The 69,800-nt window shown below is 52.6% G+C and overlaps 2 protein-coding genes and 1 non-coding gene across 6 annotated transcripts; 2 read left to right on the plus strand and 1 right to left on the minus strand.

The window, feature by feature from the left end:
* The first annotated feature begins 6,612 nt into the window (after positions 1–6,612).
* On the plus strand, positions 6,613–34,674 carry TLE6 (TLE family member 6, subcortical maternal complex member). Its single transcript, XM_061189074.1, is given in 20 exon segments — positions 6,613–6,687; positions 6,796–6,942; positions 8,455–8,520; positions 13,813–14,025; positions 14,087–14,230; positions 14,997–15,071; positions 25,502–25,575; positions 28,308–28,362; positions 30,827–30,889; positions 30,976–31,270; positions 31,373–31,660; positions 31,662–31,748; positions 31,839–31,942; positions 32,028–32,065; positions 32,419–32,671; positions 32,770–33,020; positions 33,314–33,455; positions 33,839–33,989; positions 34,252–34,328; positions 34,488–34,674. Coding segments are annotated over 20 exon segments (2,703 nt in total). The 3' UTR covers positions 34,593–34,674.
* On the plus strand, positions 11,326–11,432 carry LOC133091649 (U6 spliceosomal RNA). The gene has a single exon (XR_009700975.1). It is a non-coding gene; the product is annotated as a U6 spliceosomal RNA (small nuclear RNA).
* Positions 34,675–36,456: 1,782 nt separating the features above from the next.
* On the minus strand, positions 36,457–56,142 carry TLE2 (TLE family member 2, transcriptional corepressor). Of its 4 annotated transcripts, XM_061190748.1 has the most exons (21): positions 55,836–56,142; positions 55,661–55,758; positions 55,219–55,282; positions 54,692–54,736; positions 52,101–52,176; positions 49,837–49,989; positions 49,662–49,738; positions 49,246–49,429; positions 48,883–48,902; positions 47,643–47,750; positions 47,245–47,289; positions 46,522–46,671; positions 44,873–45,011; positions 43,875–44,035; positions 42,714–42,790; positions 41,700–41,949; positions 41,023–41,270; positions 40,746–40,893; positions 39,018–39,168; positions 38,142–38,218; positions 36,457–36,752 (listed from the first exon to the last, which is right to left on the minus strand). In XM_061190748.1, exons 1-21 carry the CDS (start codon positions 55,857–55,859, stop codon positions 36,645–36,647), a joined length of 2,403 nt encoding a protein of 800 aa, XP_061046731.1. In that variant the 5' UTR covers positions 55,860–56,142; the 3' UTR covers positions 36,457–36,644. The 4 variants fall into 4 exon arrangements, with proteins under 4 accessions (XP_061046731.1, XP_061046729.1, XP_061046728.1 ...); XM_061190746.1 differs by lacking the exon at positions 49,837–49,989 and having other exon boundaries at positions 49,246–49,426; positions 49,662–49,736; positions 52,114–52,176; XM_061190745.1 differs by lacking the exon at positions 49,837–49,989 and having other exon boundaries at positions 49,662–49,736; positions 52,114–52,176.
* Positions 56,143–69,800: the final 13,658 nt, after the last annotated feature.

The raw sequence follows: 69,800 nt of genomic DNA on the forward strand, positions 1-69,800 counted from the left end.
AATGCAGGGGACATGGGTTCAAGCCCTGGTCCAGGAAGATTCCACATGCCGCGGAGCAACTAAGCCCATGCACCAAAACTACGGAGCCTGCGCTCTAGAACCTGTGACCCACAACTACTGAGCCCACGTGCCACAACTACTGAAGCCCGCATGACTAGAGCCTGTGCTCAGCAACGAGAAGCCACCTCAATGAGAAGCCTGCACGCTGCAATGAAGAGTAGCCCCCGCTCGCCACAACTAGAGAAAGCCCATGCGCAGCATCGAAGACCCAATGCAGCCAAAAATTAAAAAAAAAAACTTAAAAAAAAAAATCAGTGGTTGCCAGGGGTTGGGGGAGGGAGGGATGAAGAGGTGGAGCACAGGGGATTTTTAGGGCAGTGACCCTATTCTGTATAATACAATAATGATGTACACATGCCATTATACATGTGTCGAAAACCACTGAACTGTACAAAGCCAAGGGTGAAACCTAATGTCAACTAAGAACTTTAGTTAATAATAATGTATCTGGATAAACAACAAGGTCCTACTGTATAGCAGAGGGAACTATATTCAATATCCTGTGATAAAACATAATGGAAAAGAATATTAAAAGAAAGAATGTCTATACGTGTATAACTGAGTCACTTTGCTGTACAGCACAGACTGGCACAACATTGTAAATCAACTATACTTCAATAAAAAAATGTTAAAAATAATAATGTATCAATATCAGCTCATCAATTGTAACAAATGTACCACATGAATGCAAGGCAGGGAAACTGTGTGTGTGTGTGTGTGTGTGTGTGTGTGTGTGGTGGGCAAAGTGTATGTGGGAACTTTCTGTACCTTCTGCTCAAATTTTCTACAAACCTAAAACTGCTCTAAAAGATACGGTTCGTTAATTTTAAAAATTTTTAACCAATTAAGATTATATATATATCACAAAAAAAGAAAACTACAGGTCAGTATCATTGATGAAAAATAGATGCAAGAATCCTCAACAAAATACTAGCAAACCGACTCCAACAATACATCAAAAGGATCATACACCATAATCAAGTAGGATTTATCCCAGGGATGCAAAGATTCTTCAATATCCACAAATCAATCAATGTGATACACCACATTAACAAACTGAAGAATAAAAACCATATGATCAACTCAAGAGGTGCAGAAAAAGCTCTTCATAAAATTCAACATCCATTTATGATAAAAACTCTCCAGAAAGTGGGCATAGAGGGACTATATCTCAATATAATAAAGGCCATATATGACAAACCCATAGCTAACATCATATTCAATGGTGAAAAACTGAAAGCATTTCCTCTAAATCAGGAACAAGACAAGGATGCCCACTCTCGCCATTTTTATTCGACATAGTTTTGGAATTCCTAGCCACAGCAATCAGAGAAGACAAAGTAATAAAAGTAGTGCAAATTAGAAAAGAAGAAGTAGAAGTAAAACTGTCACTGTTTGCAGATGACATGATACTATATGTACAAAATCCTAAAGATGCCACCAGAGAATTACTAGAACTCATTAATGAATTAGGTAAAGTTGTGGGATACAAAATTAATATACAGAAATTGCATTTCTATACACTAACAATGAAATAGCAGAAAGAGAAATTAAGGAAACAATCCCATTTACCACTGCATCGAAAAGAATAAAACCTACCTAAGGAAGCAAAAGACTTGTACTCTGAAAACTATAAGATACTGATGAAAGAAATCAAAGAAGACAGAAACAGATGGAGAGATATACCATGTTCTTGGACTGGAAGAATCAATATTGTTAAAATGACCATACTACCCAAGGCAATCTATAGATTCAATCCAATCTCTATCAAATTACCAATGGCATTTTTCACAGAACTAGAACAAAAATTTTAAAATTTGTATGGAAACACAAAAGATCCCAAAAAGCCAAAGCAATCTTGAGAAAAAAAAACAGAGCTGGAGGAATCAGGCTCCCTGACTTCAGACCACACTACAAAGCTACAGTCATCAAAACAGTATGGTAAGGGCACAAAGACAGAAACATTAAATCAATGGAACAGGATAGAAAGCCCAGAAATAAACCCATGCACTTATGGTCAATTACTCTACGACAAAGGAGGCAAGAATATACAATGGAGAAAAGACAGTCCCTTCAACAAGTGGTGCTGGGAAAACTGGACATCTACACATAAAAGAATCAAATTAGAACATTCTCTAACACAATGTACAAAATAAACTCAAAATGGATTAAAGATCTAAATGTAAGACTGGATACTATAAAACTCCTAGAGGAAAACAGGCAGAACACTCTTTGACATAAATCGCAACAATATTTTTTTGGATCTCTGTCCTAGAGTAATAGAAATAAAAATAAACAAATGGGACCTAATTAAACTTAAAAGCTTTTGCTCAGCAAAGGAAATCATGAACAAAATGAAAAGACAACCTACAGAATGGGAGAAAATATTTGCAAATGATGTGACCCAGAAGGGATTAATTTCCAAACTATCCTAATGGCTCATACAGCTCTATATATATATAAAATAAAAATTAAAAAATAGGCAGAAGATCTAAATAGACATTTCTCCAAAGAAGACGTACAGATGGCCAAAAAGCACATGAAAAGATGCTCAACATCACTAATTATTAGAGAAATGCAAATCAAAATTACAATGAGATATCACTTCACACCAGTCAGAATGGCCATCGTCAAAAACTCTACCAATAATAAATGCTAGAGAGGGTGTGGAGAAAAGGGAACCCTCCTACGTTGTTGGTAGGAATATAAATTGGTGCAGCCACTATGGAAAACAGTATGGAGGGTCCTGTAAAAAGTAAAAATAGAGGGCTTCCCTGGTGGCGCAGTGGTTAAGAATCTGCCTGCCAATGCAGGGGACACGGGTTCGAGCCCTGGTCTGGGAAGATCCCACATGCCGCGGAGCAACTAAGCCCGTGAGCCACAACTACTGAGCCTGCGCGTCTGGAGCCTGTGCTCCGCAACGGGAGAGGCCCCGACAGAGAGAGGCCCGCGCACCGCGATGAAGAGTGGCCCCCGCTCGCTGCAACTGGAGAAAGCCCTCACACAGAAACGAAGACCCAACACAGCCAAAAATAAAAATATAAATAAATTAATTAATTAAAGAAACGTTTAAAAAAAATACTTTAAAAAAAAAAAAAAGTAAAAATAGAGTTACCATATGATCCAGCAATCCTGCTCCTGGGTATATATCCAGACAAAACCATAATTTGAAAAGATACACATACCCCAATGTTCATAGCAGCACTATTTACAATAGCCAAGACATGGAAGCAACCTAAGTGTCCCTCTACACATGAATGGATAAAGAAGATGCAGTACATATATACAATGGAATACTACTCAGCCATAAAAAAGAATGAAATATTGGCATTTGCAGCAACATGGATGGACCTAGAGATTATCATGCTAAGTGAAGGAAGTCAGACAGAGAAAGACAAATATCATATGATATTGCTTATATGTGGAATCTAAAAAAAAAAAAAGATACAAATGAACTTACTTACAAAACAGAAACAGACTCACAGACATAGAAAACAAACTTATGGTTACCAAAGGGGAAGGTGGGGAGGAATAAATTAGGAGTTTGTGATTAAAATATATACACTACTGTATATAAAATAGATAACCAATAAGGTCCTACTGTAGAGCACAGGGAACTATACTCAATATCTTGTAATAATCTATAATGGAAAATAATCTTAAAAAGAATAGATATATATATGTATATGTATAACTGAATCCCTTTGCCATACACCTGAAACTACACAACATTGTAAATCAACTATATTTCAACAAAAATTTTTAAAAATTATATTATACATATTGCTTTGTAACATTTTCATTTAATAACATATATTGAACACTTTCCTCTGTCATCAGATAATCTAAAATACAATTTTAATGACTGGTTCATAGTCTTTCAAAAAAGATAGCTATGTGAAATACAATACCATTTACATTTATATAAACTTTCAAAGCCACAAAAGAATTCCACACACTGCTCAAGGATGCTCACTCAGGTAGTAAAAGTGTAACAACATAAACAGAAAGACTCACAGATGCTAAACCCTGCTTACCTCTGGGGAGAGTGGAAGGGGTTTCAAAGGGAGCTTCAAATACATGTTTTATATTTTTATGCAGCCAAAATGCCACACTGTTCAATTTTATTAAACCTGGGTGGCAAATATGCGAGGGATTTGTTTTATTGGTCTCTGAACTTTCCTTTGTTTGAATTATTTCACACTCAACAAGAAATAAAATGCAGATGGAAGGAAATGGTTTAAATGCCCGAACACAAGATTCAAGAATTAAATTGGCTTTTGAAAGTAATTTGTGATGAAATTGAATAGTAATGAGGATGTGCCGTTTGTCAGAAATTGGTCTGCACCCTTTTGCACATGCGATGGATGATGATAAAAATCTCAGCTGCACTAATACAATACTTGCCAGGTGCCGACACTGCTGGAAATGCTTCTTTGTTAGCCCATCAGGGCCTCCCCAGGCAAAGACCACCAGGCACATGCCTGTGGTTGAACAGAGTGGGTTTATCACTCCCTGCAGCCAGGAAGAACACATAGCATAAGGAATCATGGCGTTGCTCTAAGAGGGTGCTAGAAAAGACTTACAGTGATTTGGCTTAGGTGCGGTGATACTGAGGGAATTCCCTGGCAGCCAGTGGTTAGGACTTGGTGCTTTCACTGCTGGGGGCACAGGTTCCATCCCTCGTTGGGGAACTAAGATCTCGCAAGCAGAGGTGGGGGCAAAAAAAAAAAAAAAAGAAAAAGAAAGAAAGAAACTAGGTTTGGTGATATTGAGGAAGGCTTAAAGAGAGCCAGGCTTGGGCTTCCCTGGTGGCACGGTAGTTAAGAATCCGCCTACCAATGCAGGGGACACGAGTTCGAGCCCTGGTCTGGGAAGATCCCACATGCCGCGGAGCAACTAAGCCCGTGCGCCACAACTACTGAGCCTGCGCTCTAGAGCCCACGAGCCACAACTACTGAAGCCCGCGCGCCTAGAGCCCGTGCTCCGCAACAAGAGAAGCCACCGCAAGAAGCCCGCACACTGCAAAGAAGAGTAGCCCCTGCTCTCCACAACTAGAGAAAGCCGGAGTGCAGCAACGAAGACCCAGCACAGCCAAAAATGAATAAATTAATTAAATTTTTAAAAAAAAGAAGAGAGAGAGAGAGCCGGGCTTTGCTCTACGTTGGATGCTGTCAGGAGACTGGGGTAATCTGATTGGGAATATCATCTCCAGGAGGAGGAAACTGAAGCTGTGTTTGGCAAAGAAGCAGTTTTCACTCCTACCAGCCAAGAAAGGGGATGGGATGATCCTTTTTGTGATATGGGCGATGTTTTTGATGAGTCTGTGTTCCAAGAATTACAGAATGTTCTACATTTGTCCATCAGGGTCATGGGGTGGCCTTGCCTGATGTCCACGTCCCGTTAAAAACAGGAGACATCTCTGCCCCGCTGTCCTGGGGCTGGCTCCCCACTGTCGCGAGCTGCTTTTCTCCTTCATTTAATCATCAGGACAACCTAACAGTCAGATACTATTGTTGTGAAGCCCACTTTACAGTTGAAACAGGGACAAAGAAGTTAAGTAGTCGGCTCTAAGTTAAGTAGCCAACTACCAAAGCTAAAAAGCGGTAGCGGGCAGGAATTGATTCCCGCGAATCTGGTTCCAAAATCCACATCCTTACCCACCCCACAGCCTGCCCATACCTCAGCACTACAAGCCCTTGGTTATGACCAAGTGTTCACAGCTGCCCATTTCTTAACCTCTGGTTTGTCTTGACCAAAACTTTAGTTAGGCTTCTCTCCTTCGCAGAGGACCCTGGATCTGTGCCCAAGCCTGAGCAAGCAATGAAAAAGTGGCCCGTGGCCCCCCCTTATCAGCTTCTCCTGGGGACCCGCTGACCACACCCAGACTACTCTTCTGCAGACATCTCTGGTCATTTCCCCTTAAAGGATTCTGGTTATCTCTGCTTGCCCTTTCTTACCCTATTTTTTAAAGGCTCCTGTTTGATTTTGAGACTCTTGCAGATTTCTGAGATCGGAGCGTTCTACTAACTGCGAGTTTTTCTTCTACATAAAGTCTCTCCCTATCTAAGTCCGGACAGGTAAATAATGACAACAGCAGTACTAATAGATTAACAACGCCGGCACTTAACAGCACGACGTGCAGGGAACACGTCTGGGGCTTCTCTTAGATTAATTCCCCTATTTTTAAAGAGGGAAACTGGGACTTCCCTGGTGGTGCAGTGGTTAAGAATCCGCCTGCCACTGTAGGGGACACGGGTTCAAGCCCTGGTCCGGGAAGATCCCACATGCCATGGAGCAACTAAGCCCGTGCGCCACAACTACTGAGCCTGCGTGCCACAACTACTGAAGCCCACGCGCCTAGAGCCCGTGCTCCGCAACAAAGAGAAGCCACGGCAATGAGAAGCCCGCGCACCACAACGAAGAGTAGCCCCCGCTCACCGCAACTAGAGAAAGCCCACGTGCAACAATGAAAACCCAACGCAGCCAAAAATCAAATAAATAAATAAATAGGGAAACTGAGGCACTGGGAGGGGGCGCAACTCGCCCACCATGGCAGTGGGACCCCAGACCGGCGCCGGCAGAGGAGTCTGGCGGCGGGACCATCGGGGCTCTCGGACTCCCGGGGTGAAAACGTCGGGAGCCCCTACCTAGGTCCCCGAGGTCCACCGGCCTTCGGAGCTACCTCCACGGGGCAGGAGACGGTGTCAAAACGACCCTACCCGCTGCCCTTAGAGCTCCGCCCCGGCCTGTGACCGCCCCACCCCTCGCCGAGCCCCGCTGGCCTCGGAGAACTGGGGCCGCGCCCAGCGGTGGCGGGAGCTACCACCACTCCGAGGCCAGAAGAGATGGGACGTTCCCGGAATTGGCGGAACCTCTGGGGTGGGAGGGGCGAGCAGCATCCGCCGATCATGGGCGGAAGCACTGGAGTTCCCGCCCACTGCAACGCGATTGGGCTCTAGGACAGAATCCGTGCACCTAGGGCGTGTTTTGAGGCTGAGACCGCCCCATGGGCGTGGCTGTATCTGTCCCCGCCCTTCTGGGGGCGTACCTAACAGATGACGCTTCCTCGGGGGTGTGGTTTCTATTTGTCTCCACCTCTGCGTTGTGGTTTTTGGTTTTTTCCCACCCCCCCACCCCCGCGTGCTCGAGGAAGATTTACTTTTCTACATGTTTATAAGGCTATCAAACGATATGCCCATATTCAGGATTTTCTCTTAATTTTTTTACAAAAATGGGATCGTTTCATACACATTTCTATGCAACTAGCTTTTTAAAAAAAAAAACAAACTAAATAATACAATGATAATCTGCCCAAACCAAAGCATAGGGTCTCTCTGAAGGCTAAGGACTTTTTGTGGCAATCCATTGTCAATAAAAAGATCCTCTCAGTCCCAACACCCTGTCCCCCAGCGCTCTCCCCAAAGAAAAACATTGTCACCAGCGTTTTGTGTAACGTTTCAAAGACTTTCTGTGTGTGCACAAACAAAAATGCGGCTGATTCCTCTAATAAATACTCATTAAGCATCTCCTATGTCCCGGACCGTTCTCTGCACTGGACAATATGGTGGTAAATGACCGCAAAAATCCCTTATCCTTCTTAGATTCCAGTGAGGAGGGACAAGAAATAACCATATTGGGAATTCCCTGGCCGTCCAGTGGTTAGGACTCCATGCTTCCACTGCCAGGGGCCCGGGTTCAATCTTTGGTGGGGGAACTAAGATCGCACAAGCCTCTGGGCAAGGCCAAAAAAATAAAAAAATAAACAATGGATGCAACTAGAGATTATCATACTAAGTGAAGTAAGTCAGAAAGAGAAAGACAAATACCAAATAATATCACTTATATGTGGAATCTACAATATGGCATAAGTGGACCCATCTACAAAACAGAAACAGACTGACAGACATAGAGATCAGACTTGTGGTTACCAAGGGTGTGATTTGGGGGTTGATAGATGCAAACTATTACATTTAGAATGGATAAGCAACAAGGTCCTAATGTATAGCACAGGGAACTATATTCAATATCCTGATAAACCATAATGGAAAAGAATTATAAAAAAAGAATGTACATATATGTGTACGTATTTGTATAACTGAGTCACTCTGCTATACAGCAGAGACTGGCACAATATTGTAAATCAACTATACTTCAATTAAAAATAAAGAAATAACCATATTAACAAATAGCATATATAATAAATACAATATATCCCAGTATGGGGGCACATGTCAAGGGCACAGTACACAGGTAAGGAACAGGGGAGTGTCTGTGAGCACCTATCCCTCTGCTGCCTCTCCCAGGCCCAGCACAGCTGTTTGATTCCCATCACACACAGGGAAGCCTCCGCTCTGCCCTGACCCCCACCTCACCCACACCCCACCTCCCCAGAGAGCCAGCCCCAACCTTTTCCAGGTTCTAGAAGGAATGCTTCTGGTGCTGGAGGACTCACCCAGGGTGACTGAACAGGGGCTGGGGCAAGGCTGGGGATGTGTTTACATGATCTAGAAACTGAAAAGCCAATCCACAGATTAGGAGGAAATAATTGGAAATCATATATCTGATAAGGGAATTGTATCTAGAATGGATTTTTAAACACTCCTAAAACTCAAGAATAAAAAGATACGTTATCCAATAAAAGTGGGCAAAGGAGCTAAAGAGACATTTCTCCAAGAAAGATACACAGGGAGCCAATAAACACATGAAAAGCTGCTCAACACCATGAGCCACGAGGGAAGTGCAAACCCAAACCACGACGAGGTATCACTCACACCCACTAGGGCAGCTGGAATCAAAAAGTCAAATAAGGGACTTCCCTGGTGGCGCAGTGGTTAAGAATCTGCCTGCCTATTCAGGGGACACGGGTTCGAGCCCTGGTCCGGGAAGATCCCACATGCCGCGGAGCAACTAAGCCCGTGCGCCACAGCTACTGAGCCTGAGCTCTAGAACCCATGTTCCGCAGCCACCGCAATGAGAAGCCCGCACACCGCAACGAACAGGAGCCTCTCCTCGCCGCCCGCACGCAGCAATGAAGACCCAACGCAGCCAAAAATAAATAAATAAATTTAAATAAATAATAAATTACTGTTTAAAAAAAAAAAAAAGTCAAATAACAACGAGGCTTGGTGACATGTGGAGAAATCAGAATCCTCATTCACCGCTAGTGGGAATGTAAAATGGTGTAGCTGCTGTGGAAAAAGGTCTGGCAGTTCCTCAAGTGAGTAAACATACAGTTACCACATGACCCAGCAATTCCACTCCTAGGGATCTAGCAAAAGAGTTGAGAACAGCTTCAAACACATACTTGTACACAAATGTTCACAACAGCCAAAAGGTGTTAGCCGCCCAAGTGTCCATCACCAGATGAATGGATAAACATGGGGTCCATCCTTACACTGTAATATTATTCAGCCTTAAAAAGGAAATTCTGACATATGCTACAACATGGATGAACCATGAAAACATTATAAATGAAGTCAATCACAAAAGACCACATATTGTATGATTCTATTTATATGAAATATCCCAAAGAGGGAAATCTAATAAGACAGAAGTAGATTGGTGGTTGCTTAGGGCTGGGGTAGGGGTTGGGGAGATAGGGGGTGACAGGTAAAGGGTACAGGGTTTCTTTTTGAGGTAGTGAAGATATTCTTAAAATGACTGTGACGGGAGTTCTCTGGTGGTGCAGTGGTTAAGAATCCACCCACCAATGCAGGGGACACGGGTTCGATCCCTGGTCCGGAAGATCCCACATGCCACGGAGCAACTAGGCCCATGCGCCACAACTACTGAGCCTGTGCTCTAGAGCCCGCGAGCCACAACTACTGAGCCCGCAAGCCATAACTTCTGAGCCCACGTGCCACAACTACTGAGCCTGCGCACCTAGAGCTCGTGTTCTGCAACGAGAAGCCACCATAATGAGAAGCCCGAGCTCACCACAACTAGAGAAAGCCCATACCCAGCAACGAAGACCCAATGCAGCTAAAAATAAATATAAATAAATTTATTTTAAAAAATTACTGTGATGATGGTTGTCCAACTCTGTGAATACGAAAAGCCATTAAAGTGTACACTTCAAATGGTGAATGGTATCGTACGTGAGTTATATTTCAATGAAGCTTTTTGAAAAGCAATACACACTAAGCTCTTTAAATAAAAACGAGATTTGTGGCTACTGGCTATCGTACTGGTCAGCACATGCCTCCGTGAAAGAAAAACACCAGAAAAATCAGAGCTTGCAGGACACCGAAAACTGCAAGTATTCACTCTGAGAAATCAGACATGGTAGAGGAAAAAAAAACTGTGGACTAAAATTGACAGAAGAATCAAATCTTCTTAGCAAAAGTGAGCTCTGCAAAACCTGGCCAGGGAATCTTGCCATAGAAGGAAACTTCAAAAAGATGCAAAGCTAGCTTAGGTGAGTAAGGTGAACCCAGCCACACAAGTGAGGGCTGACTCAACCCTTCCACCTCACCATGAACTTGAGGGCTGTGTGCTTTCAAGTACTGGCCAGAATTCGGGGGGAAAGCTCATTTCACACCCCGGGGAGCCACTCCCAGGACAATGTGTTATTTTCTATTACAATCGAAAATGTATCCATCAGTTGTCCTCTTGGGCTTTAAGAACACACGTTGGTACATGCAGAGATCTAAAAACTCACAAAAGCAACTGGAAATTTTGATGGCTTTCAAGGGGCTCAACCAAGTGACATGAGGACTGGCGTGGGAGACCTCTTTTTCACAGTATACCATTTGGTACCATACGTTGCCCAGTTTTTCACAAGGAGAATTTGTTACTTAACTACACAAATTGAGACAGGCTGGGACCTGGGACCCTCTGCTGCAGTGCTTGCACCTGGGCAAACATCTCCTGGAGCACCAAAATCTCCGCAACAGAATACAAAGAAACTATAAGGGACTAAAAATAACTGCATCCAAGCACAGTTGTGGCGAATTATGAACAAGATACAAAATGACCAAACACCCAGTTGCTACTTCTGAGGTGCTGGGGGAAAAGCAGGGTACTGAGCATGATACCTGCACACAGAACCACCAAGGGCGTGAGGCCACCTACGCCACCCCTCTGGGGGGACCCATGGACCTGCCCCCCCATCCGATTTAAAGGACCAGCTCCCCCGCCTCAGGGAGCGAGCAAGGGCCCCTGATACTTGTTTTCTCTCCCTCACAACACGAGTCCCAGTAAAGCCCTGCCTGAATTCCTCATCTGGCTTCCTATCAATTTCTATTGATTAAAGAGTCCAAGGTGCTCGCTTCGGCAGCACATATACTAAAATTGGAACGATACAGAGAAGATTAGCATGGCCCCTGCGCAAGGATGACACGCAAATTCGTGAAGCGTTCCATATTTAAAAAAAAAAAAAAAAAAAGAGTCCAAGGAGTCGGGCTTCCCTGGTGTCACAGTGGTTGAGAATCTGCCTGCCAATGCAGCGGACACGGGTTCAAGCCCTGGTCTGGGAAGATCCCACATGCCGCAGAGCAACTAGGCCCGTGAGCCACAACTACTGAGCCTGCGCGTCTGGAGCTTGTGCTCCGCAACAAGAGAGGCCGCGATAGTGAGAGGCCCGCGCACCGCGATGAAGAGTGGCCCCCGCTCGCCACAACTAGAGAAAGCCCTCGCACAGAAACGAAGACCCAACACAGCCAAAAATAAAGAAAGAAAGAAAGAAAGAAAGAAGCTTTCATTTAAAAAAAAAAAAAGAGACCAAGGAGTCAAGCGGGTAACAAAAGTAAAACACTGAGAAAAAAAATACCACATACAAAGGAGATGTCAGGAACTAATTACATCTTAACATGTATACTGGTTCTCTACCAAGGGCAATTTTGCTCCCCGGGGGGACCTTGGCAGTGTCTGGAGACAGTTTTGAACGTCAGGACTGATTGGGGAGGGGCTGTCACTGGCATCTGGTGAGTGGAGGCCAGGGATGCTGTTCAACATCCTACAGCGCACAGGACGGCCCCCCCAAAAGAACTATCTGGTACTGAATGTCAACAGTGCTAAATGTGAGAAACCCTGGGGTATAAAAACTAAATCCCAAAAATAATGTTGAAGGAAGAGGGGGGGGGAAAAAAAAAGCAGGCGATGACTATGCACAGCAGTATTCCGTTATGGCAGGTTTTAAAAACACACACACACAAAAACAACCAACCAATCAAACAAACAAACAAAAAACCTACATACACAGACTAGAAAGTGATATGTCAAATTACACATGGCTACCTCTGGGGAGGGAGGGGGACAAATATCTGTACTGTTTTACCAGTGTGTGCAGCAAATACGGCTAAATGTTAAAATCTGTATATTACTTCTGTACATTTCTTTGAATTATTTAACTAAAAAGCAAATATGGAAATGGTGTTTCGTTGAGATTACGGAATTACTTTGGATCTGGAAGAAAATCATTTCTCTGTGAAAACTCACCACCAATAATAATAACGATATCATGGTAGCTAATGAATGTCTACTCCACATCACGCATCACTCACTGTAAACAAGGTTTCTCCATATCTGCACTATTAAATAATTTTAGTTGTAAGTGCGGCCCCATTCAGTGCAGGGTGTTGAGAAGCATCCCTGGCTTCCACCCACTAGATGCCAGTAGCACCCCACCTCCACCCCCCCAGGTGGTACAAAAATGTCTCCAGATATTGTCAAGTGTCCCTGGGGGTAAAACTGTCCCAGGGTTGAAAAATCACTGCTCTAGACCGTTCATTTGATACTAGAGTCTTTTCTCCCAAGTCCAAGGTCGTAAGTGCTGTCATTCTGCTGCCTGCCTTTCAGGGGTCTAAGACTTTGAGGATGACGACCACAATGATGAGCTGACACTAACAATAATTAACACTTTTTTTTTTTTTTTTTTTTTGGCCAAACCGCTTAGCATGCGGGATCTTAGTTCCCCGACAGGTATTGAACCCGGACCCTCGTCGGTGAAAGCTCAGAGTCCTAACCACTGGACCGCCAGAGAATTCCAATAATAATCCACACTTTACATCCCACACATCACTTGCTAAATGCACGTACTGTTATGTACGTTCGATTTACAGGCTGGAAACAGGCTCTGAGGCTTAGCAACTTGCCTACTACCACCGGAGAGCTGATTAAGGCTTGGGGCCACGACTGGCGCCCAAGACTGGCGCCCAGCTGAGCAGAAGGTCTGACGGGACACGAGTGAGATAGTAAAAATCAGCTGAGAAAGTACCGGCCCTGTCATTCATCATGCTGGCAGGGCGGATGAAGCCAGCTGCAAAATTAGCAGGAAATGTATCCTCCAAGAACACGCTACAGCTGTAAAGTGTCAAAACAACTCCCTTTTGAGCCATTCCCGTCTACCTCGCTGAATACTCTGTCCATTAAAAGCACAGCTTCTGACCGAAGTCCTATCAGAAGGAAGACAACGTCCCTCTCCTGCCTGTCAGGCCGGATTCTCTTGGATACCAAGAATCCGTCTCCATCTCCACCCAGGTGCAGGGCTCAGATAAGGGATTTCCGGACATACAATCCACAGGCATCTTATCTTTGCGGTTCCCAAGGAAACAGGGCCTGGGTCCACGTCGCCGTCCAGACCCAACGCTGACCCCTCTGCATGGAGCTCAGTTTTGCTCTGAGCCAATGGAAACCAGGCTGCACTTACATCTCACCTACACCCACCCTTCCCCAAAATCCTACAGTGAGTCCGATCCGGGTCCTAAGGCCCAGGGGGTCAGAAGATCCCGCGCCAACCAAAACCCCCAGGGCTCAGCCCCGTCCCACCGGCCTCCACCCGGGTGGGACCCGGGAATTCACGCTTTTAATGACCCCGCCCCCTACTCTTGGAACTGTGCCCCGCCCTCTGACCCATTCCCACCGCCGCCCGCCACTCCTCCAGCCTCGGCCGACGAGCAGACGCGGGGCCAGGACCTGCGGTGGACACAGGAAAAACCTCCCTCGGGAGAAGCAGGCTGGCACGTGAGGGAAACCGCAACCCCGGCGACTACTCCCCGACCGCCGCTTCCGCTTCCGGCTCCAGGACTGTTGGGAGCGGAAAAGGGGGCAAGCCCTCGGCTTGGGACTGGTGGAGCCCCGAGGAGGGGCGGGCCAACAGCATCCCCCAATCGCCGAGCAGAGAAAGGCGATTTCCCCCGCCCCCCCGCGGGACGCGATTGGGCCCAAGGTCCAGCCTCTCCCCTCTAGGTCATTCCTGAAACCGAAATTAAGTTGTGGGCGCGGTTAAGGAAGGATCCGCCCACGTGGGCGTGGTTATCGCCTAACGAGGCCCAGGGATGCTGCTGGGGGTGGGGCCTCCCGCTAATCCCTGAGCGCCCAGTTTACTCTGATAAGCAATGGCCGCTCGCATAAGCAATAAATGCTTATTTCTCCGAACATGTTCCTCATGCTAACACACCCGTATAAAAAGACATTCCCATTGTTGGAATGTTTCTCCCCTGAAAGTCTTTTATTTCTTGGGGAAATGGGGTCATATTTTATTCATTTCTCTACGTGTTGCTTTTGTTACTAATATATGCCTTGTGATATCCTATAGTGGCCACTGGATGGCGACGTAGCTCATGTTTTCACTTTTGTACCTATGTATGTATTTGTATTGGGTGTACCCGGGAAACATGCATGGAGACGTCTCAAAAAAAATGCTCTTTAAGCATCTCTGTATTCCAGCCTCTATTGTCTGCACGGGGGAAGACAGCAGTAAACGAACACAAAAATCCTTGCCCTCATCCTTCTTAGATTCCAGTGGGGAGGGACAAAAATTTAGCATATAAAGAGCATATATAATAAATACAATGTATCCCAATGTGGACAGGGGAGAGGCTGTGAGCAACTGCTGCTTCTGCTGCCTCCCCAGGGCCCTGCACAGCTGTTTGATTCCAATCACACACAGAGAAGCCTCTGCCCTGCCCTAACCGCCCCCTCTCCCCTTTTAGGGACCCATCCCCAGCCTTTTTCCAGGTTCTAGGCAGGATGCTTCTGGTACAGGGAGGGCTGCCAGGGTGACTGAGGTGAGGCTGGGGCAGGCCTGGGGGCTCTGCGAGCAGTTCCTGGCTGTGAACTGTCATCTCAGGCACTTGGAGAAGCTCAGATGTGCAGTGGATGGTGTCCAGGATGGGCTGCAGCTGGCTTATTTGCATTAAATTAACAGGCTCAATTTTGGGAGAATTAAAAATTCTTATAGGTCTCCTTTTTTAAGGGCATGTCTGTCGATTCAGAAACGATAACTTCATCATAATATAGTGTACACAAGTCAGTTCAGAGTGAATCATGGAACTGAATGTAAGAGATAAAACTCTAAAACATCTGGAAGAAACAGAGGAGAAAAATCTTGGGACTTTGCTGGTGGTGCAGTGGTTGGGACTCTGCGCTCCCAGTGCAGGGGGCCCAGGTTCCATCCCTGGTCAGGGAACTAGATCCCACATGCATGCCACAACTAAGAGTTCACATGCCACAACTAAGGAGCCCATGTGCCGCAACTAATACCCAGCACAACCAAATAAATAAATAAATATTAAAAAAAAAAAATCTTTGTGACCTTGGGTTAGGCAGACTTCTCAGCTAGGATACAAAATGTGGCAAATACACACAATGAAAAGATCAAGTAGGTCATTAAAATTTTAAACATTTGCTCATTGAAAGGCACTATTAAGAAAGCAAGCAGGCAAGCCACAACAAGAAGACATTTGTGCAACAGACACTGACCAAGTAATTGTATCCACAATACACAAAGCTTTCAGTGGAGAAAAATAGTGACCACAAGAGGGCGCCCTTTCACTAGCAAAACCTCCTAGTTGGCTGTTTCGGAACAGCCACTGAAGTATTGCAGGATAAAGGGGATGTTACCGAACCAAACTGGGTCTGCTCACCTGCGGGCAGTAAAGCCAGTTTACTGACCTGGGTTGTGGTGAAGGAAAGGGCAGTGTTGATCGCAGGCGCCAAGCCAGGAGTCCAGGCAGCTAGTGCTCAAAAGACCCAGACTCACTCCCCAATAGTTAGGGAAAGGGTTTTAAAGACGGGGTGAGGGAGGGGGTGGTGTGTGTGCGTGATCAGCTGGTGGACGTTCTTCTGATTGGTTGGTGGTGAGGTAATCAGGCGTCAACATCATCAATCTTCTGGTTCCAATTGGTCTGGGGTCTACGTGCTTGTGGGCATCGTGCAGTTTACTTCTTCCACCTAGTGGGGGTCTCAGTATCTGTAAAACAGCTCAAAGGACATGGCTCAGAATATTATCTGCAGCCCTTGAGGACGAACTAAAGGTCCTTGACTTTGTTTAATGGCTAAATCATTATTATGCTTGACTGTTTTCCTTTCTTTCTACATTTTCTCACTTCTCTGATTGAATTTATTCTTTGGAACTCGAGGAAGGCCTAGGAGGCTAAAGGTTTTTTTACAGACAAGACGAAGGTGGAGGACATGGTGGGCGGGTTTGTCCTGCAAAGTCCCCATAGGGTCCTGCTTGGTTACAGAGGCACAGAATGCAATTTACATCCAGAGTTAAGGGGGGAAATATGAATAATTTACATATACGTATGTATATATACACAGAGAGAAAATGAAAAAGCAAAAGGGACAAGATATTAACATTGGGGAAAGTGGATGAATGGTATATTCAGTTCTTGGTCTGATCTTGCAACTTTTCGGTAAGCTTGAAATTATATCAAAATAAAAGTTATCCCCAAGTAATGTCCTAGTTTGTACTAGAAAGCATATAGATAGCCAACCAGTGATAAAAGAACATGAGTAATCGATTTTAATTGTCCGCGACCATTTGCTTTCATTAGTTTTCCTGTATCCCTGGTTTTATTGCTGTGTTTTCCAAGAATATAACTGGTAAGATCATCCCTTTAAGGAATTTTATAATAGCTTATTTGTGGTTGAAAACAGTGGGTCCCAAACGAAGCTGCTTCCCTCAGTCACGTGGAAGCTTTTTCTTTTTGGTTTTTCATGCCGAATTTTATTCTCACATGTATTTCCTTAAATAATAAACTAGACACACAGATTGGGACAGTAACAGGAGAAATTCTCCATCATCACGTGGAATCATCATGTCCAGCACTGCAAATCCAGGGAGAGCACAGGTTCTCACACTGGGATGGCCAGACTAACTGCATCAGCCACCCACTCCCCCCACCCCCAGCCTGGCTAGGAATGCAAATTCTCAAGCTCCCCCTGCCCACCAGTAGGGATTCTTATTTACACACAAGTTTAAGAACCGTTGACTCAAAAATATGAAGGTAAATAACCTAAGAAAAGTAACAAACAGCAGACTCCAAGGAACCCCACCGAGGACACAGCAGGGGATGCTCATTTGTCATTTGAGATCTTTGGGTTCCATTTGCTTCATTTTATTTTGTGTTTATATTTTTAAAATTGAAATCTAGTTGCTTTACAATATATTAGCGTCAGGTGTACAGCATTGTGATTCAGTATTATTACAGATTACACTCTATTAAAAGTTATTACCAAAGTATGGATTTATTTCATGTTTAGAAGCAACGTGTCAGTGTACTTCTTTGGTGGAATGTTATTTTAAAGTATCCCAGATGCTAGATAATAGAAAGATGGATAAACAGAGGAACTGAAGGGTCAGGGCTCCACCCACCACAACGACCCAGATCCATTTGACTCTGTGATTCTGGCGTTCCATCTCAGAGGATGGGCAGAAATGAGCCTCTAAATCAGGACTGGAGCTGGACAGCCTAGAGGCTGATGAGAGCAAGCTGGCATCTGGCTACCAGGAGATCCCTTCTGAGAAGGAAGAAGTTCCTACCACCATGAATCCCCTAATGTGAAAGTTTTCCCACTGGGAGGATGTGGAGCAACTGGGCCCTCAGGCACTGATGGTGGGAAAGGAAGATGGGGCAGCTACCTTGGAACAGCCTGGCAGCTTCTGAAAAGGTTAAGCAGGCACCTGATCAGACCATACCTACCTCGAAGGCATCCACCTGAGAGAGATGAAGGCAAATTCCAATGCACAGACCTGTACACGGATATTCATAACAGCTTTACTCATGATCACCCCAAACTGGAAACAAACCAAATGTCCATCAGCAAGTGATAGAATAGTACTAGGCCATAAAAAGCAAGTACTGATACATGCAAAAACATAGATGAACCTCAAGAAGATATGCTCAGTGAAAGAAGCCAGACACAAAAGATTACAATCTTATGACTCCGTTTACATGACGTTTCTAAAAAAGGAGAGACAGAAAGCTATGGATGGGAGGGAAGGAGGGATCCACTCAAAACGGACAAAAGGGACATTTCTGAGGTAATGGAAATCTGCTCAAATTGGATTGTGGTGATGGTTGTACAATTGGACAAATTTACTAAAAATCATGGAACCCTGTGCTTAAACACAGGTGAACTCACATTTTGTACGTGTCAATGAGGCTGTAATAAAAAGTTTCCCCAGAAGAGGGCGCCAGAGACCACAAATTCAACTCAGAACATGCCTTGGGGATGAGGTCTACGGCCACCTTCCCCTCTTTCCACCTCATAAAGGGAGTGAGCTGGACCCCCAGGAAGGTGTTCTGCAGCCTCTCCACACCGTGGGGGGTCTCGCTGGGCTAAAGCCACCACCTTCCTTTAGATGATGTCATTGGAGTGAACAACTGGCCAACTGGGGGTTTGCCCATAAGCCCTCAGCAGCCTAAAATGCCTGGTTTAACCAACCCTAGTCCCGCTGAGCCCTAAATGTACACCAGGGGGCTGGATGGGCAAGTCAGTTAAGCACGTGACAGGGAGGGGTGATGTTGGGACATCACCTGGGTCACATCCCTTCACCAAGTCCCAGCGGAGGGGTCTTTACAGGGCAAAGTATGAATTGGGATGAACTGACAATATCGGATGTAACAAGGGGGCCAGGGCTTGGCCATCAAAAGACAACCTCAGGGGACTTCCCTGGTGGTCCAGTGGTTAAGACTCTGCGCTCCCAGTGCAGGGGGCCCGGGTTCGATCCCTGGTCAGGGAACTAGATCCCTCATGCCGCAACTAAGACCCAGCGCAGCCAAATTAAAAAAAGAAAGAAAGAAAAGAAAAAAAGACAACCTCAGTACCACCACCCTGCCCAGCCCCGGTGGGGAAGAGTCAGAGGATGCAGAGCTTCCTGGGGGGGGGGCCATCTTGGACCCCCACCTGAGACCCAGCCATCTGGGGGAAATAAGCCCCCAAAAAATGCACTTGGATGAACACAAGAGTCATCCACCCAGCCACCCTTTCAGCCACGCATGGACAGGACAGACAAGAAAGAATTAAATAGGGACTTCCCTGGTGGTCCAGTGGTTAAGAATCCGCCTTCCAATGCAGGGGCCGCGGGTTCGATCCCTGGTCAGGGAACTAAGATCCCACATGCTGTGAGGCAACTAAGCCCGTGCGCCGCAACTACTGAGCCTGCGCACCACAACTAAAGAGAAGCCTGTGTGCCGCGACAAAGAGCCTGCGAACCGCAACAAAAGATCCCAAGTGCCACAACTAAGACCTGACGCAGCCAAAAATAAAATAAATTAAAAAATAAGAATTAAATAAAACCAAAAAAATCACGGGGTGGTGAGTAGGATTAGGGGAGCAAGAGAGAGAAAGTGATGGACCCTCACTGAGAAGAGATTTTAAACTGAGTTCTGGATGGCAGAAGACGATCCCTGTAAAAAAGGAAACAAGAAAGGCTGAAACATGGATAAATGTTCACCAGTGACCCAGCATTGAACCAGTGAAGCCACCTCCAGATTCCTGACCACTAGAACCCGTGTGAGGTGATGTTTCTTATTTCAAGGCACTAAGCTAGGTGGCACTTTGTTATGCAGCAGTAGCTAACTAATACGTCTGGATTTCTTCAGAAGTTCCAGGTCCCAGAGACCAAAAATCCACTTCTGGGATGGACACACCTTCCTCTAAGCTTAGGTCCATGGGATGGCCCAACCTATCGCTACATGGACAGTTCAAATGTGGGGCTTCCAGCAATCCCACTCCTGGGCATATATCCTGAGAAAACCATAATTAGAAAAGACACATGCACCCCAACGTTCATTGCAGCACTATTTACAATAGCCAAAACATGGAAGTAACCTAAACGTCCATCAACAGAGGAATGGATAAAGAAGTTGTGGTACATATATTCAATGAAATATTACTCAGCCATAAAAAAGAATGAAATAATGCCATTTGCAGCAAAATGGGTGGACCAAGAGATTGTCATACTAAGTGAAGTAAGTCAGACAAAGACAAATATCATATGATATCACTCATATTTGGAATCTAATTTTAAAAAATGATACAAATGAACTTATTTACAAAACAGAAACAGACTTATGGATATCGGAAACAACTTATGGTACCAAAGGGGAAACGTGGTGAGGGTGAGGGATAAATCAGGAGTTTGCGAATAACATATACACACTACTATATATAAGATAGATAACCAACAAGGACCTACTGCATAGCACAGGGAACTCTACTCAATATTCTGTGATAACCTATATAAGAATCTGAAAAAATGAATATATGTATATGTATAACTGAATCACTTTGCTGTACACCTGAAACTAACACAGCATTGTAAATCAACTCTACTCCAATAAAAAAAAAATTTTTGTTTTTGGCTGCACCACGTGGCTTCTGGAATCTTAGTTCCCCAACCAGGGATGGAATCCAAGCCCTCAGCAGTGAGAGCATGGACCCCTAACCACTGGACTTCCAGGGCAGTCCCAACTATACTCCAATAAAATTTTTTAAAAAAATGAACCATTTCAGCAAGTCCTGAAATAAAGGAAAACTAATTTCATTTCGCAAAAAAAAAAAAAGTGGGAGCTTAATTTAGATCTGGGCATTAGGGCGTAAGGGTTATGCATGTACATCATGGGTTCAAATCCCAGCTTAGCCACTTAGTAACGGCACGACCCAGGGCAGGTCAGTTAACCTCTCTGAGCTTCATTTTCCTCCTCTGTAAAAGGGGGATGTCAGGATTCATGGAGGATAGAGTGGGTTGCTATAGTTACTTAATTTTTCTTTTGAGCCTTGTAGAGCATAGAATTGTATCCCCTAAAAACATACATTTAAATCCTAACCCGCGTTAGCTGGGAATGGGACCTTGTTTGGAAATAGGGTCTTTGCAGATGTAATTAGTTAAGATGAGGTCATACTGGAGTGAGGTGGCCCCAAATCCAGCGACTGGTGTCCTTATAAAAGGGACATTTGGATACAGACATACACACACACAGAGACACCAAGTGAAGACAGAGGCAGAGCTTAGGGTGATGCTTCTACAAACCAAGGACGCCGAGGATGGTCAGCCACGCCAGAAGCTGGAAGAGGCAGGAAGGATCCTCCCCTGGAGACTTCAGAGGGAGCAGGGCCCTGCCTGCCAAAGCCTTGATTTTGGACTTCCCGTCTCCAGAACATGAGAGAAGAAATTTCTGTTGTTTTAAGCCACCCAGTTTGTGGTTATTTGTGACAGCGGCGCCAGGAAAGGAATACAAACCTCTTTCCACCAGGTGGCAGAAAGCAAACCTCAATCAATTCTGAGTAATTTGATAAATTCACTTTTCCTGGGGCCAGGCTAAGTTCAAGGGGATTCATGTGGTGGCTGAGTGGGGACAGCTGGGGGCATTGGGCCCTTGAGCAGCTCCCAGCCGGGCCAGTGTCTCTGGAGGGTCTGGGTCCTGCTGCTTCTTGGTCATTCATCTGTTGCCTGGACACGAGGGCCGTTTACCTACAGGCTTCTGCAGCTTCCCCCTCAATCCTGTTGGCTATGGTCTCTGGCCCACGAGGCCCACTGGGAGGTTCTGGGGATGGGGGAGAGAAGGTGGGGGGTTGAAACCTGTCACTACCTCCCAGCTGTCACCTCCCTGAGGTCACTCCACAGGCCCCTCTCCACCCTGGGCTCTCTTTTGAGCCCTCTGCCTGGTCTACACCCAACCCAGGTGACCCTGTGGCCTCTGGGCATCCAGGTCTGAGGTCTCTGGGGGTGAGCCCAGGGAATTCCAAAGCTTTGGAAATGCAAACTGTTTTTCTCTCAAACTTTCATCCAGACCTTGGATTTCCAAAGTAAACCACAGCAACTTGAGAGCCAAGAAGGAAATCTTTGCTTCCTTCTCTCCTAGCTGCTGTGTCATCCATCCCCTTCCTGAGGGCTCAAGGAGGCTGCTTCTCTGCCCGCCAGGCTGGAGCAAGCGGGGGACAGTAAAAGGGAGAAGCAGGGGTGAGCCCACACCAGCCAAAGGGCCAACTATCACCCCAGCCCCAGGTGCGGGGGGCTTTCCACGAGTGAGGATGAAATGGCTGCTATAAAACGGCTCCGATTTCTACAAGGACCTAGGAATTTCTCCTTTTTAAGAACCTCAGATCTATGAAACTAATACAACATTGTAAATCAATTATACTCCAATATAAAATAAAAATTAAAAGAAAAAAAAGAGACCCTCGGATCTGCACTGACCAGAACTTTCTAAGATGGTGGGAATGTTCTAGAGCTGCAGTGCGGACAGTCAGGTGTGGCTACTAAGCAATTGACATTCATTTGGTCAGTGGCCCCCAGGAACTGAGTTTTAAATTTAATTGTAATTCATTTTAATTTAAATAACCACAGGTACCCAGTGGATACAGTAGAAGACAAGATAGCCTCGGATAAACTGGTGTGTCCAGCTGACTGTCTACAACCAGGGAGAGGGGGGAGCACACAGGAGGAGGCAATTAGCAGTCTGGACCATAAATAAAATACACTTCCATTAAGGGCCAGTGGAGGGATTGTGGGCGAAAACCTTTATTTGCGGCTGGTACATGGCAGCCCTCACTTTGTCCTCCATAGACAAGCCACAAAACCCAATTTGTGTGTTTACATCATAACCTCTGGGGGCTACACATCCAAAGATCTGAACCCTCAGTCACCCGTTTCCTTCCATTCTCCCCCCATGACAAAGCATAGACTTGGGTGGGGGGAAAGAGAGAGTGCTCTGGTTTGTGTGGATCCCGAGCCAGCATACCCACCCAGGTGCCTGTGACCAGGTGCAAGCAAGTGGGAGAATCCCATCGGCGAATTTTGAACACAGCAGGGTATAGGGCCATGGAGATTACAAAATTAGCTCCAATAGAAACCAGATTTGGAGAAAAATAAGGGGGTGGAGGCCTCCCTGAGGTGGTAACCTCTGAGCCAGAGCCGAAGGTGAGGGATTCATCCAGTGGCAGTCAGGGGACAGACTCTCCCTGGCCCAGGAAGGAACAGCCAGTGCAAATGTTCTGGGGTGGGTACAAAGTTGACCTCTCACCCCCAGACTCTGGACTGACCACTTCCCATCTCAAGCAGGCATTTCACACCAAAACAGGACTCCTGAATCCCTCCACATACACCTCACCACTTGTCTCTGAGGTCACCCCAAGCCTAGAGTAGGCACTACGCTTCCCTCCTTGGCCTTGAACCTGGAAAAACTGTACCAGCCTCAAGGCCTTTGCAGTTCCGGCTTTTTGTTCTCAGATTTCTCAGAGTCTCGGTCCCTGGGCTTGAAGGGCAGCTGGGAAAATTCGCTGATAAGACGCACAGCCCCGGGCTTGGCTCCTAGGAAGCTGGATAAAAAGGAGCCATTGAGTTTTCCCCAAGAAAGGGGACTGGAGCTTCGTTTGCATTGCACGTTATTTAAAATTGAGGAAAAGGTTCTTAGTCCAGATCTAAGGATTGGAGTGAGAGTGCAGAAGACTCCCCCCATCCCCACCCCCAGCCATGAGCCACTCCTGGGCAAGACGAAAAATTGACAGGGCTTCTCACCAAACAAGGCAAATACACACCGCCCAGTCCCTCCTCAAGTTGCACCCTCTGACTCCAAGCCCCTTGCGCTTCTAAATATCCTCATCCCTGCCTGGATCCCAACCTGCCTGCGACTCTGCACGCTGCCCTTCCCCGCAGCGGGACCGCAAGGGTTAAGCGGCGGCACCCCGCTCGCTGATTGACAGCCCGGCCAGAGGCTGGGGAGAGCCGACCAATCACCGACGGCGATCGCGGCACACGTGGGCAAGCGGCCTCGCGATTGGTCGGCACCGCCAGCGGCCGCCCGCGGAGCCAGAGCCCACGTGCAGCTGCTGCTAGTTCACTGACCAGCTTCGCGTTGCAGGTGGCGGCGGGGCGGGGCCGGGGCGGGGCGGGGCGGGGCCCGATGGGTCAATTGGCCCCCGGGGATGGGGGGACGTGCTTCCTGTCGGCCTGAACTTGGCTGACCCCGCGGCTTCCTCCTCGTTCCTCCTGGGCCACCATCCTAAGGGAGGTGGGTAGGCCTGCCAGTCTCCTGGAGGACCCCATGGTCCCTGGGCTGGGGAGGAGCCTAGAGGGGAGCTGAGGGGCAGAAGCGAAGTAAAGAAGGGGCTTGGTGCCACAGGAATGATTGGGGGTAGAGAGACGTCTCTTTCCTCCTGTCTGAGAAATTTCTCCTAATTCTCCTGGTCAACTCTTACTCATCCTTCAAAACCCCTTTCCAAATGATGTTCTCCTGTGCTTTAGGAAATTGTCTCAAAACTAAGGTTGAGCTTTGATATCTTTCTCTGGGGTACCTCCAGCCCTGACTGCTCCTGTCAGGGAGTATGTTTGGCACCGCACGGTGCCCCCCACCTCATAGGGTGAGGCCCCAGGGGGTCCCCACCACTAATCAGCACAGCTGGAAGCACCAGAGAGTGATGAATGAAAGAACAGAGGATGTAGGGAATGCAGTGGGGTGCTGGCAGTCAGGGAGGGGTTTGGGGGCCCGGGACTGAGTCCTGGAGGAGAGAAGACCAAGGTGGGTGGTGCTGGAGGCCGAGGGTGTGTTGGGGCTAGTTCTGTCCTCTGCCACTGCCCAGCCTTCTGTGCTCATGATCTGCCATCTCCTCTTTACTTTTAGAGTCCCTGGCTAAAGTCCTTGTGACTCCAGCCTGAAGACTGACTTCTTGGGGCCATCTCAGCCCCCACGGGCACCCTCAAAGGATGGTGAGGCATTAGCCCCTGGGGGAGGGGGCAAGAGGCTCAAATCTTGTTCTCCTGCTCCTGAGGGACGGACATGGGCCGGCTGGCCAGGCCTTCAGCTGGCGACAGTAACCCATCATACTTTAAGGCACTTTTCTTTTTAAACTTATTATTACCCAGGTGATAAAACATAGGGCTACATCATCTACTCAATTAATATTTTACAAGCAAAAGTCCCTCTCTGCGCCTCCCCACCCGCCATTACTTCCCAAGGAAAACCATTTCTAACAGTTCAGGCCAGGGGCGGGCAAGCTTCTGTAAAGGGCCAGAAAGTAAATATTTTCAACTTTAGGCCAAAAATCAAGATGGAAGATACCCTGTGGGTACTTAAGTAATAAAAGAGAAAGCAAATTACTTTCAGGTCTCAGGAGGCCCTACCTCACCCTCTTTGGGGCTGATGACCTAACGGCAGGGATACGGGGAGCCTGTGGGTTTTCTTCATCCCTCCTTCGACCTCTCCAGGCTCATCCTGAGGCCGGCCTTCCAGCCCGGAACTATCAGGACGCCCTGGATCAGCTCAAGCAGCAATTCCCCAGGTGAGGGCCATTCTCGGGGGCTGGAGGCCCCGCTGGGGCCCTAAGTCCCACCGAGGGAAAGAATCCCATCCTTGTCTCCATGGCCCAAAAGACAGGACCAGTGCTGGTGGGGGGCGGGGAGGGGGGGAGGAGCCATATTGAAGGCTGAAGCAAAAGGAAAGGAAAACCAGTAATACCAATCCTGGCTTTCATTTAAATTTTTGATTTTGTTGTTGTTCAGTGTGAATTTGCTTGCATTCAATTATGTTTTTTAAAATACCGCATTAAAATCATATTCGTCTTGGCGCCTTCTTCAATGTGGCACCTGGAAGGAACTAGCTCACTTGCCAGAACTGCCCTGCTGGGGGGCTGGTGGCAGGGCTCATTCTGGGGAAGGGTCTTGAGGCCTCCTCTTGCAGCGGGTTTGTCTTCCCTGGCAGGTTCCCCACTCACTTGACGACACAGATGGACAGCGCTTACTACTTGGTGAGCCCCGGCCTGGGAAGCCCCGCCCTCTCCGGGAAGCCCCGCCCCGCCCCGCCCCGCCCCGCCCCGCCCCGCCCCGCCCCTACTCTCCCCACCACCACCAGGTAGCCCCTCAGGAGCCTCCTGGAAAGGCTGTTGAGTTTGGCCTCAGGATCCGGGTTTGGGGGCACCCTCTCCTCTACTTTGCTTATTTTAGGCAAGTGAGTTAACCCAGTGAGCACCAACTTCATGTGAGTTTTTCTTAATTAATAAAAGCCTTGCTGTGAAAACAAGTAATTCTGTATTTAAATTAAGGAGAAGTTTCTTCAGCCCACAGTTGATGAGTTAGGGGTACAGCACGTGATGGGAGTCCCTGCCCTTCAGGAATGTATGTTCTAGTGTGTGCTGTCTTCTGGAACTTTCCACAAAGATAGGAATGTTCTCTATCAACAGGGTCCAATATGGCACCCACCAGCCACATGTGGCTACTGAGCTCCTGTAAGGAGCTGAATTTTAATTGACTGAAAGTTAAAGAGCCACATTTGACTAGTGGCTACCCCATAGGACCCGGCAGCTCTAAGTGAAGGAGAGAGACAAATAAGTAAATAGAGAAACAAGATTCACAAAATGTAAGTGCTTAAAAGAACATAGAAGGTGAAGCGGTGAAAGTGAGTCAAGATTTTGAGCTAAGGTAGTCAGGAAGGGCTTCTTGAACGTGAGACACAGTGACACCATGTCTCACTGTGTCTCACGTTCACAGCGAGACATGGAAGATAAGGAGTTCCTGCCGCCCTAGAGAGAACAGGGAAGGCTGTTTCAGGCAGAGGGCACAGCCGGTGCAAAGGTCCTGGGGCAGGATCGGGCCTGGTGTGTTGGAGGAACAGCGAGGAAGCCTGTGTGTCTGGAGCAGAGTGAGCGAGGGGGAGAGAGGGAGGAGGAGAGGGCAGGGAGGGAGCAAGGGCAGGTTGTGCCCCTCTTTGACCTCCACTTCATACCTAGAATGAAAACCAGGGGTCTCCCTAATTACTTCTTACTCTGAGTATGGTAGGCAGTATCCCATTTGATGAGAGCAGGGACCAGAGAGGTAGCATGACTTGCCCAGGGTCACACAGCATTCAGTTCTGCACTCTTGCCCACTTCCATCGACCACCTCCCAGTGTGATCACTGTTGTTGCTTTGCAGTTGCAGGAGATCCGGCAGGGGCTCCAGGAACATCACAAGCAGGTGAATGAGTGACCAGGAGCTTGGAACAGGGCTGCCCCTCCTTGCAAGGCAGGGGAAAGGGGGAGAGAGGGAGGGGGTGAGGACAGGGAGGGGACAGGGCAAGTCTACTGGGCCTTGTGGGCCGCGGAGGTGGACTTGAGCTTTTCCCCCTGAGGGAGGTGGGAGCCCTGGAGGGCTGGGGGCAGAGGGGACGGGGCCCATAGTAGAATCCCCAGGGTATCCGTGGGTCCCCCACATCTCAGGAGTGCATCTCTGGTCCTGAGCCTCTTCCCTCCGGTCCTGCTCGCTGGTCCCTGCGTGCCTGGAGGAGGCCACGGGCCTGTCAGCACATCGCAGGTTAGTTGCCTGTGCTAGGAAGGGGCTGTTATGTGCCAGGCATGGCCGGATGCAGTCTCCATGTGTCTGAGGTTCCCAAGGGCCTGGCTCACACTCGGGGGTGGGGGGAGGGACAGGCCTGCACTGGGGGCCCAGCTCCCAGCACAGGGAGCCTTGGCCAGGCTGAGCATGGCTTCCTCCCCGCCTGTCCTCCCGCCACCTGGCCCCTTTCTCCTGGGTGCTGGCAGGACTTTCTGCCTGTGCCAGATGTGACTGGCAGAGGGCCAGGGCCATGTCTGCGACTTAGCGGGGCCTGGGGTGGGTAGCTCAGGGAACAGGGAAAGACAGATCCAGAGGCGGGAGTGGGGTGGGGCAGGAAGCAACCAGAACACGGTTATTCATTCAACAGATATTTATCCATCACCTCCTTGCCAAGTGCAGTTGTAGGCGCCAGGGAAATAGCAAAGGAGAACACAGACAAACCGCTGCCCTTGGGGTGAGAGGAGCTTGGTAAACAGAAGTGTCAGATGGTGAGGGCTGGGCAAGGCGGGGGTGGAATTGAGCAGCCCGAAGGGGACGTGGGGGGAACCAAGGTGGGAATGGGTTACAATTCAGGGTGGTCAGGGAAGGCTCGCTGAGAAGGTGACATTTGGGCAAACTCTTGAAGGAGATCAGAGAGGGAGTGTAGATATCTGGAAGGAGGAGTAGACCAGGCAGAGGGCACAGCCCGTGCAAAGGCCCTGGGGCAGGACCAGGCCTGGTTCATTGGAGGAACAGCAAGGAGGCCCATGTGTCTGGAGCAGAGTGAGTGAGGGGGAGAGAGGGAGGAGGGGAGGGCAGGCGGATGGGGCAGGTCGTGCAGGGCCTTGTGGGCCGCAGGGAGTACTCCGGCTTTTACCCCCAGGGAGGTGGGACCCTGGAGGGCTGTGGGCAGAGGAGGGGCGGGGCCGACTCAGGTGCTCACGCGCGCCCTCTGTTGCTGCTTTGGGGAGGATGGATATTTGGGGGCCAGGATAGGAGTTGGGGTCCAGTTGTACCATCCAGGTGTGGGAGGCTGGTCACTGAGCCGGTTTGGTGGTGAGAAGCAGAGTGTGGATGTGTCAGGAAACTGACAGCATGTGCTGAGTGTCAAGACGTAAGGGGAGGAATTCCGTGGTGGTCCGGTGGTTAGGACTCCGTACTTCCACTGCAGGGGACACGGGTTCGATATCTGGTTGGGGGAGTTCTGCATGCCGTGGGGTGCTGCCGAAAAAAATAAATAAGACGTAAGGGGATGAGGAGGACGCAGGAGGGTCGCCCGTAAGCACCCTCCTCCCCCAACAGAAGGCCCCAGGTGATGATCCCTAGCTGACTTGTGGTTTCGCAGGGACCACCTCCCCCTCCCCTGTTTCCTGTTCCTCGTCTCCCAGCCTCCTTGCTGTGTATTTAAAATCCTGAGCAGTAGCAGCAGCGGCAACGCCCCCGGCTCCCCAGCCGCCTGCACACAGCTCTCCCCAGGGAGGACCAGCATGCAGGCAGGAGGGAGCGGCACTTTTCATGCTGAGTGCATTAAAGTGCCAGTAAATTGCACATTAACGAGCCAGGGAGAATTGGGGAAGGCTCCCCTGGGCCTCATGCTGCTGGGAGGCCCAGCTGGGGAATCCATCGCTGGCTACCCTAGGAGGCAGCCACCTGGAGCGCCCAGAGCTCAGGGAGGGGGTCCTCCATCCAGCCTCTCCCTCCACCATCCTGCTCGCCGCCACCCCCCACCCCGCCCCCGCAACCAGCGAGGGGCGTGGGGTGGGACCAGGCTGCCAGTGGAGGCAGGTAAACACTGCTGGGCTCCAGGTGTCCTGACTTTAGGAAATTGACTTTGATGCTCTGAGCCTCAGTTTTCTCATCTGCAGAATGGGAACGCCAGTGGTGCCCGTTCAAAAGAACTGACAGCCACAGGGCTTATGCCACGTTCCTTAGCAATTATTTTTTTTCTGTGAATCACAATATTTCCCCAGGAATTTGGAATTCGCTCTGGGCCAGACAGCTTCTTGGCATCCACCATGGAGGGGCATGTACATTCGGAAGGCCCACGGCACTGCCTCCAAAGCCAAAGGCCAAAGACTAAATCCATGTCACCCTCTACAGTAGCCACGGGACACACGTGGCTATTTACACTTTAATTGGCAATCAAGTGGCACCGTCCACATTTCAAGTATTCAACCTTAGCTGGCGGGTCTAGAACATTCCTAATATCACTGTATTTAGTCCATCTGGACTAAATATAGCTGCACATTCCCGTAGAGCCCCTTATCAGGCCGAGAAGGTGGGTCTCCCCACAGCGAATTCCTGGCAATACTGGCAGTTCGTGTCTTGCGTGGTCTGTGTCCTCAACTGGCTGCCAGGCACGTTCTAGGTTCGTGCCTCGCCGTCTACTCTGGCAGCCCCCAGCCCCACGTGGCTATTGAGCACTTGAAATGTGGCCCGTGGGACAGGAGGGATTGCATTTTTAATTAAACTTAACTTTATATTTAAATAGTGACCTGCAGCCAGTAGCCACTGTTCAGGGAGGTACAGTCTTGAGGAAGGAGAGGTTAAAAACAAATCTGGTACCTGGGCCAGATAAATGCTCTTGAGAAAAGCAGTAGGACGTGCCATAGGAGGGAGCCTGTCCTAGAGGAACAGATGGGCAGCCTGCTGGGAGGGAGAAAAAGAAAATTTAGGGTGCCTTCCATGACCACAGAAACTGTTCACTTAAATCTGGAATCGGTAGTAGCCACATGGCTTGACTTTAAATATAAAATAATATAAGTGACCCTCCCACCAGGGCCCCTGACTTCCCTGTCGCCAGCCCTGCTCCCCAAGAGGTAACCATTGGTTCCTTAGGATCTTTGCAATGTTTCAGCAGATTCAAATGTCATCCCCATAAGGGGGACATGCGTACACACGGCTTTGCTTCCTGAAGCCATTTTAAGCAAGGGGGTGGCATTCAGGCTTCTGTTTCCAAACATCCCAAGAAAAGCAGCTGGGATGGGAACCCCGATCTGACTTGACTTGTGACCATATTATAGTGGTGACTGGTCATTAGGGCTCAATTTTGTCACCCGCAGCCAAGGGTGGCCTCTGGGTACCGAGAGCTTGCTTTTTGCTTAGGTGATCGTGAATCCACCCAATAACGTTCAAGGGAGGTGGTGTAGCCTCACTTTGTGAACAGGGAAACTGGCTTGTAGGAAGGTATTCGCACCCAGGGCTGTCCTTTAATGAAGCTTTAGCTGGGATGACGTTCCCCTTCCAGGCAGAAAACTTCCTACAGATAGTGGAGACCTGCGGCCAATCCCTGGGCTTCCAGCTGCGGGAGGTAGGTTTCTGGGTCCTTGAGTAGGGTGGGGATAGGCTTGGGGCAAAGGGTGCATCCTCGTGTCCCTCACGACCCTGTGCTTACAGCACCAGGGAAACCAGGCGTTCCCCAGTGAGCAGCCCAACCAGGGCCCCCAGCACCCAGAGGCCAAGACCCCACAGCCCTCCAGTCTCCAGGGGCCAGACTTCGAAGACATCATGGCCACGAGGTCATCCGACTGGCTCCAGCAGACCCCCGGAGTGGACGACCATGCAGGCCACCAGCTAGACATGCGGCCGTCCTGGGACTCGGAGCCCCGGTTTTGGCAGGATGTTCTGACAGAGCAGCTCTGGCAGATTTTTGCTGGGACCCAGGATCAGGGGGAGCGCCCGAGACGCAGGAGTGAGTCTCCCTGAGGGTGAGGGGAAGTGGGGGATCAGGCCGCGTGGAGGGGCAGCACCGGTTGAACTGGCTCCTCCCCCTCATCCCCTTCTGTCGTCATAGCAACAGAGCAGGCGCCAGGCCAGGTAAGTAACTGGAATCCTCGGTACCCGGAAGAGTGGGCTTTGTCCTGGCTGGGCCGCCTGGCTTTGACCTCTGGATGCCCGTGGGATTGGCATGCCTCCCCCACCCTCAGTCCTTGGATACCCTCAGAGGACCTGAGCCTGTCTGCAGCTCCGCCTGGGCGGGAGGATGGGACTTCAGGCAGTTGGAGCGTCCTGTCCACACTGCCTGGGCCCGCCTACCGTGTTCCAGTTCTCAGACCGACCCTGGGCAGGTCCTTTGGTCTGAACTGATCTCCCCAATTCCCGCGGGCAGGAAAGCCAGGAGCCAGCACCACGACACTTGGGAGTGAAACTGCTCCCCAAGGACACTTTGGGTAATCCTGGTGGGAGGAGGGCAGCCCGCCTGGGTGGGGGGGTGGGAGGGGAGCCACGCCTGCCACTGATCCACTCTTGTCTCTGCCCAGTTCTCAGCCCAGCTACGCCCTCCCCCAGCTCCTCTGAGGGCTCCCGAAAGGGAAGCACAGGACTGGGCACTGTAGGAGAGGGGGTGTTCTCCCGCATGGCCCAGGTGAGACCCCCGCACCCCACACAAAGGCTGGGGGGGCTGGGGCGGGAGGAGGATGTGGCTCAGCTGTGACCTCGTCCACCCGCAGGAGCTTGCCGTAAAATCCTATCAATTTCTGAAGCCCATGTAAGTATGTCCCAACCTTGCGGTCTGAGGCTAAGGGAGCCCAGATGTGGGGGTGAGAAGGCTTCCTGGAGGAAGGGACATAATGGTTAGGACCTTGAAGGATGAGTAGGAGTTTGCTGGGATAGGGCAAAACATGTTAGGCAGAAGGGAGCAGTGTTTGGTCACGGGAGAAGGAGACTACTTGGAGGGGTGTGGGTAGAACCTGGGGGGACATAGAGTGCCGTGGAGAAATGAGGCCTGAGAGAACCCCAAATCTGAAAAAGAATGAAGCCCCTCTGGGGCTTGATAGGTGCCCTGCTCTGGGCAGAGAGGCTCACAGGCAGGCTGGTGACCCTGAGGCCTCCTCTCCCAAGATGCTGGGACCCTGAGGACTTTGAAAACACGTGGAATAGGCCTGATGCCTTGCCCTGGCAGTCCAAGAAGCTGGCCGTGCCACACAGAGTGGAGAAGATGCGGAGGCTAGAACATGGGGAACCCGTGCTGGCCACGGCCGTCAGCAGCTTCACGCGGCACGCCTTCACCTGCGGCAGGGGCGGCGTCAAGGTGTGGAGCCTGGTCGGCCAGGTGGTGGAGGCCAAGTTTCCGGAGAGCTACCTGCGCGTACAGGTGAGGGTAGGGCTGGCTCTGGGGCGGGGCTTGTGGGAGCAGGGAGAGCCCCCCACCCTGCAGGGGAGGAAGCTCACCCCAGGCTCTGCCCACCCCAGACCCAGAGGGCCTACCTGCGCACCTGCTTGCTGTTCTCAAACAGCACGGCCCTGCTGACGGGCGGCCACAACCTGACCAGCGTGAGCCTGTGGGACCTGACGGCACCTTCCCTGTACGTGAGAGTGGAGCTGCCCTGTGCGGGCCTCACCTGCCAGGCCCTGGCCGCCAGCCCTGAGGACAACCTGGCCTTTGCCGGCTTCACCGATGGCAGCGTCAGGATCTGGGACCTGCGGAACCAGAGCGTGGTCAGGTGTGGCCCAGGGGTGGGCGGGGTCACCCTGAGAGCCCCTTCCCACCTGGACCCCTGAGTAGGGACCCAGCAGTCTCAAGGCCAAAGCCCCTTTCCTTAAGGAACTCTTGCATTTGAGAGTTGAAGACCCAGGTTCAAACCTTGGCTGGGTCCTTGAAGCCCAGTTGTGGTACTTCTTGCCTGCCTCAGTTTCCCCATCTGTCACCCGGGTGTGACTGGACGGGGGGTGTCCTCGGGGGCCCAAAGCTTAGAGTTTCAGCCCTGACCTCCCTTCCGATGCCTCTCCTGGCCAGGGACCTGCCGGGTCACCTGAACGGTGCCAAGAGCATCGCTGTCAAAGACCAGCACATCTGGACGGGGGGTCTGGACGCCTGCCTGCGGTGCTGGGACCTGAGGACGACTGGGGAGCCCCAGGAATACCAGTTCGAGTCTCAGGTGTGCAGCTGGGATGGGGCCTGCTTGGCCACGTAGCAGCTGGGCTGTGGACTGAAGGAGGTGGACGCTGGCGGGAAGGGCAGGGGTTAGTGGTACCTCAAGTCTCAGTGATGCTCTGAAGAGAGGGGTCCTTAGCTACATCCTCGTACTCTGTATCGGGCTCCTATTCTCATTGAGTCTCTGTGATTATCCCATAAAGCAGAGAGGACCACACCCATTTTGCAGATGAGCCAGCCAAGGCCGGATATGTGAAGTTGCTTTTTGGGGGTCTCGCAACCAGGAAGCGGGCAGGCAGTCGGCCCCCGGGATGGGTCCCTGTGCTCCTGCCACCTCTCGGGCCCCGCTGGGACCTGGACAGTGTTTCCCTGATGCCTTCTCCCCAGATAATGAGCCTGTCCCCCAGCCCCTCGGAGGACTGGGTGCTGGTGGGCACAGCCAATGGCCAGCAGTGGCTGCAGCCCAGCCTCGGGGGCCAGAAGTACATGGTGGGGTGTAAGGACGGCACCATCCTCGGTCTCAAGTTCTCCCCGCTGGGTGAGTGGCCAGGATCGCGGCGGGGAGTCTGCCGTGGTCCCCAGCCTCCCACAGGGCCCTGCCTCACTAAGACTGACTCCACCTAGCCCTTTCTGACCCTTCCTGACCCCCCCAAGCCCTTCATCAGCAGGAACCGCCCTGAGTGATGCTCTCCGCAGGGGTGTGAGGGAGGTGGGGGGCTCCCTGTTTCTCAGATCCCCAGGGGTCCAGCCCTCAGCTGCCAGCTTTCCCCATGACCGGGCCCCCCTCTGCCTTCTCCCAGGCCAGTGGTGGGTGAGCGTGGGGACGGACAACCTGGTCAGCGTCTTCAGCATGCCCATGGGGACCACGGTGGTCCAGGTACGGGGGTGGGGCAGGCGGGCGGCATTCATTGGGCTGAGCCCAGGGGTCCAAATGCAGAGAACGCCCCCCCAACCCAGGGACCACGTTTGAATAGATGGGCAGATGTTAAGGGCAAGGATGGGTGAACCCCCTCGCCCTGCTCCCCGACTCTCCCAGGTACCCGAGACGTCCTCCATCATGTGCTGCGACGTGTCCCCCAGCAATCACCTGATCGTCACGGGGTCCAGGGACCACGCCTCAGTGTACCAGATCACGTACTGAGGGCTCGCCAGCATGGGTGGGGCGAGCACAGCTGGACCTATGATCTTTGTCACGTGTAATAAAAGCATTTGGAAAAAGCACGGATACAGTGCTGCATCCTGTCCCCTGGCCGTCTCGTGGAGATTTGGAAGGACTTTGTCCAGCCTGGGTCTCTGAGCCTTTTGAGTCCACATTCCCTGAGAATCAGATCAGAGCCACTGACCCCTGCCATCGGGGCAACTGGACGTAGAGCCCTTCTTTTTTTTTTTCTTTTTTGTTTTTGGCCACGCCACGCAGCATGTGGGATCTTAGTTCCCCAACCTGGGATGGAACCTGGGTCACGGCAGTGAAAGCATGAAGTCCTAACCACTGGACCGCCAGGGAATCGCCTGGAGCCCTTCTTTCTGCTCCACTGAGCTCATCTAATCTCATGGAGAGATGTTTCCCAGCCCTGCCTGCACAGTCCCAGGGATGGGGTCCTTGGTCCTTCCCAAGTTACCTGTGTCCCGTTAGGTCAGTGCTTCTCACCTGGGGGTGAGTCTAACCCCCAGGGGACACTGGGCCATGTCTGGGGACAAATGTGGTTTGTCACGACTCGGAGTGCTCCTGGCCTTGAGGGGTTGGGGGCCAGGGACGCTGCTTAGCACCCCACAATGCCTGGGACGGCCCCACAACCAAGAATTATGCAGCCAATGTCAGCTGTGCTGAGGGGAAGAGACTAGTTTACAGGGGTGGCTCTTGCTGGCCAGCACTTTTCCACCCTCTCAGTAGGGCTCTGAAATCACCATTTGCTCACCCCGTCCTTCTGGGATGAGCAGCATCCCGGGTGGCATCAACGGGTCTGGCCTCCCTAACTGGAGAATTATCCTATCTCCATCCCATGCCTTCAGAAAGCCCCTGGGCATGACTGTTTCCAGCAGCGACCCTGCCACCCTGCCATCTCCCTCCAGAAGTTTCCCAGCAGCAGCCCTGCTTTGCCCCCCAGCCCCCTCTAACCCATGGTCCTCGTGGCAGCCCCCGTGAACTTCCAGAACCCAGCTCTGATGGCTTCACCACCCCCACCGGCCTCTCCCAAAATCTGGCTCACATTTCCATGGGCTTTCTCTGCTTAAGCCTGATCTGGAGCTGAGGAGGAAACCCCACCCCCCTGCTCTCCTGACTTCCACAATGGCCAAGCTCTTTACCTCTGAGCCTTCGCACATGCTGTTCCCTCTGTTCCCAGCACATCCTTCCATCACTCTTCCAAATGGCTGTTTCTCCTCCTTCAGCTCTTCTCTTTGCTGTCACCTCCTCTGGGACTGTGACCTCCGCTCAGCACCTGACCGTGGGCTGGGCATTGTGTGCCAGGCTCTTAGGAATTATCACTGAGTCGCAAAGGAAACATGACTGCACCCCAAATACCTTCATGCTCCACCATATTCCCTAACGCTTTGTACATGGGCGGAGTCTTGGGGTGAGTCTGTCCCACGGGCTGGCAGTAGAGCAGATAGGTGAAGCTTTGGGGCCAAGGATGTAAAATCATCCCCCCTGCTACGTTGGCCTCAAAAGCTACACATAGAGGTGGCGAAACCTCCACCTGGAGCCCTGAGTGTCTGCTTGCAGTCGAGCCCCACCTGCCACACGGGCAAGGGTGAGAAATAAACATCTATTGTTTCAACCAACTGAGATCTGGGGGCTGTTTGTTACATGGCACAATGGAAGCCACACGGCCCAAGACAATACCCATTTCTTGTGGTCAACCCCTCAGCATTTCATGCGGAATGAATTCCTTCAGTGTCCAGGTGAGGAAAAAGAGGCTGACACAGCTAGCAAGTGGCCTTCCCGCCAGAACAGTGCCCAGAAAGAGCAAAGGTTCCTGGCTCCTCAGCCCAAGACAGAAAGGCAGTTGTGATAAATACATTTATTTATTTCCCCAAAGTCCCCCTGCACATCTGGTCCCACATCCAGCAGGGGAGGACGTAAGGGGGTCAGCCAGAGAGCAGATGAGATTTAGTGCTCAGAGTAGGACTGGAGAGCGGGTCCTGGATGCCCCTCCCTCAGGAGTTGGGCCAGGGGTGCAGGAAGAGTGGTGTCTCAGTAGACCACCTCGTACACGGTGGCCTTCTTGTCCCCAGAGCCTGTCACGATGTACTTGTTATTCCCAGAGATGTCACAGCTCAGCACGGAGGATGACTCCTTGGACTGTCGACAGGGAGGGGAAGGGGGAGAGAGAAGGGAGAGTGAGGCACGGCCAAGGCCAGCACGGTCTGGTTCGTGCTCCTGACCACCTGCAAGTTCAGAGCAAAGAGGCAAGGAGACTGCCCGCAAGGGTGAGTCTGTGGTCCAGGCTGGGCGCAAGACAGGACTCAGGGGAGCCCAGTGTGGGGAGCCTAGCAGGGGGGAGGGAAGGAGGGTGACACATTTTCCAGAGAAAGGTCCTTTGGAGCTGAGCCTCTGGACAGGTGACAATGCTCCTGGGAAAAGCGAGACCTCGGTTCTCTGGAACAGGAGAACTGCCCTTTCCTGGGAAGCTCAGAGAGGGTATGCACCAGGCATGAGGCCACACAGCACAGCAGAGGGCTAAGGCTCACAGCAGGATTACCTACACCAGCGCTCTGCAAACTTTTTCTGTAAAGGGGCCAATAGTAAATTTTTAGGCTTTGACCTGAAAGCTCATTTAAGTCCAAATGCGCTCTGGCCATATGTCCAGAGACCAAATCAGTCTGTGTTACATCATCACCTTTTTCTTTTACAACCCTTTTAAAAATGCAAAAACCACTCCACATCCAGCAGGATGGCTATAAGAAAGACAACAGAACAAGTGTTGTTGAGGATGGGGAGAAATTGGAACTCTCACACACTGCTAGTGGGAATAGAAAATTTGGAAAATAGTCTGGCAGTTCCTCCAAAGATTAAACAATTATCAGCAATTCCACTCCAAGATATCTGCCCAGGAGAAATGAAAACATGCATGCACACGAGAACTTGTACATGAATGTTCACAGCAGCCAAAAAGTGGAAACCACCATAGTGTCCATCGACGGGTGATGGATAAACACAATGTGGTCCATCCATACAGTGGAATATTAGCCTTAAAAGGGAAGGAGATTCTGACACCTGCTACAGCGTTCATGGACCTTGGGGACATGACGCTCAGTGAGAGAAGCCAGACACAAAAGGATAAATCTTGTGTGATCCCACTCATATGAGTCATCAAATCCATAGAGACAGGAAGTAGATGGTGGGGGCCAGGGTCTGGGGGACGGGATGGAGAGTCAGTATTTGATGGGGGCAGAGTTTCAGTTTGGGAAGATGAGAAAGTTGTGGGGATGGATGGTGGGGATGGCTGCGTGACAGTGTGAATGTGCTTAATGCCACTGAGCTGTGCGCTTACAAATGGTTAAAATGGCAACTTTTATATACATTTTATCACAAGTAAAAACAAAAACAGGCTGTGCACAGATGTGGCCCTCAGGTTGACCGCTCTGCTTTAGTAGCTCGTGGCTGGTGGGGACGCTTCCCTGTTCAATCCCCACTGGGTCCCCAGGCACCTGGTGTCCTGCGGGGATGGGGACCTCAGACACGAAGTACCTGGAAGATGCTGGCTCCATATGGCGTCCTCCAGGCATTGAGCAGGTTGTCTTTCCCGGTGCTCACGAACCACCGCCCTGGGGGAAGGAGGGCAGGGAGTTCAGGAGCGGGGCAGACTGGAGGAAGGCAGGGCTGGGGGCTGTAGGCAGAGGCCGGGCAGCCTGGTCTGGCCTCTCTTCTCGCTCCCTTTCTCACACCTCTGCCCGTCTCTGGGGGACAGGAGGCCCCTTAGCTGATGCTCGAGCTTCCCCCCCACATTCCAGATACTGAAGCCAAGACCCCAAAGGGCTCCAACTGGCCTTCAAGAAGGGGGAGCCCCAGGAGAATGTTGCCAGATAATAACAGGGTGCCCAGTTACATTTGATTCCGAGATCAACCACACATCATTTTTAGTACCAGTGGGTCCCATATAGTACATTATCTGTTTGTTCGGGTTTTTTTTTTAAGTATATGTAAGTTCCATGAAATACTTGGGACATATCTATACTAAGAAAAAAAAAAAAATTTTAGTGTAAGTATAGCCCATGCAATATTTGAGATATACCTGCACTAACACATTAGTTGCTTTTTAGTATAAGTATGTCCCACGTATTTGGGGGACATACTTATGCTAATAAATTATGTGTTGTTTAGTGTAAGTATGTCCCACAAAATACTTGGGATATACTTACTTATGCTAACAAATTCTTTGTCCTTTAGAGTATGTCCCATGCAATAATTAGAATGGGACAAGTAAGGAATGATTGTTGTTTACCTAAGATTCAAATTAAACCAGGGACCCTCTTTTTCTGTCATGGGTTTTTTTTGTTGTGGTTGTGTTTTGGCAACCCTGCCCCAGCGCCCCGGAGTCCCCACCCCAGACCGGCAGACACACACCACAGGAGGCAAATTTGAGGGAGAGCACACAGCTCTCGTGAAGATGCAGCTGGTATTTCTCGGGCTTTCGGACGTGCAGGATCTCCACGTTGCTGCTCTCCATGCCGACCGCCAGCCAGTCCTGGTTGGGGCAGTGGCCCAGGGAAAAAATCTGGGGGTGAAGAGGGAAGAGAGGAGATGAAAAACCCCTTGGGATGTGGGGGGGATGCCCAGAGCTGGGGGGCCAGGGCGGGGAGGGGAGATGTCCAACACTCTCCCGCTGCAGCTCCCGCGTGGAGAAGCAGCTGGCCCTAGGCCTGGAGTGCAGCAGGCAACTGCGTGTTGAATCATTAATATTAATCAGAATTACATGGAACCCTGGGGCCTCATATCCATTATCTGCTCTGAACGCACAACAGCTCTGGGAGGGAGGGAGGGAGGGAGGGGGCGAAGCCAGCAAGGACAGTAGCTCCCCTTTAGCAGATGGTGGAAGGGAAGCTGACGCCACATCCAGCTCCAGGTCACATAGCAAGTCCATCAAAGACCAGGCCTTCTGACTCCCAACTTGGAACTTTCCCCACTTGCCAACATCAATTTTTACTTTGATTTGAAAGTACGCGGTGGCTTCATCAGTCTGTGCCCCATGCCCAGCACCGCACAGAAAGGCGTAAGACCCTCACCCATCCTAAGCCTCTCAAAGTCTTACTGACAAATGAGACATGTGTGGAAAGAACCATAAATTCACAGCAAAGCCTGGAAGGTTTCACATGTTCCTGGCCATATAGAAGTGTTCCTGTATGAAGAAGCGCCCGGTGGGATGCGAGATATTCACCAGGGGATCACCAGATACGTATGCCACCCATCTAAATTTTGGGGACACGGGATGGACAACTATACCCACCTGCACCCCTGATTTCCCTATCAAAGGAAGCTTCAAGCTAAAGAGAAGGTAAAAAAAGAGTTTGGGGGCTAGTGCCCACCAGATTTCAAGGAGGGGGCAAATTGGAGATGGGTTTTGAAGGATGTGTAGGAGTTTACCAATGGGAGAAAGGAAAGGAAAGGCATGTCAGCCAGAGGGAACAGTAAGTGGGGAGGTCCAGAGGTATCACAGGGCATGGTGTGTGTGAGACTAGAGCACAGAGGTCTTAAAAGAACAGGCCAAGGAGCTCACAACCTGCCCCCAAGGCAATGGGAGACAGGATCTGGGTCCAGGGTATCTGGAGACCTGTCCTTGACTCTTTGCTCAGCCCTGGGGAGCCCCATGATTCTGTCCAACCCCTTCACCACATCCTTCAATCTGGCCTTCCACAGCACCCCCAATAGAGACCTCTCTGTGTCCGGCTCCTATCTGTCCCCTGGGGTCAGCAGCTCCCCCACGATGAGTCCCGGTGTGGGGCGGTGGTCAGGAGCTCTCAGTAGGGTCAAGGGGTTGAAGGCTGGGAGGAGAAACCAGCTACACAAGAGACAAAGGAACAGAGGAATGGCTTGGCAAGAGCATCTGGGAAGATGATCTGAGGGTCTTAGTAGCCCCACAGCTCGATACGAATCAGCTCCTTTGTGCTTCCCTGTGCTGTCTTTGAAGAATTAAAGAGGAAGGTCTGTGGATTTGTCTCAAGGACAAGAAAGATGGACACAGAGAGCAGGTAGTTGGTCCTGCCCGGCATCTGGAAGTGGGTGCCTCAAGGGGCGAGGAAGGGAGGCCAGATTCCTGGAGCTTGTGTCCCCCTTCTGCCAGATCCCGTGCAGCACCTGGGAGCTGAAGTCATGCTGCTGCAGCTGGCGGCCCTCCCGCAGGTCCCAGCAGCGCACGGTGTTGTCCAGGCCCCCTGTCCAGAGCCGAGTGCCGTAATCAGAAATGTCGATGCAGCTGGCCCCATCCGTGTGGCCCTGGAATTGCCTGGAGGAAGGAGGGCCCAGGTGTCCATCCTGGAGGTGGTGCTGTTTCAGCATCCTCCCAGGCCGCTCCCACAGCACAAAGGGGAGATGGCAGGGGCTTGCCCGAGGTCACAGGTCACCGGCCACCCACCTGACCATGGTCTGGTTCTGCAGGTCCCAGACCACGATGTTGCCGTCGCTGCAGCAGGAAAAGCAGACCTTGGCGTCGGGGCTGACGGCCAGGGCGTAGCAGGCGGGCGCCGAGGAGGTCAGCTCTGCCTTGATGCGAGGGGTGGGGGCCGCCAGGTCCCAGATGGACAAGGTGCTGGCCTCACCACCCACTATCAGACTCCGGCCGTCCGGCAGCAGCTTGCAGGAACGAATGTAGTTGTCCCGGTTCTGGGAGGGGAGAGAAGCAAGGGCGTGGGGTAGGACCCTCAGCCATGCCTGCCGGAGCCCAGCTGAAGAAGCCACCCCAGTTGGCCTGTAAGCTCTGCCCCTGGTTGGCCTATAAACTCCACCCTATTGGCCTTAATCGCCAATCCTGTTGGACTGTAAGTTCCACCCTCATTAGCCTATAAATCCTGCCCCTGGTTGGCCCATAAGCTCCACCCCATTGGCCTATAAGCCCCAACCCTGTTGGGCTATAATCTCCACCTGTGGGTGCCCTAAGAGCTCTGCCCCAAATTGGCCAACAAGCCCCACCCTGGTTGGCCTATAAACTCCACCCATTGGCCTATAGCCCCACCCCTAGGTGGCCTGTAAGGTCCACCCGGGTCGGCCTATAAGCCCCGCCCCGCTGGCCTGCAAGCTCCGCCCCGCCCTCACCAGGCAGTCCAGCTGGGCCACTGGCGTCTTGGCGCCCGGCTGGCCCACGTCCCACACCTTCACACAGCCCTTGCCGCCCGTGTACACATGCTGCGTGGAGCCGCTGATGGTGACCGCGCAGACCACCTCGCCGTGGGCCAGCGTGTGCAGCTGCCGCGCGTGCCGCGGGATGCCGGCGCCCACCAGCGCGTCAGAAGGGAAGGGCACCGGCTGCATCTGCCCGTCCGCAGACACATGGAAGGAGTACGCCCTGGACGGGAGGTGGGGCATGACGCACGGGGAGCCGGGACCCTCCCCACCCTCACCCCCCTGCCTGTGCCCCCCTGCGTTTAGGGACAGGGCCCCAGGATCAAAGGTCAGCGTGACACTGAAGAGGAAGGGGTCCGGCCGTGGGCTGGTGCATGGTAAGCAAGCACTTAGTGAATCTCCGTGGAACAGAGGATCCAGGAAGATGCCTTGTGAGCTCCAGAGAACGCAGTCCAATAGCAGCCACCAGCCACAGGGCCAGTTAAATTGAAAGAAATTTACAATTACAGTTCCTCAGTCGCAGTGACCACATTTCAAGTGCTCAAAAGCCACAGCTGGCTGATGGCAATCAGATTGGACAGCTGTAAGTGTAGAACATTCCCGTCACGGCAGAAAGTTCTACTGATCTTGGGGCCAGGTCATTCTCTAGGGTGGGGCAGTCCTGTGCATTGAAGGGTGTTGAGTAGCATCCCTGGCCCCCACCCACTACAGGCTTGAAGCACTTGGGTGTGACAACCAAAAATATCACCAGACATCACTTAATGTCCTGGGGTTGGGGGGTGTGGTAAGGAAGCACAAAATCTACCCCCTGCTGAGAACCACTAGTGTAGGCTTTGCTTGTTACATAACCCTCTATCCAGAGAGCAACTCCGGGAGCCCCGATTATCTTACAGAAGAGACTTTCTGGAAAGGCAGAAGGGAAGCCCAACACCCACCCCACAATGTAAGCACCTGAGAGGAGGCAGGGAGCCCCACCCTGGTACTCACGGCTTTCCCCCAGGGATGGTGGGCAGGGAGGAAGAGATGGACGACCCTCGGAGATGTGGATGAGACTCAAATGCCATCTGCCAAAACGCCAACCGGGTGTCATGGGCGGATGACTCAAACCCACAACTGCCCTCTCCCATGCTCATTTGCCATATTCCTCTCTGTTTATCAGAGAACACCCCCCCCCAATTTGTTTATCAGCCCCTCCCCAAGAAAGGGGAGATGCCCTTTCCTTTATCCATCCTACAGATGGGAAAGTGGAGGCTTTCACATGAGGGAACCCCAAGGTCTCTGGCTGGGGAATCCTATGGCCCCAGAGGTGGAAGGATCCTGATGAATCTTCTGTCCAATGCACAGAACAGGGGTCAGCAAACTCTGGCCCCCTGCTTGTTTTTGTAAATAAAGTTTTATTGGCACACAGCCACACCCATTCCTGTATATGTTGTCTATGGTGGCTTTTGAGCTATGAAAGCAGAGTTGAGTAGTTGTGATAGGGATCAACTGGTCTGCAAGGCCAAAAATACTTACCATCTGGCCCTTTACAGAAAACATTGCTGACCCCTGTTCTACAACTCCCTGTGCAAGTGCCCACCCAGCCTCAGGCCTTGAATAACTCCAATGACAGGCATTTTATTCCCTCTGGAGGCATCTATACCCACTTCAGGATGGCTCACTCTAGCAAGCATCCGTCCCAGTACTGCCCTCTGGGGCCCACGCAGACCCTGTCTCCTCCCCCTGCCCCAGCTCAGGAGTCTCATGCCTCTCCTTCAACTCTTCCCCATGGTACATCACTTCCAGTTCTCTCCCTGGGGTAGTCCTTCCTCTACAATCTACCAGAATCACCAAAGTCCCTTAAAAATCAGGGCAAACAACTGTACACCAGGCTGAAGGGGACCCTCACATCCCATGGCTGAGGTTCTCTGGTTCTCTTAACACAACATAATCACAGTTGCTCTTTCCACAGTCACAGGTGCTTATTTGTATTAAGCTTGTGGGGCTACTGAGACCCTCAGATCGTCTTCCCACATGCACTTGCCAAGCCAGGACTTTCCTCCCTTTCCCCATTCCCTGGTCTCTCTGTGTGTACCTGGTTTCTCCTCCCAGCCCCCAGCCCCTGGGCCCTGCTCACACCTCCTGGCATCTCCCACCCTGAGGACTCACCATGGGGGAGCGTCCATACATCACAGAGCCGCTGACCTGGGGGGACAGGTGGAGGCTGACGTAGGAGCTGGGCACAGAGAGGTCCCCATTAAGGGCGCTGTGGGAGCCCAGGCTGAAGGATGTGGTGAAGGGACTGGACAGGGTCAGGGGACTCCTCAGGGCTGAGAGAGAAGAGACAAAGACAGATCTTCAGACACGTTGGATCCAGATCCTGCCTTCCACTGCCTTGGGGGAGCTCCAGGGCTCTCATGCTCTGGCCCAGCATCCATCATACCCTGTCCTATCTCCAGACATTTACAGATGCTGTTCCCTCTGGCCAACAAGCCTTTCCTTTTCCTTTTTCAGTTGTTGAACTCTTACTCATCCTTCAAAACCCAGACTCAATGTCCAGCAACATCTCAGGAACATCCTTGAGCCTCCCCACTCCACCCCTTGCCTCCAACCTGGCCCATCTTGGGTCCCTTCCTCTACCCCAGCCCTGATCACAGAGAGCTGGGAATTTTGGGGTCTGGGTCTCCTCTCCCACCACCTGGGAGCTCCTTGAAGGCAAGTTCCAGGGCTAGTTTCTTTCTGGGACTCCAGAACCAGCCAGAGCCCAGCCACAAGACAGAAAAGAGGAGCACTGTCATCCCCACATTAATGATGGGGAAAGTGAGGCTCAGAGAGGTTGATCACTTGCCCGAGGTCACACAGCTGGTGAGTGTCCAAAGCTGGCCTGAAACCCAAGCCTGTCTAACTCCAAAGCTTGTCTCTCCAGCACTGGGCTGAAGCCCCCGAGCAAGTCACTTCCCCTCTCTGGGCCTCAGTTTCCCCGCCCATCAAGCCAAGACAATGAAGAAACGGAGGCCCAGAGTGAGGCAGTGTCTAGTTCTGAGTCATGGAGAGGGCAAGGCAATGCCCCAGCTGGAATCCACACGTCCTGCCTCCCCCACCCCCCACCATTTTTTAGAACTCCCCGGAAAGGAGGCCTGTCCTGGCAGGCACCAGCAGGTGCTCACCAATACTGTCCGTGGAAGGTGCTGGCTTGGCCGCGAGCTGGCGGAGGTGACTGGTGGAGCTGGGCCCAGGGGTGGACGCGTCCTGGGGTGGGGAGGAGTCGCAGGACTTGGAGGCAGGGGTGCCGGCAGGAAGATCGTTCTGGGGGAGAAAGGGCAGGGCTGAACACCCCCAGGCACCTGGTGCCTTGCAGCCCAAGGATCTGGGCAGAAGGTGAGTGGGAGGAGGGAGTACACCTAGAGCAGGCCAGGGCTCATGCAGGGACACACACACCAGGGGAGCGGGCCCCATAGCCGACCTCCTGAGCATGGGGCCCGTGTGAGCATCTGCACGCATCGGAACACCAGGCGGACGCCTGAGCGTCCACCCCACGGGGTGCACACACGTGCGTGCCCACGGGAACCCAGGCAATCTTGGGAGAACTGCGCATGCGTGTGATAAGGTACACAGGGCAACCACAGGTTAAGGGATATGGTGAATATTCCTACATCTGGGGCATGGTGGGCACACAGGGATCACGAGAGAAGGCGATGCACAAAGTTAGAGGCTGTCGCATCCTTTAGGGCCAAGGAACAAACTCTAGGATGGGCTCTCGAAGCAGGAGAGCTCCTCCACAGTATGCTCCCAGATGCAAGACCCTCACCCAGTACAGCTGGGCACCCCCTTGCTCCCCACGAGGAGCTCCCCCACCGCTGTCCCTCCCCATGGGGACCCTGCAGGAGAGAGGAAGCCGGACCTCCTTCACAGAGGAACAAGCTCTGTCTCGGCTTTCTGCCATCGCTTCCTTTGCCTTTCAAGAAACTTCACATCCTCGTCTTGTGTGGGTTGCACCCTATCTTTCCTTTACAAGGTCACACATTTTGTGATAGCCACACTCACACACCCACGACAGGGAGTGGATGGTGCCAACGTGGGGACCAGGGGGGCCTTCTCCATTAGAATAGCACTGCCCCTCCCCCTCTTTGTCTCCTTGGAGTGGGAGGAGGGCACAAGAGATGCGATGGGAGCCCCAACCTTGGCAGTTGCCATAGCAACCTGCTGGGAGGGGAGGCCTAGAAACCGACAGTCTCCCTGGTAAGGGCAGGGCAGGGGTCTGGGGAAGATTTGGGGGCAGGGACAAACGGAGCTGAATTGAGAATGCCTGGGGGAGTGCTTTTAGGTGGTCCATACAGCTGGCATTAAACATCAGGAGGCCCAAGGAGAGAGTTTTTCTGATATGGATCATCTTTCCTTGCAGGGACCACATCTCAGGTTGGGGCTGGTGTGTCCCCAAGGCCTTAATACTCCCAGGGCTGGAATCAGCCTGGCCAAGCCAGCAATTCTATAGTTTCACTGTGTTTATTTTCACCTGATTTCCTATTTATTGCAAGAGATACTTGGTTTCCACATAAGATGGTGAGCTGCCTTTTAATATTATTTACAAAGCTGCCTTTTCAGATTTACTGAGGTTGCGTAGAGTGAGTCCACTTAGGAAAAATTACTGGACTAATATAGAGGTGGTTTTTAGGAAGGCAGCAAAATAATCACGAAGGGAATCCTGGACCACAACAGCCTGTTTCATTTCTCATCACCCCACATCTAATGTGGTAGAATCTGTTTCCAGGTCCCCAGGATGAATAAAATGAGTTTCAAGGCTTCCCCTACTCCTTACCAAGACGAGCTCCTTGGCTCTGGGGAGCGGTGAGCCAAGGCTGGAGGCCAAGGAGGCTGGACTGTCCACCAGGTCCCGACGGGCAGGGATGCAGATGGGTGCCTTTCCACATGGGGTGGTTGCTGGGCTGGGGGGCTCGGAGGGTTGGTCCTGGGTTGGAGGTGATGATGGGGGGGCGGGGTGAAGTGGCAGGGGAAGGAGAGGCCCTCTCTATACCCTGCCCGTGTCCCACGCCAACCTCTAGACTGGGCACTTAGGACCCACCTTGGGAGGATTAGGAAAACTCCCTGAGCCTCAGTGGACTCATCCATAAAATGGGTTAAATGACATAAGCACAAATAGCAAGGACTATATATGGGCTTGGTTTTGTTTTCCCCCATTGAACAGATGGGGAAAAGTGAGGCCGGGGAAGGGGGTGTCACTCCCCCAAAGTGAGACCGTGAGCCAGGGCTTGAAGCCGCTTCCGTCGCCCACATCCAGGGTTCTCTGGGTCTCAAGTTTCCCCACCTGTGCCATGGAGAGGAGGTCAGCCTGGGGTGCCCCAGTTTCTCCTACTTCCCCTGGCCCCATGCCATCCCCATCCCAGCCATCCCATAGAGAGGGGAACACCAGGACCCCCACTCCCTCTGGGTCCCCCAACTCCCCAGATAACCCACTGCCTGCTCTGTGCCCAGACCTCCTAGTCCTGAGGTCAGAGTGGGAGGAGGTTGGGCCCCGACTCACCTCGTCCACCACCAGGTTGTAATCACTCTTGTCCTCATCACTCTCCTGGGGGGGACATGGGGGAGAGAGCTCACCCTGGCCATGCTCCTGCCTCCACGCCCCCTTACATCTCTTCAGGAGGGTTTGACTGGGATTCTGGAGCTTGGTTCATTTGCTCAAGTACAAGGGAGGCCGGGGGGAGGGGGGAATCCTTCAATGGAGGAGGATGGAGGACATGGAGCTGAGTGTCCAAGAGGTGCTGTGTGGCCTCACTTTACTCCTCTGTGCAGTGGGGGAAGAGCCAGAGACCAGGAGGCATCCTTACCTCCTTCCCAGCTCTCGACCCACAGGGGCAATCAATCTCTCAGGCTGGTCCGCCTCCCACACTGTCTGCCCACCCATGTGTGCCCCCCACTCACATAAGGTCCCGACAGATCCTTCTCCTCGGCTCTCTGCTTCCCATTGCCACCCGGGCCGCTGGGTCGCTCCTCTTCCGCCACACTCTCTGGGGGTGAGGGGGATGCACTCTGCAGAGACACAGGGCCCCAGACTGTGTCCTGGTCCAGCCAAAACCAAGGACCCCCTTCACTGTTATTAGGATCTGTGCCTCAAGCTTCCCATCTGGGAAAAGGGACCTTCCAAGGGCAGACTCAGTGCGGTCATGACAACCACAAATGTCCCCAGACATCGCCCAGGGTCCCCTGTTGGGGGCACTAGTGTGAACTGAGATGAGCTCTAAGTGCAAAATGCATTCGGATCTTGGAGACGTAGTACAATAAAAAGAACGGAAAAGATCCCATTAAAACTTTTATGTTGGGAGTTTGGGTTTTGTGGGGGGCATGAGCCAACCTTGCAGGTCTCCTTGCATGGCCCTGCAATAAACCTTTCTCTGCTCCAAAAAAAACACAAAAAACAAAAAAACAGACTGTTTTATGTTGATTACAGGTTGAAATATTTTAGATGCATTGTGTTAAATAAAATTTACTATTGAAATTCATTTCACCTGATTAACTTTTTTAATGTGCCTACTAGAAAATTTACAGTGATGTTTACACAAAGCTAAACGTGTGACTGAAACTGCATAAACACACACACACACACACACACACACACACACACGAGTGCATGTAAAACCGTGAAGTGGGAATAAGCCCTGTGGGTTGCACCCATGTCTGTTTCCTGGCTTTGATATGGTATTTTAGTTTTGCAAGATGTTATCATTGTGTGAGGGGTGCATGGGACCTCCTTGTACATTTCTTTGCAACCTCCTGGGCATCTGTAATGATTTCAAAATTAAACAAGTTTAAAAAAATTACCTACAGGGCTCACATGATATTTCTATTGGTCAGCACCCTTGTATATGATAAAATGGAGTGGATGAGGGATAAATTAATGACGGAGGGATGGATGGAATGCTACCCAGGCACGCATTCATTTATTCAATTGCAAAAAATCGCTAGAGATGGAAAATTTTAAATAAATAAAACTCTAGTCTTATGGGCATCCCCCCCCCACCAAAAAAAAAGGCTACACAGTGTGAAAGCAGGATGCGGTCTCCTTCTGAGGCCCCTATCAACTCAGAACAAGCAGCTTCAGCCACATGTGAAGACAAAGCAAATGTTAAATAAGAGGGCAAATCCCCCATGCCCCTCAACTTACCCTGCTCGGGGCTCTCTCCACTGACAGGCGGGGGCATGGTGAAGAGAGAGAAGGAAAAAGAATGAGGGGTCTGTATCCCACCATGCCAGAGCGCAGAGCCCTCCACAGTGTATAAAGCCCCCTTCCCAGCTCAGAACCCCCCTTCTCCTTCCAACACCCTTGCAAGGGGTGGACAATCCCTTCCTTGCACCATTCAGATAGACGCCCAGAGAGGGATAGAACTTGCCCAAGGACACACAGCCCACTGGGAATAGAGTTGAACCCACGACCCTGCAGGCCCTTTGGTGAGTTTGATGGTCCTGCTATCCTCTCCTTGGGCCCTTGCGTGCCCCCAGCCCGCGGCATCTGGTGATGTCCACTCACCTCTGGACCCCTCGGCCTCCACGCCTGCCCGGTCCTCCTTGGCGACGGCGGCCAGCTGAGCCTGGGCGGCCAGGGCTCCCGACAGGGCCAGCAGCCCCGTGGCACTGCCGCCCACCAGCCCAGCCGGGCGAGGGGTGAGGGGCACAGGGGGGGCGTGGTGGGACAGCGGCTGGAGCTGCTGCTGCTAGAGAGGAGGGGGGTGGGCCAGGGGCGGGCGGGGGCGGGGCCCCGGCCGTGCCCTCCCCCCCGCCCCCCGGCAAGAGGCTACGGAGAGAGACCCCCGACAGGCAGGGTCCAGGCAGAAGGGCACCCTTGGGGTCTCCAGGGCGGCCAGAGCCCAGGCCAGCTGCCCACCCGGCACCCCCAGCTTCACCACCCACGGCGGGGCGGGGCGGGGCGGGGGCCGGAAGACTCACGCCGATGAGGCTGTTCAGCTCCCCCACGGTCACCTGCTTGGCCCGCTCCACGGCCTGCAGGACCTGCTGTTGGTGCTGGGGGTGGCGGGGGGAAGGGCGCTCAGGAGAGCCCCCCATCTGCTCGGCAACCCCACCTCCCAGGCCATGCCCTCCGGGGTCCCTCTTCTTCTCTCACTTTTTTTTTTTGGCGTCGGGATCTTAGTTCCCTGACCAGGGATCGAACCCGTGCCCCCTGCCATGGGAGCGTGGAGTCCTAACCACTGGACCGCCAGGGAAGCCCCTTTTCTCGCTCGCTCTTTGTAGTTTCTTTCTCTCCCTCTCTCCCTTTCTTTTCAAAATCATGAAACAGACAGACAAAGAAAGCATTTAAGTGCAGTTCAAACTAATAATTAGAAATCGGGGTTTATACATCAGGGTCCCTCCCTCGGCACTGCTTACATGGGGGCTGGGTCACCCTCTGTGGGCGTTCGTCCCAGGCACTGTGGGGTGTGGAGCAGCATCCTTGGCCCCCACTCACTCGATGCCAGGAGCACCCCCAGGGGTGATGACCACAGATGTCCCCAACATCACCCAGTGTCCCCTGGGGGCAGAGTCACCCCCAGTAAAGAACCACTGTACAAATCAGTACCCGAGTACCAACCACCCAGGTCACAAAATACAAACTGGCAGCCTCTAGAGGCCCCGTGCACCCCACCCTCATCCCACCCTCCTTCCTTCCTCTCCCCACCTTCCTGCAGTGATAAAATGTCCTCAATCTGCACTGTTGGATACGGAAGCCACATGTGGCCATGGGCACTTGATATGTGGCTGGTGCAACTGGGAACGGAATGCATCCTTTAATTTAATTTAGTAGAAATTTACATGTAAATTTAGTGTAATACGTTTTAAAAGAAATATAAATTAATACAAATGTAAATGGCCACACATGGCTGGTTGCTCCTGTGTGTGTTCTAAGGCCACTTGTGCACCTGCAACTACCCAGGATGGGGATTTGGGCTGTGTGACACCACTAAGGAGGTGTCAGGGTGCTAACCAGGCGCTCCTGTACAGGTCATGCCTGTGAGTGTGTGTCCAGGCCAGGGATTAGTACATTTTGACTGTAAAGGGCCAGAGAGTCAATATTTTCAGTTTTGCAGGCCAGAGGGTCTCTATGGAAACTCCTCAACTCTGCCATTTTATGGGGAAAGCTGCCATAGACAATAAGGCCATGAGTGGGCGTGGCTGTGTGCCAATAAAACTTTATTTACAAAACAAGTGAAGGGCCTGGTAACTTGGCCCTCGGGCTATACTTTGCTGACTCCTAGTCTAGAAGCATGGAATTTGCTGGGGCACACATGTGTGTCTTAATTCAATCCTTCCTAAAGTCTTTTTACCCTGTTTCCTGTGGTTTTGGCCTTTCTCACTCTGGGCCACCTTGTCCCCATCCTGGGCTTTCAGACACCATCTCTAAGTCTGGGACCAGACAGAATCTCACTTCATCCCAAGAGCCCAGAAACCTCAGATTCAATGAGGTCCAAACCAAGAGGAGCACCTTTCCCTTTTTTTGGTCCCCAACACAGTGAGGGCCCCCCTGTATCCACCCTGTGTCAGAATCCATCCTCTTGTCTCTCTGGAGACAGGATGCTCCAGATGGAAGCAGGAACAGGGGATGCAAAGGTCCTGAAGAACTTGGGGCATTTGCACAAGGGCTAACTTTATTTTTTTAAGTTTCAATGAAGTGCTCATACTCTATTGTTTTATCTGCCCTGTTCCACCTTTTTGTACTATTGTGGTTACAAATACGTAAGAGTTACCCTTTTAACCACCTTTAAGTGCACAGCTAAGTGGCATTAAGTACATTCACATTGTCCTGCGACCAGCCCCACCATCCATCTCCAGAACTTTCTCATCTTCCCAAAAGGAAACTCTGTCCCCAGGAAACACTGACTCCCCACCCCCCTCCCCCAGCCCCTGGCCCCCACCATCTACTTCCTGTCTCTATGGATGTGATGACTCTAGGGACCTCAGGTGAGAGGAATCAGACAGTATTTGTCCTTTTGTGACTGGCTGATTTCACTCAACATAATGTAGGGACAAAGTACTAAGGACTAATTTTTGTTGGGTGTTTACTAAGCACCCAGCATCATCTTCACCACCTTGTATGTATCAACTGTTCTAAATTTCATGACAGAGGCACAGAGAGGGCAAGCCACTAGCCCAAGGCCACACAGCCAGGACTTGGACTGAGGCAGCCTGGCTGTAGGCTTGAGCCTCCCTCCTCCCCCTCAGCCAACACCCTCCCCTCCATCCCTAAGGCCCCAGCCCAGCCAGTGCCCAGGCCCCCAGGCCACCCAGCAGAACCTAGGCCACCCAGCAGAACCTAGGCACCACCAGTGCCTGTGGCATCCAGCCAGACCCCCTCCCCCACCCTTCTTCCAGCTCCACTCCCCATCCCCCCACCAAGCCCACTCACCTCCTGCGTCAGGAAGGGGATAATCTGAGCACAGATACCACTGAGGCGCTTCACAATCTCAGCCTGGCAGGAAGCAATGGGGAGGAGGCTTGGAGGGGAGGCTGTCAATCCAGAACCTCCACTCCAGGGCATAACAAGCCTTTGCAAAGCTTGGGGTGAGGGGCCTGTCACCCGCAGGTGCAAGTGTGGGGCACGGGCTCCGGGATAGACTGAGAGCCTGGTGAGGACACCATCCATCTGATGTCCAGGGCAGCCTTGAGCCGGAAGACAGGACAGACAGATACACCACCCACCAGACCCACTCAACAGAGATTTCCAGAAAGCAGCTGCGCAGCCGCCCAGCGCAGACTGGGATCCCGAGGAGCTTTGAGTTTGAGCCCTGGCTGGGCCCAGGTCTCTCTCGGGCATGGCCCCTCTCTGGGTCGTGCCTGCGCCCTGGGGCTGCAGTCAGGGGCGATCCCAGAGCACCACACTCAGGAGTGTGATGCTGTGATATAAGAAATACACATTTGGGGGAAAAGAATTTGAAAAAGAATAGATACATGCATATTGTATAACTGAATCACTTTGTTGTACACCTGAAATGAACACAACATTGTTAATCAACTATAGTCCAATATAAAATAAAAAGTTAAAAAAAAAAGAAAGAAATATACATTTGCTCTTTGCCCCAGTTCCTGGCACAGAGCTCCTAAACCCCTAGAGATTTCAGAGTAGTAGAGGCAAGAGGAGCATCTTTTGTTATTCACAATAAGCCCGTTTCACCTGCAGGTGAGTTTATTAAGAGGGATGGAACTTTCAATCCCACCCCCAACCCCTGACCTCCGTTTCACCTGCACGTGAGTTTATTAGGAGGGATGGAACTTTCAATCCCACCCCCAACCCCTGACCTCCGAGGAGGCAAGAGGAGCTGGAGGTTGAGTCAATCACCAATGGCCAGAGGTGAAATCAATCGTGCCTAGGTAATGAAGCCTCCCTAAAAACCCCTAACTGGAGTGGTTTCCAGAGCTTCCGGTAGGTGGACACATGGAGGTGCTGGGAGGGGGCGCTTGGAGCGGGCACGGAAGCTCCATGCCCTTCTCCATACCTTGCCCTGTGTATCTCTTCCATCTGGCTGTTCCTGAGTTATATCCTTTATCATGAAAGGGTGATAGTAAGAGCTTCCCCAAGTTCTGTGAGCCATTATAGCAAATTATCAGACCGAGGAGTGGGTTGCGGGAACCTTGATGTATAGCTGGTGGGTCAGAAGCCCAGGAGGTCTGGACTTGCGATAGGCATCTGAAGTGGGGGCAGTCCTGGGGGGCTGATCCCTGAACCTGTGGGGTCTACACTGACTCTGGGTAGTGTGTTAGGATTGAGCTGAAGTGTAGGACACCCAGCTGGTGTCAGAGTTGGAGAACTGGTTGGTGTAGCAAAAACGAAATATTTGGTGTCAGAGGATAGAAATAGGATACAAAGAGTGTGGTTTTACTTGTAGGTTTCATCTGGGACCGGGGCTGGGCAGGGGACGCCCCATAGAGGCTGAACAGAGGGGAAGCATGTGGGTGGGTAAGGGGGTGTTTTGTCAGCCTGTGCTTTGCCTCTGCCTCAGTTACAGGAGTGCTGGGTGCTGCGTGTATCTGGGTGAGGTTTGTGTCTTCCATCTGCTACCAGGAGGGTGGAACGAAGGCTCCTAGGGCCGGGACCCTATCCGTTACCCTCCATCCTGTAAGGGGGTCTATTTCATGCACCCATGGGACCACACCATGCTCCAGGCAGACAAGCCCCCCACCACCTACACCAGACGCAGCAGAGCCCCCCGAGACCCAGAAAAGCACGCAAAGGCAGGTGCCCCCAGGCACTCCCAGCATACCCCTACTTCTTCCCACCCACCAGAAAGACCCTAGGTTCTGCCCGTTTATTCTAATATTTGGATGGACAAAATCCAAGATTCCTTCAACCTCAGAATCTCGGGGTCCCTTTCATCCCCTTAGAAAACATCAGGGTGCATGGGTGGTAGAATCCTCGCCTGCCCTTAGAAACCATCAGAAAATCTCGAGCTCAGTCTCAGGATCTGGGGGTTAAACTTGGGCAACTGAAGTCAATTGCAGAACCTTCAGATCTAACTCAGAACCTTGAGATCACACTCAGAAGCTGAGGACAATCTCAGAACCTCAGATCATTAGGGTTAATCTCAGAACATTCAAAACAGTGACAGAACCTTGGGGTCCATCTCAGACCCTCAGGATCCATCTCCAAATGTTAGACATGCTGATCTGAAAGGGACCTCTAAGACTGTCCATTTGTCCCCCTCCTGGGACAGAAGTCCCTCCCCAGCCTGGCTGACCTGGCTGCTGGCTTCTGCTATGAACCTTCCTTGACAGGGACGCCTGGCCCCTGTCCACTGCCCGACTCTCTCGTAGACAAGGTCTCCAGAAGTTCATTTTCCTTTCATGAGGCTGAAACCTGGCCCCCTGATCCCAGAGATTTCAGGATAAGACCTCTGTTCCCTGGAGCAGAGGGAGTGCTGGGTCCCTCTCACAACTTCCAGACCGCCGCCCCCTCCCACTGGACACCCTTACCCCCAACACACAGTTACCTGCTTATGCATTTCAATGTTGAGCCCGTAGGACATTTCGTAGTACTGCAAAGGAAAAGCTGTCTGGCAATGTCCACCGTACCCATGGATGTCCAGCTGCTCTGGGTGATGCTGGGTCTTCCAACAGCCCCCAGACTTGGGGGGATCACAGCAGGACCCAGAGCCTCCCAGCTCCTTGGGGGCCCAGAGGGGGAGCCCAGAGAAGAAAGCAGGAACCCCCTCCATTCTCCCCAGGGGAGTGGGGGAGGGGGGCAGTACCCAGATACCCTAGCCCCTCAGAGATGCCCATGAGGAGAGTGGGCATCCTTGCCTTATTGTTCTTAAGAGCTGGGAGGGCCCTGAGAGACAGTCTAAAATCCCAAGCAGCCCACTTTACAGATGAGGGAAAATGAGGCCCAGAGCAGGCCGAGGACTTGCCCCAGAGTGGTACTAGAGTTGGGGTTCACACCCCACGTGTTTCCACTCACAGCCAAGCCCTCTTCCCCACTCTCCCCCCCTCCCCGCCCCGTTTTGACAACCCGCCTTACCATGACATAATGTCGCTGCATTTCTGTCTTCTCACTGGCCAACTTCTCACACTCCAGCTTGAGGCTGGGAAAGAGACGGGGCATCGGGATACCACTCTCCCTGCCCCCCCAGCAGGGACACCCACGGACCCCTTCTGGGCCAGTTTCCAAAGCGATGGGATTGGCTCTCCCCCGCCCCACTTCCTCACACACACCCTCCACCTCCCGCCCCCAGGCCCACCCCATCCCTTCCCAGGCTCAAAATGTCCCTGGACCATCCGTCCTCCTCACCTGCGATTCTACCTGGAAGCCCTCCCTCCCCACGCCCCTGGGGCCCCTCCCTCCTCCCTGCACGCTGGAGGCCCCGCCCCTTCACCCCAGCGGGCCCCGCCCTTCGCCCCCAGGTGAGCCCCCGGGTGAGATCCCGGGGCCCCTGTGGCGGGACGCCCCCGACCCCCCTCACCTGTGGTACTGAGCCTGAAGAAACTGGAATTCTTCTTTGATGCGGTCGCAGATCTCCAAGATTGAGAACTTGAAGGGCTGGCCGGACTGAAGCGGGGTCTGGGGGTGGGAAGCCGCGGTCTGAGTTCCCGGGCGCGCGACCCCCCCTACCCCCCGCAGCCCGGCCCCCCACTCACCGGGTGCCTTCCCTGGGGGTACATCCTGTCGATTCGGGAGGCCCCCCCTCCCACGCCGCCTGAGCTTGACGATATGGGGACGGGGGCGGAGAGGGGGCGGAGAGGCGGCGGCGGGATGGGGGAGAGGCTGGGGTGGGGGACTGCCCGAGAAAGAAGGGGGCAGCGGCGTGGGGCAGGGGACCCCGGAGTCCCCCGCCCCCCGAGCGAGCGCGCGGGGTCGCGGGGACCGAGGGGCGCCGAGGCCCCTGCCGGGCGTGGGGCACGAGGCCGGCGCAGAAGGTCGGGCGAGCGGCGGCCGGTTTCAGAGGCGCGGGCGACGGGCCCCGCGCAGAGCCGCCTCCCTCCGGCGGGGCTCGGCCGGGAGCCGCGGGCAGAGCCGCCTTAAGGTGGCGCCGCCGCCCCCCTGCCCACCCGCCCCGTGCAGCCCCGCGACCGCGGCCGCGGCCTTGGGACCACCCCCTCGCTTCCACCAGGGACCAGCGGGGAAACTGAGGCTCGCGTCCAGCCCCGCAAACGTCGCCCCTTCGCCCTCCCTGAGGGCCCATGAGAGAAGAGCCCAACAAATACCTAGTGGCCCACTGTGGGAGTAGCTTGGTGGGGAGGGGGGCAGTTGGGGGCCAGAAATGGCCTTTCTGAGGAAGTGGGCTAAGACAAGGGTCGGGAGGAAGCAGCCTGCCGAGTGCTGGCTGGGAAACCTGCCTGCACAGAAAGGGACCAGGTGAGGGACGGGGCTGCGGGGCAGAGCTAGGCCCTTGCCCTTTCCTGGCCTCAGTATTCGCATCTGTAAAATGGCAGAGGCAGGGGCTATTTTTAAAGGACATGGCACATGAACAGCCCTCAGCCTGCCCTGGCACAGAGTAGACTCCCAGAGCTGGGAGTTGGGTTCCGGTGGCCACTACCAGCAGACTGGGCTGTCTCCCCTCTCAGACGATGGGCTCCTAGAAAGCAGAGGTCCCAAGGAGGAGGAAAACGAATCTCTGCCATCAGACTGAGGTCTCTCTGAGGGCAGGGGGTCCATCTCCCATCGCAGACCACAGATATCCAGTGAGGTAGGAGGTGGGACATTCTTATTCCCATCATGCTTTTGAGAAACTTCAGGGTTGTTTGTTAAGTCAATCAACAAACACGTGTTGACAGCCTACTGTGGACCAGACACTGTTCTAGGCACTGGAGCTCAGCAGGGAAGCAGACAGAGAAAATCCCTGGCCTCGTGTTAATAGCTGCCCCTGTGTCATTAGGTGAGTAAGCAGAAGCGCACAAAAGCCCTATCAAATTTATTGAGCATCTATGGCATGCCAGGCATCCTTCCAGGCACTGGGGTGGATGGAGAACAGATTCCTGCCTTCTCTGAGTTCAGGGGATAAGGCAAGATCACAGCTTGGAAATTATGGAATTCTGTGTGCATACAAAGAGGAGTTTAGGGTGCAGTTATAGAGATAGCAGAGGGAATCTACTTATCTGGGGTGTCTGGGAGAGACCTCTTGGAGGCGGTAATGTTGGAGATGAGACCTGGAGGATAAAGATGGGCAGCCATGGGAAGGGAGGGGAAGAGAGATCCTGAGGATAAAGATATGAGTGTGTATGTGTGTTAGAGAGAGTGAGTATTTGATGGCTCCCTATTGCCATCAAGATAAAATCCAAACTCCTCCCTCTTCCCACAAGGCCCTACACAAACCCCCTCCCCACCCTCCCTTCCCTGATCCCAACTCCCTTCACTTTCACCCTCATTCACTCTGCTCCAGCTACACAGCCTCCTCCTCGCTGCTCCTCCTGCTCACCTGGTACAGTCCTGCCCCAGGGCCTTTGCACTTCCTGCTCCCTTTACCTGGAATGCTGTTCCCTTGCTTCTCATCATTCAGGTCTCAGCTCAGATGTCATCTCCTCAGACAGGCCCTTCCCGGCCACCCATCTAAGCAGTGCTCACCCACTCCACCCTGTAATTCTCAAACATTGCATCCTATTCTCTCTCTTTCTAGGTCCTATCAGAGTTTGTTTCGTTTGTGTTTTGTTTTGACGTGATTGTGTTTCTTCTTGGGTTGTTATACTCATTATTTGTTTCCCTCGCTAGGTTGTGTAGGGACAGAGCCCGTCTTGGTGCCTGCAGAGACTGGCACACAATAAATGCTCAGTAAATGAACAGGCACTGGCGTGAGAAGAAGAAACAGCAGATTCAGCTAAAGCCAGAAATCACTGGCCACACTCCTGCTGGGGAGTTCTAAGAAACAGGGGGTTCCACAATTCCATGATGCCGAAAGTTCATCATTCCAAGTTTGGGGCATCTGTGAAGTCCTAATTCCAAAACCTTTCCAGGAGGTGCCTTACCTCCCCTGGGAAGACAACAGCTACCCTCTGGGCCACTAGTCCAAGCAGTGGTACCCTTTCCTCATCCTCTTCTCCTTCACAGCCTCTGTCTTCTCCTGGGCCTTCTCTTGACAAAAGCCCTCCACCTGGGGCTTCCCTGGTGGCGCGGCGGTTAAGAATCCTCCTGCCAATGCAGGCGACACGGGTTCGAGCCCTGGTCTGGGAAGATCCCACACGCTGGGAGCATCCCACAAGCCCGTGTGCCACAACTACTGAGCCTGCGCTCTAGAGCCCACGAGCCACAACTACTGAGCCCACGCGCCACAACTACTGAAGCCTGCGTGCCTCGAGCCCATGCTCTGCAACAAGAGAAGCCACCGCAATGAGAAGCCCGCGTACCGTAACGAAGAGTAGCCCCTGCTCTCCACAACTAGAGAAAGCCCGCGCGCAGCAACAAAGACCCAATGCAGCCAAAAAAAAAAGCCCTCCACCTCTTCAAGTTCAACAGCTCCTTCTTGACCCTCATCTCACAGCTCTGCCCAGGGCAGCCTTTCCTCTCCCTGCCCCCATGCCCTCCTGACCTGTTGGCCCTCCTTCCTCTCTGAGGGCTGGTCTCTTTCCTCCTAGGCTAGTCACCTGAATGTCACCTTTGCCCACACCTCTGGTTGCCCAGGCTCTGAGCCACCATGTTCTCTTGGAGGCTTCAGGCATCACCTTCATGAAGGTGGCTCCAAGCTCTGGCTCCACTCCTGGTCCCTACCCTGAGACCCAGCCCTGTGAGTAGAGCCACCAACTAATGGATGTCCCCTTGGATGTTCCCCAGGCCACTAGATGCAGCACCTTCACCCAGACCTGTCTCTCACCCTGTCAGGGCCCACCCTGATCCCCAAAAAAAGAGCATCAGCCTAGCCTCTTTTCTCCCCTTCTCCTGCCATGCAACCCTGCTCCCCATCCACACAGCCCCCTACCTGCACCAGCCCTTCATCCTCTCCCACCTGGACCTCCAGCCACCTTCTCACTCTGAGCAGCTCTCACTACTGTCACCTTCTGTTTGAGTCTGGCCCTCCCTCACTTAAAACCCTCCCATGGCTTCCTATGGTCCTTGGGACAAAGTTCCAGATCTTTAGGCTAGCATCAGATGCCCTGCACCACCTGGCCCAGCCCAGCTTCACTTCCCTCCACCAGTTCAAACACTCTCTGCTCTGGCCACATCAGCCAGATTACCTAATCTGTGTGTTCCTCCCCACCTCTGGGTCTTTGTTTATGTTGTTATCTCTTTCTAGAATTCCCTCCCTCTCCTTTTCTGCCTGGAGAAAATCCATTCTGTCAAGGCCCAACCCAAAAGGCACCTCCTCCAGGCAGCTCCTCCAAAAGGCATCTCCCCCTCCACACACAGACTGTTTAAAGTTGGCAGGTACATGGGTATTTATTCTATAACCACGTCTTCATGGGGAAGATGATGGGGCCCTAGAGAGGACCAGGCCCAGGCCTAGCCTGGGAGGCTCCCAGGGTGGGTGGGACAGAGCTGAGGACACACCGCAGGCCCACCTAATCAGTGCCAGGACAAGGGAGCGCACAGGGCCTAAAGGACCCAGAGGAGGAACAGGAGCTCTGCCTGGTGAGTTCAGAGAAGGCTTCCTGGAAGAGGGGACTTTTACCCATCAGTTTTTAGATCCCTCAGCCAGGCACACTCCACAGGGGAGGGTAAATACAGATTTGTGGATTGCCTGAGAAGCCACAAACACACACACACACACACACACACCTCTTAGTGTGTGTAATCTGCCAGGAAGGAGGAGATGACTTGCTCTGAGCAGCAGCAACCCCAGTTTTGGGAGCAGCTTTGAGAATTTGGGGAGGCTCAGCAGTCTGTGAGATGGGGGTGAAACAGGAGGGGAGGGGGCAGGGCACAACCTTTGAATGACATAGCCTGAGGACATAAACTGATTACAACCAAATGGGTCCAAGATGGCAGATAAGTCGGACAAGTCAACTTCCAGTAGACCCTGAGCCTCAGTATATGCTCACTGTAACACATCAACAAGCTGAATGACACACCCACAGGCGCCATGATAATTCCAAGATCAAAAAGTGGGCAGTGGCCCAATTCCTGGAAATCCCCGCCTCTTCCTAAAATAGCTGGAATACTCCTCCCCCTCATTAGCCTATGAAATTACCCACCCCTATAAAAACTGACAACCCCATAGCCTGGTGCCTTTCTCACCTTGTGAGATGGCCCACACTCTGTAGAGTGTGTTTCTCTCTAAATAAATCCACTTCTTACCTATCACTTCGTCTCTCACTGAATTCTTTCTGCGATGAGACATCAAGAACCTGAGCTTCGGGGCTTCTCTGGTGGCACAGTGGTTAGGAATCTGCCTGCCAGTGCAGGGGACACGGGTTCGAGCCCTGGTCCGGGAAGATCCCACATGCCGTGAGCAACTAAGCCCGTGCGCCACAGCCACTGAGCCTGCACTCTAGAGCCCGCGAGCCACAACTACTGAGCCCGTGCGCCTAGAGCCCGTGCTCCACAAGAGAAGCCACTGCAGTGAGAAGCCCGCGCACCCACTCGCTGCAACTGGAGAAAGCCCGCGGGCAGCAACGAAGACCCAACGCAGCCAAAAATAATAAACAAATAAAATAAATAAATAAATAAAATAAAAATAAAACTTAAAAAAAAAAGAACCTGAGCTTCATTAAGTCCTGAAACCAGGTGTGTGATCTCAGTGGGAAGACTGTGGGTTTTGGCCGGGTTTGAGTCCCAGCCACGTGGGTTCAAGTCCCAATCTGAGGTGCACAGTTTCAGGGGGACCCCTAGGCAGCACTTACTTGATAACTCACTGAAATGCCACATCCGGCCAGAGCAGGAGGCAGGGAAAGGACTGCCAGGCATGAGTTACAGCCTGGGCAGTCTAGCACAACCTTCTCATTTCTCCGGGAAGGCTTTCCCCGGCTAACTCATTTGCCATCCAGGGCTTCAAGCCGCACTCCTCTGGGGTCTCAGTTTCCCCATCTGCAAAACCCAGGGGGAAGGTGCAAAACTGGGGAAAGGGGCTTAGCTTTTGATCTCTCCCCTCCCACTGTACAGAAAGACTCAGCCCCGGTTCCTGGCTGGGTTTTTATGATGTGGATGTTTTTTGCTTTTTTTTTTTTTTTAAAGGAAAAAGCTGAGAAGCAGCCCTGGGACACGGGATTGCTCAGACCACCTTAAATCAGCCTCACCGCCCCAGCTACTGTGGAAATTCCTTTCTCCGCGGTGGTTGGCTGGGCGTACCAGCCAATCAGCCCGCGGCGCTCCCACATGGGTCCGTGACGTCACAATGAGCGCTGGCCAATGGGGATCAAGGAACCGGCAACCAATGGCAGAAGGCGCTAGGATCGGCTGGGCCAATCGGAAGGCGGCGAGGCACTCCCAGCGGGGTACGGAGAGTGTGGCTCCCCCTCCCTAAGAGAAGCTGAGACCCTCGTGGACGCCTGATCCTGGCGGGTTTGGGGCGGGGTCGAGGGGGGAAGTCCGGTTCGGTTAGTCTCCAAAAAACTGGGAGAAGCGATCCACCACCTAAGCCTGGCGGGTCTTCCCTTAAAAACAAGAGTCTCTCGTCCAACATACTACCTTGCAAAAGCCTGGCCAGCAGTCTGGACCGACTAGCGTCTTTCGCCCTATTTCACAGATACGTAAACTGAGGTAGAGACGTTAAGTCACTGCGGACGCTCGGGGAAGAACTGAGACTCTCACTCGAGCCCGGAGGCTCCCAGCATTGTTCAGTTTCTGTCTTCAGGTCGGATGGGGAGGAATGGGCCCAGGGGTAGGCGAGGAGAGGGGGTTGCTGGTCCCCGCGCCTCAGTTTGCCCGGGCGCGAGCGGTAGAGTAGACTGGAGCAGGGGTTCTAGGAAAGACTACGAGCACCAGAAGCTCCTGCGCGGCGCTCGCCTGGGCTGTCAATCAAAGTAACGTGGGTCCCTCTCCGACCCGCGCTTCCCCGCCCGCCGCCTCTCTCCTGCCAGCGCCCGCTCCCTCCCCGCCGGCTCCGGGCCCGGCGCGGTATAATTACAGCCCATTGATCCGACCCGGGCCGGGAAAGCGGCTCCCTCGGGGAGGCCAAGCCTTTGGCTTCCGACTTCGCCAACCTCTGCCTACCGCCCCCCTAGCCGAGCTGCTGGGCCACCAGCCAGGCCTGTCCCCTCCTGCTGGGCAGGGCTCGCAGGTGACCTCTGAGCCTCGGTTACCTTGGCGGTGAGCCCCCCTCAGAAGAATACACACAGGTTTCCTTCCACCCAAGAACTTGGGGTGCCCTCCTGCCCTGTTCTAGCGCCCCCCCACCTCCTCATGTGACCTAGAGGCTCTTGAGGGCCTCTCCCTGGGCCACAGTTTTCCCACCTGTACAGTGAGGTGGTTGCACAAGACTTATTCATGAAACCAATGCTTTCTGCTGGCCCCAAGCGAGCAGCCAGGGCTAGGCCATGCAGGAGGGGTTCCTGAGTTTGGGGAAGTAGGGGGAAACCAAGCACATAGCTCTCAGACCCCTGAGAGTGGTCAGGGCTGGGGAAAAGGGAGGCACTGGGGTGGAGATGGGGGTGGGGGCAGAGCCAGGAGTGAGGTGTCTGCTTGGGAAGATGGAAAGGCTTCCTAGATGTCAGGTGGGGGTGTTTAAGCTGGGGTTCTGCAGAATGCATAGGAGTTGCCTCATTTGAGCTGTGCCTTTATATAACCCTAGACCAACATGGAAGAGGAAAGATGCGGCAACTTTAAACCCTGCCCTGGAATTGAGGAGCCTTGAGCTCTGACCCCTTGCCTTGCTGAGTGGACCTCTGAACATTCCCTGGCTGTGAAGTGGGGAGTGGACACACCCATGGGTGTAATACCCCTCTGCCTACTTTCACAAGGGTCCATAAAGTCCCAGTAGGCTCTGGCCAGTGGGAGATGAGAAACTGCAGCCAATGGCTAGAGGCACTAGCATTGGCTGCGGGCTCCAAACTCCAGCCTCCCCCTGGGCAAGAACTGGACAGCTCAGGGGAAAAAAAGAAAGGGCTTTTGGAAGTCCAGGGTGGACCTGGGCTCAGTGGGTAACCTTATCTGGAATACGAGGTTGATAATAGAATCTTCAAATAACTTCAGGCCTATAAAGTACTTAAAATAATTCATAGTAAATGCTCAGAACGGGGTAGCCATTTGCACTCCCTTTATGCTCCAAAGGGCCCTTCTCTCCCAGCCTCACTTCACACCCCACAGCTGGGCTATGCACTCACTCTCCACTCCTCCCATATTTTTGATCACCCAAATGTGAATCAGATCTCATTCTTCCCTCTGCTCAAGAATCTTCCATAGCTCCCCATCACCCTCAGAGTAAAATCCAAACTCCTCACCTCTGTCTACATGATCTGACCCCCATCAATTTCCTACTCTCACCCCTCCCTCTCTCCTCGTCACTCACTCCCTTCCAGCCACACCGGCCTCCTTGCTGTTCCTCCAACACACCAGACATGGTCCTGCCTCAGGGCCTTCGCACAAGCTGTTCCCTTTGCCTAGACCACAGCTGGCTCAAAACATCAGCACCTGGGGAGGCCTGGCCTGGTCAGCCTGGCTGCAATAGCCCCCAACCTCCCTACCTGGTCAGCCTCTATCATTTCACTTCCTTCAGAAGCCTCATCACTCTCTGAACACTTACAGTTTATTTGCTTATGTGTTTATGGTTTGTCCAGGCCCAACACAATGCCTGCTCCACATATTTGCTGGGAAGATAAAGGGATGAGCTTAGAGAGGGTCAGAGCCTCTCCCAGGTCACCCAACATGCGGGGCAGGGCCCCAGAGCCCCTGACAACCTGCCCAGTGCTAACCCAACCTGCAGGGGTCCCCTGCAACCTGAAGGCCTGGGTTCAAATCCTACCTTAGCTACTGTGTTGCTGTGATTCTGTAAAATGGGGGTAATGACAAATTTCTTCATCCCGTGTCATAGGACTCCCGGCATGGCATGCAGAACTTCCCAGACCAGGGATCGAACCCCCGTCCCTGCAGTGGAAGCGCGGAGTCTTAACCACTGGACTGCCAGGGAAGTCCGAGGCATCCCCTATTTTTAAACTCCTGGGGTCTCCTGGTCAATGTAGCTATCCCAGACCCCACATAACCCAAGCCCCCTCCATCCCAAGCCCTGACCTCACCCTCTGGACCCTCCCGTCTGGCATCTCTGTGAGCTGTGCCTCCATCTCTCCCTTGGGGCCAGGGGCGGGGGGGGGGGGGGGGAAGGGGGGTGCTCCTTGCTGGACCGCAGACTCACCCAGCCCCCAGGCACTGCACAGGTGTGGGTGGAACCCTGTGGCCTCAAATGAATCTTCCCCAGCTTCTGGTTTGCAGGGAGACATTTTATCCTCTCTGGGCCTCAGTTTACTCATCTGGAAAAGGGGGCTGCCCTTGGTACCCATGGCAGTTATTACTCTGGGCTAGCTGCTTTATTCAGCTGACCTTGTGTCTGATGCTCACAACTGCGCTGCAAAGTAGGGGATGAGAACCTGCAGTGGACCAGGCAGAACTGCCTCCAGGCTTCTGTCCTGGGCTCCCTCTGCCTGGAACACCTCCCTGCCCCTAGCCATCTCCCTGAGGCAGGCTCCTTCTGTGATCCAGGTCTCGGCTCAAATGTCACCTCCTCAGAGAGGCCTCCTCCCATCTCCTGGCTCAAGTAGCCCCCTGTCATTCTCTGTCTCCTGCCCCTGCTGGATTTTTCTTCCTAGCACTTGACTGTTCTTGGAAATTATCTTATTCGCTGGTTTATTTGTTGTCTGTCTTCCCTACACGCTGTGGGTTCCACTAGGGGCAAGAGGGGCCCTGTCCTGGGTCCAGGGCAGCCACCACAGAGCCTGGCACACAGCAGGCGCCCAATAAATTCCGGTTGCCCGTCGGTCTGGCTTGGGAGTGGGGGGACGGGAGGCGGCCAAGGCCAGAGACGCCTAGGAATCTATCCAAGGTCACAGAGAGCCGCGCTCCGGGTGGGCGCTCGGTGGCTGGCGTCCTGGGGTCCTGGGGCCACCCCTCCCCGCAGTTCAGGCCGAGGGGGCCGCGTGCCAGGTGGTCATCCCCTCGTTCCCCGCGCCGCCGCGGCTGGAGAACACACCGGTAACCACGTGGGCCGGGCCAGCGCGTCAGCCCAACTGGCCGGGACAGGCCCAGCGGGGCACGGGGAGCGCGGGCACCACCCCTTCCCCGCCCGGGATCCGGGAGGCCGAGGACGGGGAGGAGGAAACGGAGGGGACAAAGGGGGAGGAGGCGGAGTGGAGGGGGGAGGGGCAGAGGGCGAAGGGGGCGGAGGAGGAAGGGGCTGAGGGGCGGGGAGGGGGAGGAGGAGGACGCGAGGAGGCGGAGGGTCAAGGGCGGGAGGAGCGGGCTTCCTGGCCTGGCCAGCGCGCAGCAACCCGGCCCGGGGGGCCTGGGTGGGTGGGAGAGGTTTGCGGGGGAGGGTGTGGGGGGAGCACTGGCGAGGTCGACTAAGAGGCGGGGATGGCGGGGAGGGAGCACAGTAGGAGGGAGAGATCAAGGGGGAGGAGAGAGAGATAGAGAAGGACCTTGAAGGACAGAAACAAAGCTGAAGAGACAGAGACCCAGAGGCTCCCGGAAGCAGTGGGGGTGAAGAGATAGAGAGGGGCAGATCCCGGGAGAGACCCTCAGAGCAGGAATGCTTGGCTGTAGGACGGGGGCTTGGGGTGCATGCAGCTCCCTCTTGCAGCTCCTAAAGTCAGAAAACATCTAAATACTACGCGGGCTTCCTCCTGGGGCCCTGCCTCTGTCTCCCCTCCAGCCGGGCCCCTCTGCGACCCCAGAAGATCTTGCTCATCGTGCATCTGGCTGCGCCCCTCCTCCGCTCAAACACCTTCCATGGCTCCCTGCAGCTGGCTCTCCCACAGAGCAGGCATCGTCCTGCAGGGCTGGCCCAGGCCCACCCATCTCACTGGCTCCTTTGCCATTTTCTCACTCTCTCCCTAGATCTTCCATGAACACCTATTGTGTGCCAGGCAGGAGTCTAAGCCCTGGGGATTCAGGAGTGACCAAAACAGACCCAATTCCTATTGTCCTGAAACTCATCTCAGAGTGGGGAAAAGCAGAGGACAGGGAATATTTGTTGACCTAAGTTGTTCACAGCGATCAATGCTGTGAAGACAAAGCGAGCAGGAGAGAGGGGGTGGTGATGGCGGGGAGTGCGCTGACTGTGGGGACAGTGTGTTCCACGCAGAGGGTCAGGCCCAGAGGTGGCACCGTGCTTGGTCACCCTCAGACACGGAAAAGAGGCCAATTAGAATGAAGACCCTGAGCAAGGGGATCGGCCATAGCTCTGCCCACCTGCACTGGATCCAGGCTAAGATCTGGACCCGGCAGCTTGCATCTTCCCACATCAGAATCCTGGTTCCGTGGCTGTGTGCCCGGGGCGAGTCACTTTATATCTCAAGCCTCAGTTTCTTTATCTGTAAAATGGTCCTTCCTTCACCAGGCATTTTCAAGAACTGATTGAGAGCTGTAGCTGAAGCCCTGAGCCGAAGCCAGAGCATGGTAGATGTTCAGCGGATTGCAGCCGTCTATGATTTCTGTTATCCTTAGGATTTGCGTTGCTTTCCTGATTATTTTTTAAATATGTATTTATTTATTTATTTGTACCGGGTCTTAGTTGCAGCAGGTGGGCTCCTTAGCTGTGGTATGCGAACTCTTAGTTGCGACATGCATGTGGGATCTAGTTCCCCGACCAGGGATGGAACCCGAGCCCCCTGCACTGGGAGCGTGGAGTCTTAACCACTGCACCACCAGGGAAGTCCACTGATTATTTCTGTTTGTGCCTAGCGGGGCTGAGAGCTCCGCCAGCCAGCAGAGGGCAGGAGACCGGCTGTGGCCCTGCCTTGTTTTGTGACTTTGACAACTTCCTACCTTTCCTCCGGCCTCAGTTTTCCTGTCTGCACAATGGGGAGAGCATGTGGTCGTTCCAAGATCTCTGATTCCACGTCACTGCAGCTTCTTTTTGTTTCTCCTCCAAGTCCAAGCTCAAGGCGCAAACACACAGACTCTGGAAGGAGGAAGGCCACGTAAATATTTCAGGCAGTAGATGTACCTGGCCCGCCTGGCCTGTGACTGTTTAATGTGTCACATCCTAGTGTTCGCTGGCCTTCACAGGATGTTCTTCTCCCCAGCTGGGGAATCTGTTAGTCCTTGACCCCTCCTGAGCCCTGGAGGCCAAACCAGGAGGAGGAGGTGGGCCTGGCTCTGGGGGGCGCTGGGGTGCAGGAGGGGTGTGTGGGGACGGGGCTGGGTCAGTCTCATGCCACTCTGGGGCCTGTGGGACTCGCCAACGCTGTGGACATCATTGTGTGTGCGGGGAAGTCAAGGCTCAGAGAGAGTCAGGGAGCCTCACACCCCGGTGCACACAGATCCCTCCCTGGAAAGACCCCTAGAAAGGGGGAGGGGGCTGGAAGAGGGGAATCCCAGAAGGGCCTGGGGTCTAGGTGGGGGGCGGGGAGTCAGAAGGGATGGGTTCACCCAGTCCTGTGCCCCAGGAGCTGGGAGCATAGCTCTGGCTCCTCCTCCTCCTTTCTGCCCCTCCCCCTCGCCTCCCTCCCCCCCCATTGCTCCATCATCTCATCCCTCCTCCCCATCCCCCTCCGTCCCCCTCTCTTCTTTGCTTCTCTCCCTCCTCCCTCCTTTCCCTCACCCCCCTCCTCCCTCTCGCCCTCCCTCCCTCTCTCCCTTCTCTCCCCCTCCCCCTCCCTTATCTCCATCCTCCCTCTTCCCCTCCTCCTCCCGCCCGCCTTCCCCCTCCTCCCCTTCCTCCCGCCTCATTAGGCGTGCCCGCGGCGCAGGGCCCATTAGCGGATCAATTAGCCGAGGTCGCCGGCAGCCCGGTCGTTAAGCGCGGGAGGCCGCACCTCCGCCCGCCCCGGCTTCCCGGCTGCGATCGCGTACCCGGAGGACCCTCTGGTCTCGCTCCCCACTGCGGACTCCTGGGGCCGCCCTATACCCTCCCCAGCCCCACGGGCGGGATGAGGGGCTTCGAGGCCCACAGGGAGACCCCAGGTCACAGATGTGTCCATGGCTAGGCAGGACCCCTTCTGCTTCGAAGACCCCAGGGGGGGACTGTCGGGTTTGCCCCCCTCCCCAACGCCCTTCATCTGCCAGCAACATCAGTAATAATAATATCAGCTGACGGCTGGTGAGCCCTTGCAGGCTTTCTGCTAATCCTCGGAACCCGCTTCCCAGAAACAGATCAGACAAGTGATTTCACTTGCCTCACTCCCCATAGCTCCTCTGCCTGCTGACACCTGCTGACACGTTTTGTATTTTCCTACTGCCCGCCACAGGGCGGGGACTTAAGTGTCCTGTTTCCTGCTGTGTCCCCAGGGCTTATAGTAGGGGTGCAATAAATGAATGAATGAAAAAGATGAATGAATGAATGGGTGAGGGTCTGCTAAAGCACTTTCCACGGAGGCAGTAATAGGATCTTCATGACAACCGTGGGTTCTGTGATTATACCCATTTTACAGATAGGGAGGGAAAACCAAGAACCAGAGTGGTGAAGCCACTTGCTTGGATCACCCTGCTGTGAGAGGAAGAGCCAGGATTTAAACCCACGCTGGAGACCCCATGCCCAGAACCAGTATGTGACAAAACCACCACTGTTCCCTTCCAGGGGTGGGGGTGTCCCAGAGCCTTACTTTGGGGGGAGGGTCAGGGGTGGCCTTCAGAAAAGTGACTTCTGGGAGTCCTGGGGGATTAGAACAGGGGAGGGGGAGGGGAAAAAAAAAAGAACACTGTTCCAGGCAGAAGGAACAGCATGTGCAAAGGCCGCTAGGCAAGGAACAGCCAGATGTTTCAACCTGGCTGCAGCCTGCTGGGAAAGAATGATTAGAGGGCTGGGTAGCAGGCCCTTGGGGTCTCCTGGGCCTAGAATTTATTCCAAGGACCATGGAGGCCAAAGATTATCTATTCTTTAAATCCTTTTTAAAAACTGTGAAATAGAACACACAGAAGAGTGCCCTGATTGTAAGCAAACAATTCGATGAATTGTCACAAAGTGAATACACTCGTGTAATCAACTCCCAAATTACCATCACCCTTAGAAGTCTCCTTTGGTAACTCCACGACATCTGGTGCTATAGGTCCCTTGGGCCCGTCTTTGTTCTTTGTATAAGTGGAGTCACACACACAGCATTGACTTTTTCATACCCGGCTTCTTCAGTGTTCTGTGTGCGAGATGTATGGTGTCAAGTGCAGTGAGGTCCGGTTTTTTTTCTGGCTGCGTAGTGTTCCACGGGCAGCTCATGTCACAACTTACCCTTCTGCCCCTTGATGGACAGCTGGTGGTTTCCAGTTTGGGGCAATGAGGACTAATTACAGCTGCTCTAAACATTCTTGTGGCACGTGTGTCGGGTGGATCCAGCATTCAAATCCAGGGGTATCACTGGGTGCTAAGCAGCCTTCTGAGGCAGATGTAACAATTTACACTCCCCAAGCGAGGGGCAGAGATGAGTTCTGGTTTTCAGCACAACGATATACATTAAGCAGGGAGTGATCCCATCTCACTGGCATTTTTGGAGGTGATTTGGCTGTAGTGGGGAAGGGGAGGGGCCCAGCAGGAGGGTCCCCCTGTCCCCTGCCTCCTCTTTCTCTCCTTAGGGACAGGAGACATTTACCCTGAGGTT

This window comes from Eubalaena glacialis, chromosome 4 (assembly GCF_028564815.1).
Source record: "Eubalaena glacialis isolate mEubGla1 chromosome 4, mEubGla1.1.hap2.+ XY, whole genome shotgun sequence".
NCBI classification, from domain to species: domain Eukaryota; kingdom Metazoa; phylum Chordata; class Mammalia; order Artiodactyla; family Balaenidae; genus Eubalaena; species Eubalaena glacialis.

Bases quoted from the DNA above. Each gene is read 5' to 3' on its own strand.
- TLE2 (XM_061190748.1), bottom strand. From the start codon at position 55,859: ATGTACCCCCAGGGAAGGCACCCG. The intron at 54,737-55,218 runs GTAAGGCGGGTT...TTTCCTTTGCAG, and splicing joins TGCAGCGACATTATGTCATG to TACTACGAAATGTCCTACGG. The intron at 39,169-40,745 runs GTGCTGCACGGG...CTTCACCCCCAG, and splicing joins AGCATGACTTCAGCTCCCAG to ATTTTTTCCCTGGGCCACTG.